Source organism: Strigops habroptila, chromosome 13, assembly GCF_004027225.2.
Source record: "Strigops habroptila isolate Jane chromosome 13, bStrHab1.2.pri, whole genome shotgun sequence".
Taxonomy (NCBI): domain Eukaryota; kingdom Metazoa; phylum Chordata; class Aves; order Psittaciformes; family Psittacidae; genus Strigops; species Strigops habroptila.
This window is the reverse complement of record NC_044289.2, coordinates 11046272-11115425: the sequence shown is the minus strand read 5'-3', so window position 1 is coordinate 11115425 and position 69154 is coordinate 11046272. Positions and strand designations below refer to the sequence as shown.

Here is a 69154-nt window from a genome sequence, read left to right as displayed (position 1 = left end):
GCTGCAGGCCCTTGTGTACCCTAATGAGATGCTCTGGCAGAGCGGGTTCCTCTGGGCAGGATTGACATCTGGTTCCCTAAGGCTTTTCGAAATCTTACTGTCATCTTTGCATGCTTTTGCACCTGACATTTGGTAAATCTGGGCATGGCATGGATGTAAAAGGTGCTATTCAGCTCTGGGCAGTCTCATTGGGCTCCTCTGGGTGCTAAGGCAAGTGGGACTCTGGACAGGCGGGTTTTGCGTGGGGTGTCCCCTGGGGATGCTGGGCTAGACCTGTGGCTCCTGCCTGCCTCCCTGGTGTGTGTCTGGCCTCTCGCTGACGTTGTTTCTTCCCTACAGGGGAGACCTCACTCCAGATGAAGTCGTTAACCTCGTAAATCAGGGACTCCAGGATGGAGAAAGGGATTTCCGCATCAAAGCCAGGTCTATTCTATGCTGCATGCGCCATATGCCAAGTAATGTATTGCAGCTCCCCTGCTGCTCTGCTCCCCTTCCCTGACGCGTGGCGGGGGGTGACGTCCCCTGGGTTCAGGTCCCCGCAGAAATGCAGGGAAAGCCCCAGTCCCTGGGCCCAGTGTGGGACCGGACAGTGCTAAGGAGTAGTTCTTGTCTTGGTGGGGGTCCTCTGCTCCCTTCACTATGGGGAATGCTGGACGTGAGAGTGGGGGTCTCTGGGTACAACTGGTATCTGAAAAGTCTTGCTAGAGAGACAAAATGGGCTCTTCTGTCCTCTCCTGGAGAGGTGTGATTTCTGCTCATACCTTGCTCCCTGCCCAAAGGCTGCAGCTCTCCTTGGGCCAGTTGAAGCCCTTGCCACAGCAAGTGGTTGCATCTGCCATGGTTGTCTGATGGGTCTGAAAGCAAATGGTCACGGGAGGAGGAGCAGGCATGAGACCTTACACTTGCCCTGCTCATGGTCATGCTGCTCCAGCAGCATCCTCCCTCATGGCCTGGATCATGGCTCAGCCGGAGAATCCACTGGCTGCAGTCTCTGCTGGTTTAAGCTGAAAACACAAGTCAAATATTCTGAAGTCACATGTATAAACTGTCTTTTATAAAATCAGCAGCTCTGAACTTTGTTGGTAACAGATGCTGTGACCCTCCATAAGAAGAATTTCCACTGTTTTGTTGGGCTTCCAAGCTCTGTGAGCAAGGTTGCATGACAGTAGCTGTTCTGTGTGAAAACCTTGTTATGAATATCTTCGTGTCTCACAACAGTTTTATGCAGGCTTAGTTGGGTAGATGATTTTTGCTAAGTCACTGTTAATTTGTGTCTAGAAATGTGAAAAATTATATTATTGGATACTGGGACATGTGGGAGGGTTTTTTTTTTCCTGTCTGCACAATCACCCCCAAACAATACTTTGAAAACTTGACCCTTCAATTTCTGGTTTCTAGGAAGAGAACTTTCTTCTTTGTAGAAACTGGAAAGCTGTAAGGCAGCATCACACTTGTCTGCAGTTACAGTCCCTGCCATCGCACGAGTGGTAAAGGCAGAAGGGGGTACCCAAGAGCACATGTGCTTGCGCAGCAGGAGGGGTTACTCATGCAAACAACTGAGTTGACATTCTCATCCCTGTGTCCTAGGGCACAAGCTCTTACCCAGAGCAAGTGATGTGCTTGATGCAAGTCTTTAGTGCTGCATTCACGATGTGCTGCACAGTGAGAAGCCACCCTGTAATTTATGAACTGGTGAGAGAAAGGCAGAGATGCCAGCCAGGACTAGTTCAGATTTAACTTGTTAATAAAATAATGGCTCTAACCCAGTGAGTTGGAAACTGATGAAAAAAAAAAGATGAAATTGCACATGTTTTCTTATGTGTTGGTATGATTTGGGGATTGTATGTACACAGCAGGTGCCCATTAATTATTAACACTGCTGTTTATCTCTGTTTCTTGGCCTTTCTGCTAAGGGTAGGTAGGTGCTATATGAGCTGGTAAATGCATGTCCTTTCTCAGAGGTTATCTATCCTGATCAGAGATAGCTCTGAAGTAGTTGTTGGCCACATGTTACTCTCTTTCTCACTGATCCCATAAGATAAATCTCTGTGAGTGTTAAAGGTCAGCCTTACAGGATGCTGACCAGCTCCTTCCCAAAAGTAGTATCCATCCTCTTGTCTGGGGGAGTCGAGGATGCTCTGCACCAGGGCAGGGCTGACTCGTACAGGGACTCCAGAGACCCCTCCCAGCCCAAACTCCTCAGTGAGTCCAATGGGCTGGTTCTTCCCTTTCCCAACCTGGGAATGGGTGAAAGCTCAGGAGCGAGTTGAGGGATTTCTCCCATGCACCACGTTACAGAACCTGGGCTGCGCAGTTCAACTTACCTTGGGCTTGCAGCAATTACCACCATGGTTGGAGGTTGTTTCTATTTCTTTTCCCCTGCTCAAAGTGAGCAGCAAAACATGATGAGAGCAGTTTTAGAGCTGAGAGCAGTTTTATGGCTGCTAAATGCATTTTATTTCCTTTTCATTGATGATGGACTAGTGGGTTGGCAGCTTTTATTTGCCTGAAGATGACAGACCCTTCTAGGAGTTTGTTCTTTATGAGCACCAAAAAGAAAATAGCTCTAGCCTTATAGCTATAGGTCCAGGATTTGTTTAGGAGAATGCTGGAGGTGTGACCCTGATGAATGCTTTCTGCTGAACCCTGGTGCTGTCTCTTCCAGGCTGGTCTCCAGAGGTGGTGGAGCTCTGCAAGAAGTATCAAAACAACTCTGTGGTGGCCATCGACCTGGCTGGGGATGAGTCTCTGAAAGTGGAGGATTCCTCTGAGCATAAGAAGGCTTATGAGGTTTGTTGAATAAGCTTCTTGAAAGAAAATGGTAAGAAAAACATATATTGAGGGAACATGTGTGAGGGGACACACAGTGCCTTATTCCAACTGCAAACAGCTGGGACAGCTTAAAACTTTGTTGCAGCTATTGAAAACATTCAGTTAAATAGCAGAAGTATTTGTTTGTATTTCCTAAATGATTAATGGCAGGCAGTTTGAAGTGCTTTTATCTGATCACCTCAAATGCAAGCGCTGGAATGGCTTCAGGAGCCTGGTCTGAGACTCTCACTGGACTTCAATGCTTTGTAGCAGCTTGGAGGGAAAGCTTCGTGCCTTGCTCCTCTTTGCTGGTGGGAGTTTGGGGTTGTTGGTCCCCTGCGTCAGTGGGAGAGCAGGTTGTGCACCATCGCTGCCAAAAAAGTGGCTTGCGAGGAGCACTTAGGTCTGAAATGACACAGGGCTTTCTTGGGGTCTTTGCTCCCGTCAGCAGGAGCTGATACAAGGTCCACCTGCAGTGTCGTGCAGGATGAACTGAGTGGTTATAGACTGAGACATGGGTACAGTTATTAAGTGGTGGGCAGGCGCGTTCCATCCTGCCCTGGTATGCCAGCAGTACCCAGGTCCAGGCTTCTCCATCTGAAGCATGCATCCTGTCTCTGTGCTAAGGCCTCGCCCAGGCTCTGAGATGCTGAAGCAAACCCTGCTCTTGTCCATCGGCCCCTCTTGGCTTGCATGGCAGGGAAGTACATCCCCATAAATACTGCTGCTACGCTCTGTAGGGTATGTAATGCAGCCAAGGAAATTGGAGAGTCTTGTGATGCCCCTTGAGCAGGCACATTCTGCCTGGGAGCAACCAGGGCTGCTGGAGAGGAAAGAGCAGATAACAGCAAAAACTCAACTGTGGCTGCTGGCTGTAGAGGAGCACTGGGAGGCATAGAGCCAAGGATCCTAGGACCACCATGTCCAAGGAAGCAGAGCTCCTTGGAGAAGAAGCTAAGGGAAACACTCTGTGTCCTCAGACAAATGTGTTGAAAAAGGGATTAAAGCACTCCAGGGAGGTTCTGATGATGGATGGATTTTAAACATGAGCTCTCTCCTGGATGGAGTGGCACAGGCTTTGGCAACCAGGAGGGTTAGTGGGGAAGGGTCCTGATGCATATGCTCTTCCCGACCTGTCTGCTTGTATCCCTGGCTCCTATTGGGATAGTTAGGGATGTCTGTCTTGGGAGAGCAGGGGTGAGAGTTTCTGGTTTCTCTTCATCCTGTGTAGAAACAAGTGGAAAATCTCTGTGCTGGTGTGAGTCCATCTCTCTTCTTGGTCTGGTACTTCAGCCAGAGGGACTTTGTCACTTAAAGTGTCCAAAATTAGCTTTTTGGGAAAAATCAACGCTCCCTTAAATGTAGGGAGCACAGAGTGCCTTTCAGGTCAACGTACATAGAGCTCTTCTGTAGACGCTCCAGGCAGAACTTGGCCTGACCTTCACTGAGCCTGGGTGTCTGCTGCGAGGTGGGGCTTGCAGCCTGCCCTCCTGGCTGGGCTGCCTCCATCCCTGGCCACTTAGAGGAGGGAGGTGCTGGTGTCTGAGCATCCCTTCATCTCTGCCCTGGGGGCTTTTCAAGTCTCCCACTTGGCTGCACCCAGCCGGAGAGGTAGAAGTTCCAAAGACAGGAGCTGCTGCAAGGTTCATGCAGAAGGGCAAGCGGGTAGAGGAGGGAGACCTTTGAGCTTGCTACTGTCTGGAGGGGAGACAGTGGTGAGCTCATCTGATATTAAAAGACCCTGAGGACTCTGGCTGGGCTCCAGGGGAAGATAACCAGGCTTTCTAAGTTTCTCTGTGTCTGGCATTACTGAGCTCTTCTCTTGCAGCCTGTGCTATAGCAGAGAGTGTGTGCTTCTTGGGGCGCAGGGCTTGTGCTCTGGGGGCTCTTTGCACAGACCCCTATTGCTTGCTGTGCCCCCACGAGCAGTGCCAGCTCAGGGACTTGCTGACCTTGCTGCGGGTGATGGGACAGGATGGGACAGGATGTCCTCCTTTGCTTTGCAGGAAGCTGAAAGATGTGGGATCCATCGTACTGTCCATGCTGGGGAGGCCGGCCCGCCTGCCATGATCAAAGAGGTACAAGGAGCTCCTGGTATGGGGCAGAGAGAGGGGCAGGGATGGGAAGTGCCCCGGCATCCCCTGCATGGGGGAGAGAGGAGCCCAACTCTTCTCCATATTCATAGCAGAGCAAACTTTGGGGACAGGCAGATATCTGGCCCCGACAGCTTGGAGCAGAACCTCCTGGAGCTGGCTCAGTGGCACGGGCTGTACCCGCGGTGGGCAGGGATCTCTGGGCAGGCAGGAGCAGAGCTGGTGCTCGGAGGCTGTGCGTGGTTTTCCTGTGCTCTCCAGGCAGTTTATCTCCTGAAGGCTGAGCGCATTGGCCATGGCTACCATGTCCTGGATGATCCCGAGCTCTACAAGGAACTATTGAGAGCAAAGATGCATTTTGAGGTAAGGATGTGTGTTGGGAATGTGGGCTTACAGCCACATTCCCAGCCTGACACCCCAGTGCTGACCACGTGTATGGTGACATTGCTATTGAACCCAGATGCTCAAAGCTCCTCAGCAAAAATGGTGGGGACCACTGGTTGTTTGCAGGGATCTTCACACTGGTGCCCCAGCAGCTTGCAGGAGGCATGTAGCAGGGAGAAATGGATCCTGGTCTGGCTGAGGTTACGTTTTGGAGGGTTTGTTCACTAACTTATATACCTCGAGCCTGCAGGCTCCTCCTCCCACAAATCAGGCTGCTGTTACTGGAGCCTGTCTGGTTGGAGGGTGGAAGTTCCTGGGAGTTACTGTGCATGGGCAGATTTCCTTGGCTTTTCTCCAGAATGGGTGTATTCAGCTAATACGTGGAATATATCTGTATATACTTAAGCCAGTGGTTTCTTTGTGGTTGACACACAGCTGGTGGCTGACTGGCCATGGGAAATATCCCACCAGCTTCTGTGCTGTCACACAGGCTGTGGGCTCTTTGCATCCATGTCCTGGGATGTGCACTGATCCATCAGAGTAGTGCCGAGGGGTAGCTATGAACAAAGCTCTAAACCTGTATGTGGCTTTACCAGCATGCTTAGCTATCTGTGTACACAGCTGGGCTTCAGATCTGCATGGCTGATTCTAGTTTTCATGTTTAACTCCCCCAAACAGGTCTGTCCTTGGTCCAGTTATCTCACTGGTGCATGTCTTCCGGACTTTGGGAAACACCCAGTAGCACAGTAAGACTTCTCAATTATATGCAATCTTAAATAACCAGGATTGGGGTTGGTTGTAGCTGCTTTATTGCTTTACAAAGGTAACACACATCTAACTGCTTAGGAGAACATGGTATACCCTTTTCCTCTGGTATAGAGGGGCCCGGTGCCAGTTGGAGGGGATGTCGGGCTCTGTCCTGTCCCTCCTGCCCCTGCTCAGAGCTGTGGGGCACGAGATGCTGCACACTGGCCACCAGCCCTGGTTGGTGGATGAGAGCTGAGGTTGCCAAACCTTTAGGTAAGAGATGCCCCTCTCCTTGCTGCACCAGAGAAGCAGGTCAGTGCAGAGTGGTAGTGAGACCAGCCAAGCCCTGTGTTTGTGTCCAGCAGTGCAAGCTGCAGGGAGAGCTGCGAGGTCTCTGTTACTGCATTTTACCTGGAGAAGTGCACAACCAGTGCTGTACCCAGGGTTTTACCCACCAGTTCAACCCGATTTCCTTGCAGGTTTAGGAAGGATCGTGCTAATTATTCCATAAACACAGATGACCCCCTCATCTTTAACTCCAATATTGACAAGGATTACAGCATAGTGAAGGACTACATGGGCTTCACTGAAGAGGAGTTCAAGAGAGTGGTAAGTCAGCCTTGGCTGGATGCTCTGCTGATGTCCCAGTGCAGCCCAGCACCACCCACTGTGTTTCTTTAGATGATAAAGGGTTAGGCTTTGGGCTTTGTGGGGAGCAGGTCACAGTGGAAATTGTCCACTGATGTCCTCACAGCAGGTCTTGGCAGTAAGGAAGGAAGGTGCCTGTTGTTTTTTTTTTCTCTAGATTTGGAATTGCAAGTATGTTATTTGAAGGTCTGGCCCAGAAATTAGAGAGATTCAGCAGGTATGGAAGTGTTTGCAGGTTCTGTATGCATAACATACAAAACTGAGCTAGAAACACGGTCACTGCTGGCTTCAGTTTTGGCACACAGTCATTGATGTGTCTTGATTACATCCTTGGTTTTCTAATTATTCACCCAAGACACAAAGACAGGATAACTGTTTGACTTACCTAGTTACCAAGTGAACCTTTCCTAGTTTGCACTGAGTCATGCTCAGCATTTCCACCTACATGTCCCCCAAGATACTTTATGAGATTGGGAAGTGCAGGATGCACTTTACAAGAGGGCATCAGTCCTGCTTTCAGCTCTGGCTGGAGGAACAAGTCCCTTTCTCCCACAGACATCACTCTGGGTCTGAAAGGAGGAACCAGGACAGCTCTGGGATGCTGGTTCCACAGCTGCCCTGTTGCCAGTGTCCTCTCCTACTCTTGCAAAAGCCAGGTTATCCCTGCACAAGTTGGATGAGCAGGTTAAATCGCATAGCCAGGCTGTGTCCCAGAGGCAGCACATCAGCCACTGGGAGAGGCTCTTGTCCAAACGGAAGCTGGGAGTGTAGGAGAAGGTCTAAAGTGCATATCCTAAACACTCCCAAGTATTTAAAGACCTTTGGTTTGCACCTGCCCTGTTCCTCTGGGATCTGTTGCTAGTGATGGGCCAGAGCAGTTGCCCTGTACAGTGAGGCTGTGGAAATGAATCTTGGAGTGGAAACTTTACACTTTCCCTCACGTGTTGCTGCTCAGAGCCAGATGTTGGGATGTGCACAACCATGCGTTCATGTCTGATGTGTCTTAATGTCTCCCTTGTGTTGCCCCTTTGCCTCCCCAGAACATCAACGCAGCTCAGTCCAGCTTCTTACCTGAGAAGGAAAAGCAGGAGCTGCTCAACAAGCTGTATGAAGCCTATGGGATGGTCCCCAATGCATCGTGACCCATCCCTGTGAGCCAGCATGGAGCGGTGGCCCTTCTTCATGCGTGCTTGACTCTCCTCTGTGCTAGTGGGAGCACCTGGAGAAAGTGCCCAGGGTCAGTCTCTTATTCCTGGCAGCCCTGTGTTAACCCCTACAGTGGTAAGCAGAATCAGGCTATCACATACACCTACCTATACCCCCACAAACCCTCTCCCAAATGGATATCCAGCTTCCCTGTCTTGCTGGTGGGCAAGCAGACTGAAACTGCCTCCTGGCCTGACTCCCTTCTCCATCTGCCAGTGTTTCTCTACTGCAAATGCAAACCGAAGATCCTCCCCTGCTTTTTTTTCTCCTCTTCTTCTGCTTTATCTGTCCTGCCCCCCCTGACCTGCCTAGCCCCTGTCTGCAGTGCAGAAATAACCACCTTTAGCTGTGACTGTGGCCTAAGTTAATCACCTTTCTAGGAAAAAGCTGTGTTAGAGCTGACAGGGAGTGCGCAGGCACTTCAGAAACAGAGGTTTTATTCCCATCTGTGTGGGCAGGAGGGTTTGGCCACAGCTGTATTTACCCAGGGCTAGTCTTGTACTAACAAGACTGGAACAAGAACAGGCTGGACGCTGGTGCTCTTGCCCGTGCACAGGTCTGAAGGGCATTAAAAAACCCCAGTTTTTTGGCATCTTTCTTGGTTAAGGACTCCTGTGTCTCAGGCCTCCTGGTGTCACTGCTGCAGAAGTGGCTGAGGTTACGTTTTGGAGGGTTTGTTCACTAACTTATATACCTCGAGCCTGCAGGCTCCTCCCACAAATCAGGCTGCTGTTACTGGAGCCTGTCTGGTTGGAGGGTGCTCACAGCTGGCCATGACCATGGTCTCACAAGCATAGGAAGTTGGAACATATTTTTACCATTTTGGGCCAAAATCTGCCTTCTGGGATTTTTCCCAGTTTTGTACTCATCCTGGAGGATTCCTGTGAGCTGCAGTTTGCTCTTCCTCTATCTTTGTTTAGGACTTGGGAAAACCATGATTGATTGATTGATTGATTGCCTGTTTTAACCATTTTGCCCTCTTCCTGACTTGACAATCTTTAAGCACTATTAAAACTGAATAAGTAAATTAATAAGCTAGGGCCCATTGTCACATGTTGGCTCGGGTCCCACCTGAAATGCTTCTCTCACTCAACCACAACACTGGCTAGAAGTCAGATCTTCTGTTTGGTGGAGAATTTATATAGAAACATGCACCAAAATTCCTAAGTGATTTTGGTGCATTACAATGTTTTTACTTAACATGCAATAGAGCTGTGCACCCAGAGAAGAGACCATCCTTTTCTTACGTGAGCGTGTGGTGTGCTTTAGCATCCCAGATGTCTGCCAAGATGCTTACTCCAAAGATACTGTACCAAAAAGTTGCCTTTGACAAGGGGCCGTGGTCACCATTACCATGGACAGTGTGTGAGACTGGTCCAGTCTCAGCCAGCAGAGACCACGTGCTGGGAGTATTTCCCTTCTTTCTGGGCTTCCATATTTGTCTTCTGAGTAAAATGCTCATCTCTGAAGTACATGGTGCATATATATACACAGATATAGCTAGATAGATGGATATGAGAGAGTGAATTTCTTACTTTTATAAAGCAAATGATAAAGCATCACTTTTAAGAACATGATTGTGGTAAGAACCAAGCTTTTTTGGTAATTTTTCTCCAAAAGTTGTTTCTGAAGATGAGTTGCTTGTTTGGATTCTGGGCAGTTGATCGTTAATCCTGTTTAATAAAATAACAGATTTATATTAAAAGATAAACTCTCTTGCCTTTCTGTTCAAGGGTGGCTGTTAGGATCCGTGGTCCACAACGTGAGTCATCATACCCCTGCTAGAGCACGAGGGTCAATTGGTAGGTGTGATGGGGGCTTTGGCAGCCTGATCCCTGCCTTCTCCTGTTGGCAGGTTGGAGCACTTTGACAGCCAGAGGGAAGGTATCCCTGTTCCCTCACTATGGGCAAGTTGGATTTATAGATGCAGATTGTTCCAACCTTACGGGTCCTTTTCCTTTCGGTGATCAAAGGGACACGTCAGTGCTAGAGGCAGCAATGCCATCACTGTGTGCTCTCACTTTTTCTGGGTGCTCTCATTTTTTCTGGCATGTATCAAAAATAGTTTATAATCTTTTTTCCCTGTCTCCCAAGTTTCGCAGTGTCAATTGATGCCAAGAGCCAGAAGTGGTGCAGCCTGTGCTGCCTGGCTGTTGGACTGCACTGTCCCAGGGGCAGGGGAGTGTTTGCTGAAAGACTTTCTGATCATTTGGTGTTCAGTTTCAGTTTTGGGGGGTCTGGCATGCCCCTGTGTTCAACTGAAATAAAAGGCTGGGAGCATCTGTATGCTCAACAACATTGCAAGTCAGGATGTGGCTGGATTAAGCCAGTGCTCTTGGTTTTAGAGCACAATCGGCGGTGGCAGGGCTGGCTCTTTGACTTGCAGGGGGAACCTGATGCCTCTCGCCTGTCCTTTGGGGGTAGCTGGCCAACAGGCTAATCACCTGCCTAATATAATTCTGGAACAGATATTTTCTGACCAGGAGAGCTAAGATTAGCCCACATTTGACTGCTGGAGGTCTTGCCTGGTGCACAGTCCCTCTGCACCGCCTTTTAGCTTTCTCTGTGTGTGTCAGCATGAGCCAAAAATACTGTTCAGTGGCAGTGAGGAGAGCTGGAAATGGGGCTTAAAGACCCGACTGTGTGGTCCGCCAAGCGCAGGAGCTACCTGCTGTTTTGCCCCCGAGTGTGGGGAAATGGGAGCAGGCTCTTGGCTGCTGTCCGGGCACAGAGCTGCAATAGTATCCTGGAAGCTCCAGGAGCCGAGCTGGTTTGCAGCTGCCAAAGCAGCAGATGCAGCCACTACCTGGCTGCCAAATCCTTGTTTCCTGTGGGGGCTGGAGCCATGGACAGCTTGGGGCTGGCCCCATGGCCATCGCTTCTTGGAGGCCCACAGACAATTCTCCCTCTGTCTGGCAGCAGCTTCTCTGCTTATTTATGGCCTTGTTTTCTCTGATAAATCCCAAACTTGTAACTTTCAGTTCTGCCCGAGGCTGTCAGGGTGATGCTTGTCCTTGTGTCACCAGTGGAGAGTATCTCCCAGGTGATATCATCCAGCTCTGCCATGTTCCCGTGTTTGGCCATAGACCCCGATCGGGCTGTAGCTGCATCCCGCAGCTCCAGCGGGATCAGCTCCACTGGAGCTGGGTGAAACACTGGGTGAAGACACCTCTTCCCACCAGCACCTCTTCTGCTGGTGTCTGGACCAGTTGGCCAAGTCTCAAGCCAGCCTTTGCTTGACTTCTGGGGTAGTAATGTGGAGAGACCCATGGGAAAAGTGTTGCCTGGCAGCAAAGCTGGGAATGCGGGGCAGACTTCTAGCATTTTCTGTGCCCAACGGCATCTGCTTCCGAGTGCTGCAAACCCATGGGTTTTCACAGACCTAAACAGAAGGGACTTGTAACACAGCTCCCTATCTCCTTATGAGGGGAAGCTGGTGTAACCACTCTGAGCTGCAGCTCAACCAGTTACAAGGCAACATAAAAGAAGAGGAAACGTTCAGGCAGAAAAAAACCACCTTCAGTACTTGAAGGCTGTGTTATTTATTCCAACAGCTTATATAGTTTTATCAAACCATCTTTAACACAAAACATGTCTCCTAAAAGAGAGAATGGTGTGAGATCCTACCAGAGATCATCTCAGCTAACAGTTTGCAAAGTTAAGCCTGAATTTCAACAGTCAAAACAGCAAAATGTTTCTCCCCTCCCCTTAACAATATCTCAAAATGCTAAAACCCAAAGGAAAAGATGCCTGTGGCTGGTGCTGCTGGGTCTCTAGGTGGAGCTCATCCACACAGAGCTGTGCTTTGGTCCTTTCCTGATGCTAAGCGGCAGCAGCACAGGTGAGTGGTGCTTGACTTGAAGGCAGGAGGACTGGCCAGGTCCCTTCCCCACTGCCCACCCTGACAAGAGGCCGCATGGACAGTCCATTGGCCAGGTCAGGTCTAACAGATGAAGCTGAGGCTTAGAAAAACCAATAATCTGTATTTCTAATCTATGGAAACAGAATAAATAATCTAAATTTGCAAAGGAGGAAGGTACCTTGAACAGGAAAGTCTGATGTGTTTATTATTACTGAAATCATTTTTTCCCCTAGGGGAAAATTGCAGCTAAGGCATCTTGAGAATGGCTCATACCACTAGAACCACGGCAGTGTTGCTCTAAATCGTTAGGGATAGGAGCAGAAGTCTTTTGGAGGTGCCAGTCCTTGCACAGCATCATGTAGCTCTCTAAACAAAAACGGTTGCAGCAAAGGCATTTGACAGACAACTTGCCATTCCAGGTTGGCTTTTGTCCACAGATTCAATAGCAAATACTTGTTTAAGATGGCCCTCCTCCTGCCCATCCCACCCCCTGCACACTGTCATGGGGAGGGGCTGTTTTCTTGCCCCTCTGGTCTTGCTCCTGGGTTGTTCTCAGAAGAAGTGGCATCGCTTTGGCTTTCTGCAGAAGGGAGGATTGGGAAGAAAGCACCGTTACACTCTGCTGAGGACACAAGTGATCAGTAATTGCATTAGCTGATTTTATTCAGATTGCCACCTGAAGATCTATCGCTACCCTTCTGTGGCCAGGTGTTTAGACTATTGGTTCTCTCCTCACGTTGCTGGAGCACAAACGCTTCTCAACACACCTGGTGATGCTGGGAGGGAGCTTTGGGGCAGGGATATGTTCTCCTTGTCTAACCTGTAAGGGCAACTTGCAAGTGCTCCAGGAACGTCTGCCAGACAGCCTTGCAGCTACCCGAGTTGCTCTCTGTTAGAAGAGCTCCAATTTGTGCTCACTACAGATGGGTGGATGGACATGTGCTAGTATGGGCATGTTGAAAGAGGTAGAGTTGGGAAAATGTGTTTTATAGTGTTTTTATAGTTACAGATATAGGCTGGTGGAGAAAAAGAGCAAGAGCAAAACCTGAGCCTGCCCTCTGCAGTGGTGCTGTATGTTTTGCTGCTTATTAGTGGAATCGGAGTGGCTGGTTTGCTTGTGCTCTGAGCAGAGGATTCATGCTTCTTGTAGTCAGCTGGCTGGCATATACTGAGCAGGCTGCTACTGCTGCCGTGTTTGGGCTACAGGGGAAGATCTGAAGATGACTGGTGGTGTTAAAAATTGTTTCTGTTGCCATTTAAAATACTGTGGAACTATTTCAAGGCTGATTAAAAAAAAAACAAAAACAAAAAAACAACCAAAAAAACCCCAAAACAACCCCAAAAAACCAAAAACCAGAACAAACCAACAGAGAGAAAGCAAACCATAACCCGCTCCACACTCGATTTTTATAAAGCCTAAGATATACCTGATGTGTAATTTTCCCTGGGAAGGCTCTTGGTCCATGTTTGTTCAAGCATCAGTTCCTCTACAAACCAACTGAGCAAAGAGCCTTGGCTGGAGTGTGCACTGCTTGTGTGCCAGGAAACCTGGGACCATTCCATTTACTCTAAAAGCCCCTCAGCCCAGTGAGCCCCTCTCCCACCAAGCATGAAGGCACTGATGCAGCAAGGAACGGGATGTTCCTCTTGAGCATCTGTTTGATGGTCCCAGAGACAGCACTGTTCAGCTGCGCTGCCATTTCATGCCTTGCCCTTCCAGCCTGTGTGCTGGGAGCTGGGCTTACTGGTGTCTGCAGCAGTTACCTGCTCCTTCAACAGCGAGGTCACCGAGGTCCTCGGTCAGCTTGCGCACGCTGACGGTGGTTGCATCTTGGTGGATGTCGTGGACAGCGTTCCTCCGGCCGGCCCGATCGCAGGAAATGAAGTCAGTGTACATGCTGGACTCTACCTCCATTGCATTGCTGCGGAGAAAACACAGCTGTGAGGTCAAGGATGCTCAGCAAGCCTCAAGTCATGGCTCCCTCCAGGTTAGGTTACTCTGTGGAGTTAAGTTACTGCATGAAAAAATAGTCCCTGTAACTCTGCTCCGGTTCCTCTAACAGCAGCTACTGAAATCTCAGATATCAAACCCATCACGTGGGGCGGCGTGTGGGGTGACCCATGGTGCTGGGTGACACACTGTGTTGGGTGAGGGCAGGTAGGCAAGAAGGATTTGTCCCAGCTGCCTTTACTGGCCCTTATTCTGCCTTCCCATTGCAAGGCAAGGCACACAAGGTATTTGCCTCTCCTTTTGAGTTCCTGGCCTTCTTTAAAAGCTGCAAGGTCGCTGGTTAGCAGCTTTTTCCTACAGCAAAACCATTACAGAAAAAGCCCTCCTTTCTCCTCAAAAGTGCCACGGGAGCTTTGAACAGAGGCCAGATTTGGCTTACTGCATGGGGGGATGGGGTGATGATCCAGCCTGAATTTGTAATGGGAAATAATCAAGGCCCTGATGAATACGCAGTGGAAAGCTTGGGGAGCAGGGGAGTACTTTCTCCGTACAGAGCTCTGGATCAGTACTGGCCTCCACTGGTTGTTGGATATCACTGAGAAAGTGCTGGGCTGTAGTGCTTGGAGATAAGCACTTTAACATGTGAAAATCAGCCCTTTTGTGAAATGTTTGGACCCCTTCACTCCAGCCTTGTGTCTGTGCCAAGCACAGAGCACAAAGACAAGCCACTTGTCACACGCAAGCTGTGCTGCAAGCCAGCTCTTAGTTCAGTCCTTAAGCTGTTGGTTTTTTCCTTTAGCTGGTGGTTTAACTTGCCAGCACACAACGTCCAGGGACCTCAGCAGCTCGGGAACATGTCACAGGCTGCCTGGCTCCGGGCACAGACTTAGTGAGCACACGCTGCCTCTGCCCTGGAGACCTGAGGCTCTTGGTTCCTGCTCCTGTTTACTCAGCCTGGCACTTAGCTTGTTTTTCTACATGGAAGTTAGAGATAATCATAGTCTTATCTGCGATTCTGCTCACTATAAAAAATGCCTTTAGCCCTGCTGATGTTGTCAGTACTTGAACGAGGTCCCAGTTAGAAATGCTTGTGTGTAATGAGAAAAAAGATCAACTTCTTGTCACTGACTTGCTTTTGTGTCTTGGGGTTAATGACCCACTGAGAAACTTGCTCAGCTTCCTGGTCAAATCCTGCTTAATATGGCTCTTTCTAGCAGGGAAATCTGCTGGCAGACCATGAGCCTGGACAGGAATCACACTCCTCACTCTGTAATCTCCGATGTTATGGCAGTAGAAAGAAGATGCTGGTGAAGAGCAGTAGCCAGGATAAAAGAGGTTAAATTCCCCCATTCCTGAGACTGAGCAAGGTGCAGTAACCTCAAACCTGCATAAACCTAGTGTGATGTTTCCATTGCCTGAGGGACTCCTCTCTTGGAGCGCCTGGCACCAGCTCACTGGTGGGACTTGGGGCTTGGTCCATCCAGACCTCCCAGGGGAACCCGCTTCTCCAAATCCAAGCAAATCTCCTCCCAGGGCTTGGCGTCCATCTAGCCCCTGTTAAATGGGTAAAAACTGCATCCTTTGCCCCAGGAAGAGATCCCAGCTGTTGTTTTTCCTCATCTTCCCTCCTTCCTTTCCAGCCGTGCCCTTCCCAGGATGAGGTGTCTGCTCTGGATGCAGCAGGCTTGCTGATCTCAGCGGGCAAAGCACCTTTTCCATCATTCCCAGACAAGTCCTCCTCGCAGCTCATTGGAGCCCAGAGGCTGCTGACGTTCTGTAGCTGCTGGAGAGGTGTCAGATGGACTTGGAAGGCTTCCCTAAGAGCTGTCCACAAAAGCCTGGATCCATCTCCACATCCGTAAGGTCAATCCAGAGCCGATATGCTCAGGAGTCCTCCTGCCCCTGTTTTGGGGCTGGACCACCTAGTTCATAGGATGGACTCCACAAACTGGGGAGCAGGAGCCGACCAGCACCTGGGACACAGCATTTTCCCAGTGTCCCTTGCTGTAGCTGCCAACAGTAGATGTGATTGGCTGCAGGAGCACTGTGGCAAGTGACTAAATGCCCCATCACATGGAAAAAGGATGGGATCGTGATTAAAAATAGGAACCAAGTGTGCAGAAGCAGGTCCTGCTCGGACAGGTTTGCGTCCCAACTCGGTGGCCAGGAGATGGCGTGTGTGATTTATTTATTTCCATGGCTGGGAAGGTTCCTGCCTTTGGTTCTCCACTCAAAGAGCTGGAGGGGGCTGATTTATGAGCAAAGCTTACAAATGTGTGCAGTTCCTTCAGGATTTTCAAGGTGGCAGCTCTCAAAAGCCTTGAAGGGAGATCCCTCCCTGCTGGCAGACACGCCAGCCTCTGCCTCCAGGAAGCTGTTGGACTGAGGAGGTGATGGGAGCGGTCGCCTCAATTTTTGATAGAAAAACCTCATTTTGCAAAGAGCATTTCCACATTTTCAGGCAAGTGAAAAACAGTTCGGTGGGTTTTTAGTCAGTGGAAACATCTTTTAACATCTGCCAGGGACAAGAAAGGAACCACCTTCCCTCTTGCCCACGTAGACCTGAAACTGCATCACCATGGACAGTCATGTAGTGGTGGCAGGGGGTGCAAAGGGGGGTGCATCACCCACTGGCTCCTCACCTGTGGATTTTCATACTCCTTTGGGCCAGCAGGAGGGAATGATGTGCCGGCTCTTGCCAGGCATTGCGGGAATAAGCCCACAGCACACAAACACACTGCACAAAGGTTTCCAGGGCACTTCAAAGAGATGACTCAACTTGTCCCCAGAGGGTAATTTCCTGCCTCCCTTTCCTCCTTGCTGTTGTTGGTAACAGAAACAGTCCCTGTGTCCTTGGTGCAGCATGCCAGCCAGCAGGGATGGGGCAGGGGATGCATGGCATGGTGACAAAGGCCATTGGCATGGAGCTGGGACCTGCTGCCCGTTGCACATTCCTCAAAAAGCTTTTCTGTGCTGCTTGGAGGGAGGCTGTGTCCCCTCCACTATGGGAACACAGTGCTGCCTGTCCCAGGGCAGCTGGCCACAAGCAAGGAAGCCCCTCACAAGCTGCCACAGACACCAGACACATCCCCAGAGCCACCTCTGCTCCTGTGTCCCCTTGAAGTAACCTGGCTCTGCCAAACCTGCTGTTTGGCCGGGACTTAATTTATCCACAATGTCTTGTGAGGACTAAAAAATCTGGAGCCAGAATAGTGTTGGCTTTCCTGATGTGGACTCAGCTTCTGGAGCGGTTTTGCTGCCGGGCAGTTTGGCTCACCAGCATTTTCCAGGGAAGTCACAGAGCGGCTGGCTCTGCTCTGCGCAGCTGCGGCTTAACCAGCTCTACTTACACTGCAGCTGAATTGGACCCATTTAGAAGGTGGATGCTAAGAAATTAAAGGGTTAAATGTTTCTTCTACCTTTTGATAGAAGAAACAGCTTCTAGGGCAGCTCAATGCCTCTCTGAGACCCACTGACAAGCCAGCATTCAATTCCCATTTCCTACCTTGCCTGCTTCTCCACAGCACAGATCCCAGGGACTACTAACAAACAGTTATTGCAAATAATACAAGAGTGGCCTGGAATAATACAAATGACCTGGAAACACCATGGGCAGGTTAAACTTGACACAGGGCTGAGCGCCTGCGGAGCAAACACAAGCCCTGTGACCCCAGCCAGCAGCCAGGGCCTGACTCCAGGGGATCAGATGGGTGTTACAGTCACACCCAGCCCCAGATTCCAGCTTCAAGGAAACCCTTTGCACGATACTACATCTGTCCCTTGTCTAGGTTAAACTGTAAGCTTTTTATGGCTAGGAAGGGCTATTTTTGGACTCTGCATCGATGGTGGCTATCAGCAGGCTGTGCTGAATCCAACCAGCTCCCCCTCTGCTTTGCTGCTCCTTTCTGCTCTGCCTCTCTTACCTCTTGCTTTCCTCTTCACCTAACTTGCCTTTGCAGTCACTGCAAGGGCTCTTTATGTGAGATGAAGTCTTGTCCATCTGTACGTGGCGCCTGTCACACGTTTGGACCTTAGGCAGGTTAATCCCCTGCTCAGACATTCCTGGCACAGCACACCTGGGCTGCTGTTAAGGAAGGAGGTTCCAAGGTTAAACACAGCAATGGCTTTCCAGCTTAACTAGGCGTGAGTCGCCGCCCTGCCTTCCTTTAGAGGCCTCCCTGTCACTGGGGGCCGAGCTGGGGCTGCTGCTCTGCTGGGACACCCACCCAAGCAGGGGACCTGCCCCTTGGCCACCACTGTGGCCACAGCAGATCCAGGGGGCACCCTGGTCCCGGGGCAGGAGCCCCAACAGACACGTCCTGGGTGCTGCTGCCCGGCTGCGGCCCTGCGCCAGCCCGGTGCCAGGGGCCGTTGGGACCAACTGCTGCGAGTTCTGCCCGCAGGTCATAGAATCATAGAACCAGAATCAACGTGGTTGGAAAAGAGCTTTAAGATCATCAAGTCCAACCGTTCCCCAGCACTGCCAAGGCCACCGCTAACCCATGGCACTGAGGGCCTTGTCTATATGGTTTGTGAACACTTCTAGGACAGTGACTCCACCTCTTCCCTGGGCAGCCTGTTCCAGTGCCTGAGCACCCTCTTGGTGAATGGTTCCTAATCTCCATCTAAACCTCCCCTGGTGCAGCTTGGGGCCGTTTCCTCTTGTCCTGTCCCTTGCTCCTTGGGAGCAGAGACCAGACCCCTCCTGGCTCCATCCTCCTGTCAGGCAGTTGTAGAGAGTGATAAGGTCCCCCCTGAGCCTTCTCTTCTCCAGACTAAACCCCCCCAGGTCCCTCAGCCCTTCCTCATCACACTTGTGCTCCAGGCCCTGCACCAGCTCCGGTGCCCTTCTCTGGCCCTGCTCCAGCACCTCAATGTCTCTCTTGCAGTGAGGAGCCCAGAAGTGAACACAGGATTCAAGGTGCAACCTCACCAGTGCCCAGAACAGGGGACGATCACTTCCCCAGTCCTGCTGGCCACACTGTTCCTAATACAAGCCAGGATGCCATTGGCCTTGCCTCCTCTGTCCCACCACCTGGCCAGGGACATGCTTTCCACTTTCTTGGTGTCACACCAGAAGATCTAACGCTCTCCTTTGGCCCCCAAACTTCCAGAGTCATAAAGACACGAATCCAAGCTAATCCTTGCTGTGTTTCTGGGGTAAAATGTCAAAGTTCTTCTATGGAATGGGGATGTGACTCCCTCTTCTGCTCATGCCTCGCATCCCACTTCTCTCGCCTTCATTGCCAACCTGCAGGGACCAAGGCATGAAGCTGTACAGTCTGCCTTCAAGCTCTCCGCATTGTGCAGTGCCCCTTGCCCTTTCATTCCAGGGTACAGTGACTATTATTAGACCTCTCCTGCTGGGGCCGGATCCATAACAACAGCAAAACATACTCAACAGCCCTGCTGGGCTTTTAAAATATTTACAGTGTAAGATGGTTTACTGCAGAGGGGGGCCTGGTAGAGCACAGAGACGGGAGCACCGGGATTTCTGTGCTCCCTGTGGCTCTGCTGTGAGGTTTCCTGCTGGGAGAGTCGCATCCAGTAAGGAGGGAAAAAAATCCCATAGGGCTGAAGCCAGCACTTGAGGTCAGGGGGTTTCCACCAACTGTCTGACAACTTCCAGCTGGAATTTCAGCAAATTTTCCACTGGGTCTTGTCTGGGAACAGGCACGAGGGGTTGCACATCAAAGCAGGAGGGCTCTGAAATGGCGTTATCAGGGTTAGAATGTATTTTTAGACCTGTGCTCATGCCTTAAAGGCCTCGCTATTGCTCATGACCCCCATGCACTAGAGCTTAGATCCACTCCAGAAGCTGAAGACGGAGATGTTCTGTTTGGAGCCCAGCCTGGTAGTGGCTACATATGCAACAAGCATTGTTAAGGCTGGTGACAAGGTCTGCACCAGGCATAGAGCTTCCCTGCTGGTCTGTGTTCTCCAAAATGTGGTGGAGATGGGTCTTGTTGTCCAGAATTGCTGTGCCCCAAACTGCAGAGCCCCAGCTTCCCGGCTGGGTGAGGAAACAGGCAGGACCAGGGCAGCAGCATGATCTCCTACCAGGGCATGTGTGTCCATCTCATGTGCTGAGCAGCTTCTTTCCAGGTGAAAATAGCATGGAAAAGCCTCAACACACTCCAGCGGTGAAGAGATGTAAAGATTGGGTATGGCACGCGGTGTTTTTGGAAGGCTTTTGCTGTGGGATTCCTAGTAATAACTCTGCACCCTCTGGCTCTTACGCTAAATACAATTAATTCAGCCAGTGCAGACAGCACAGCTTCTCCAGCCACTGCAGTGGTTTTGCAGGTTCAGAGCTTCCAGGGTTCTCTAGGACTTGGTGGAAAACTAATTCATGGAGTGGGAGAGCAGATATAGTAGTGGGCCTGAGGCTCTGTGTCCTTTTGCTTTGTTCTGGTTTTACAGCATGAAGATCACTTAATGCCTGTACAACTGGTCGCTAATTGCTTAGCCTCAGATTTAAGATTAGGCTTAGACTGACTCCTCTGCAACTTCACAAATCTTACATTTAGCTTTACCAAGCACCCCAAACATCCTCCCCTCCCTCCTGGCCTTTAGCACATCCCCAGGGACTCCCGCAGTGTCTCTGCTGTTCCAATGCACCTCTTGCTGCCCCACATCCTCCCCGCAGTGCCTGGCTCCAGGCTGACGTAAGATGCTCCAGCCGGATTTCAAAATCACGGCTGACCCTTGGCACAGGGGCAGGGCGAGTCCTTGTGTGTGCTGCTGTGGTCCCCAGGGGAGAGGGGAAGGCTTGGAGAGGAATGGGGAAGGTGGAGGGGATTGCTCAGCACCACCAGCATCCTGTTAGTGTCAGGATGTGTAGGAGGGAGCTGTCTGTCCATCTGTCCACCAGGATGGCAGCCCAGTGCCATGCAGCCCTGCCTGCCTGCATCCCCATGCCTGGGGCAGGCATCATTCCCCTGCCAGTCCCCACGGGGCATGGGTGCTGAGCATCTGCTCCAATAATCCTCTGTTACAGGAGGAATCACGGTTTGCCTTAGCAACCAAGGTGTGCTGGAGCTCTCTGCTCCTCCCTCCCCACAGCACCGAGCCTCAGCTGCAGCTTAAGCCTCTTCTGCAGCTTCTCACTAAGTTGATTAATGGAAATAATTGGTCTCTTCATGCATCTGCAGACAGTTGCCGTGACAGCAGTTGTATTTTTGTTTTGCTCCCAGGTCGAGCTTGTTTTTCACATCCCACGGCTCTGAGGTGCTAATAAATCTGGGCACTCCATTCCACCCCCCTTCCGAAGGACACACATCCCTCCGAGGGATGGGGTGGCACAGCAGGATGAGGCACGCTCAGGACACAGAAGGCTGGCACCTTTCTGCTCCCCATTTGTCACCCCCTCAGGCTCACACTGGGTGGACACGGTGTTCTGTGTCCAGCAGAGAGCAGCGAGCCAGACCCCTCGTGGTCACCCAGCATGGCCACAAGCACCCATCACCTTGTTGGCCGGCACCCACAAGTCCCCTGCAGAGTCCATTTCAAGGCTCTAAGGAGTATGAGGCTACAAGTCCCTTCTCCATTAGTTTTATTTTCTCCCAACTTCTTATTTAACTGCCTTTATATGCAAATTTATTTTTACATGAATAAAACCAGCGTTTTTGTGTGGAGGATCTGCTGATGCCTGCACTTACAAAGCAGACAAACCACAGACCAGTCACTTTAAAGCCTTCAACTGCAAAAGCCCCACAGCTGCTCTTACAGGCATGTTCCAGGAAGACTCATGTATTGTCCCTGCTTGTGATTACAGACACCCCATTACAGCTGGGCCACGGGGTGGATTCTTTTGCAAAGGGGATCCCCTTCACATTTGGGTTCTCTGCCTTCCCTAGAACAATTCAGGAAGAAAAGTCCCTGCTGGATTTCATTTCAAGCCTAGAAACTCCCTAGTGGTCCCATAGCTTTTCTCATCATACCAACACACTGACCTCTGATTGATCACCTACTCAAACCCTGCTTTAATTCCCGGCCCAGGGATGCTCATCCACGGCACAACATCCCCAATACCTTCCAGGCTTCCCTGGGCAAGAAGAAATCAAGTAAGTGCAGAGGAGGTGCAGCTGGGGCTATTTTCTAGCAGAGCTGCCCTTGTCAGTATAAAGGGAAGGTGAAACCTCAGGAGGTTTTGATGGGATACCTGTTTCTGGGTGAAGACATTTCTGCAAGGACAGAGGTAAGAAAGGATGGGTCTTTATTTTTATGTCTAGCAGGAAAAAGAGCAATTTTGTCCAGCTTTTCTTTGTAATTGGAAGTGTAGAGCTCTGCTGCTGTGTGAAAGCAGTGCTCACGTAGCTGGGGAGGAAGCTTAGCTTGGAAGAGGTGTTGTGCAGGCTGTAACTATGCAGTTTTGGCTGCTGCTAGTTGAGGAGGCTCTGCTCAGCACAGAGTGCATGAAGCTGAGAGCCACCTGCCTTGGCTCTTCCTCATTCAGGCTTGCAAAATCCCATAGGAACTCACATCCAGCATCCAAAGGTCGTTCTGACTTGTAGTGTAAGGGGCTGAGCGAGAAGCTGTGAAACCTCTTGAGGTGTGAGAGCCCTGGCAGCTCCCAGTGGTGCCTAAAAATAACCAGGGCAACTCTTAAGAGTGTCAGTGTGGAATGAGGCTGATCAGTAAAACCAGGCTCAGCTTTGCTCCCTGGAGCTACTTGCCCTGTCCATACACCCCACTGCACAGAAGAAAGCCATCCAGGACCTGGGAAGGTATGGATGGGGGCAAGATCTGTCTTTGGGAGCTGTGAGAAGGATTGGATGGGGGGAATGGTGCTGGTGGTGCTTTATGTATGATGGAAAAGGAAAGTGTAGGAGTTACAAACAGCTGGGAGTGAGAGGTGGCTGAGTTAAGCCCTTTTGGTTGTTACCCACTGAAATCTGGAGTCTCTGTGGCTGTGCAACCTGGCTGGGAGCCCTACCTGGGCAGAGAAAGTGCTGTTGGCCTGCACACCCCCTTCTCTGAGTATTTCTGTGATGGATGGAGAATTTCTGAACATCTAGTTCAGGTGATGTTCCTTTCCTTTCCTTTCCGCAGGCAGGGTAAATCTGTCTACAGAAGTCACTAGGGATATGACATTTAGACACGAGCTGAAGCGGTGCTCGAGGCATGCCTGTAACATTACACTGGGGATGCTCAGTGATCGTTGCAAGTTATACTGTCAGAAAAGGGAAAGGCTCTAAGGAAAAGAACTGCCAACTATTTTATGGTCCACTGAAATGCAGCCTGGGTGTAGAAGGACACGGGCTCTCTAGCATACATGGGAAAGGTGCTGGATAGAAGAGATGATGTGCCCTGAGAGACCTGTAGGAGGAATGTCTATGTGCACCAAAGAGCCCTGAGATCCTGTATGGCCAGATCTGCAAACAATACGCCTGTGGCAGCTCCACATAAGGGAAAACTCAGTGCAGGAATAAGAGAAAGCAGCAAGATGATCTGAGGGCTGAGGACATGCTCTCAGTGCAGGGGCCATGGCAGTGAGAGCACGGAAAGGACTGTGAGCTGGTGGATCTGCCGCTTACGCAAGCATTGCAAAAGGTTAAGCTTTGGGGGTTCCCTGGATCTGGCTGGGCTGACTCTACATGCACAGAAAAACTCATTTATGTGGTTATTCACAGGGAAAAAAACCATTCTCATGTGAAATATGCGGGCAGGATTAGCACACCATGTCCCCATCGCTGGCAGGGGAGAGGCCGTGCAGCACTGCTCGCACCATGGGCTGCCGGTAGAGTCAGTGTTGGAACAGGGATTGGGACAAGCACATGGCTGTTAGTATGGAAAATACAGCAGGAAAGTCATTATGGCACAATTGTTGATATTTTTTCCCCCCTCGTAACCGCCTTCTAGCCTCTAGGAATTGAGAGTACGGAGGGAGGTCAAATGACGCTATGAAACAAGAAGGAAAATAACCCCATTCCTGTTTATGTAATATCTCCCTGTGAATAGAAGTTTGTATCAGTCCACAGCGTGAATCCCTACCTGATTTAGTTGACTTTCCTTCTGGACATGACTTCAAACAAGCTTCATACGCAGGATGCAGCAGCTTCTGGGGAAGGAAAAGAAAATAAGCATAAGAAAACATTCTCTGTGCTTTTGTTGGGAAGCTTAAAGCTCAGCTGCTTTTCCCACTGGCTGTGACTAGGACAGCAAAGGGGACGTGGGGTCTGGCAGGGCTCAGTCTGAGCCTGTCTTGGTGAGTATGAAGGCACCAACTGAAGGGCTGCGGATGGTGGTGGTCATATGGCACCTTCTCAGGAGGGTTTGTGCTATTAGAGGTGTGGCCTGTTGTGTCTAAGAGCAAGGGAAGTCCAGCCAGGGCCTGGCTTCACAGAGAAGTTCTCTTTGGTTTTGCTTCTCCTTTTGTTGACCTTCTGTGGATGTGCTGGGGAGAACTGCAGCAACTTGTGTCTCCTGACCTGCACCATGGAGGGACCCCATGGCTGCCTCGAGAGTATAAATGCATATTGGTTTGCAGCTCCACTGCCCTTTAAAGAAGTGAAACTTCAGTATCAGGCTCTGAGGCAAAAGGGGAAGTTTGATCTGGTGCTTTTGGTCTCCTTGTTGGGTCCTCGGGTTTCTCTGCTGTTTGCACACAGCTGCGCCTTATCCTGCTGTCCCCAAGCCCCCCTCAAAGCCATTTCCTCTGTGGCCTTAACATCTGTGGGTGCATTGCAATCCCCTGACCTGCACAGCCCAGCCAACAAGACACTTGCTTATTTTAGCAGCTGTTTCAGCTTTCAGACTTTTTGGAACATCATGGACTGTGCTTTTTTTCACTTTATCCCAGGAACAAATATTAGCAGAACAGAAAGCAAGAGGTAAACCATTTAACCATGTAAGCATTAGCTCACCCAGCAATTCATCAGTCTGGTTCATCTGGGTTGAGTACTGCTCTGACTGGAACGATTCCCTATCTTTTTCCGATGTGGGACAGATCTACAGCCTTTATTTTTGTGACCCACTTTTTAAACTCCCAAGTTTCGGAGCTGACTACTTGCTGGCTCTGGCCCTGCTTCAAGGACAGGGCACTTGCTGCTTTCTGTTTGCCCATCTGTTAAATGGAGCTATTAATAATTGCTCCCCTTGCTAGATGCTTCAGATATTTGTAAAGCACTTTCAGATCTGCAGATGACAGATTTACAGACGTGGAAAATACTAATTATGATCATGACAGGAGCAATACAAAGGCACAGGGATTTAACAATACACTTTTGTTAGTGTTTACCCCATTTACAGTGAGGTGCTTACTGGAAAACACTGGGCCGGAAAAGAAACAGTATTCCCACAACCCTGGGAATATACATGGCTCTTTTGGGGCACCAAGCAGGCAAACAAAAGCAGGAAGGAAGAAAGCAAGCCAACTTTGGAAATCCATGAGTCTTTATTTTCCTCCTTTGCCTTCCTTCCTTGCTCTAGCTCATGTGTTCCACAGCCCAAACAGTTAAACCTCCAGCGCTTCAGATGTGTTGCAAAATATCTCAAAATACGTGGCCCTCTGCCAAGAGAGGCTTGAGGCAAATTGGAGCAATGATGCTCTGAAGTAGAAGTTATCACTGAGCAGCCCTGTTCCTGACAGGATGTGGGAGGAAACCCCCATTTTCTCTGTCTTTCTCTCAAAAGAAGACCTGATTTTCGGAGACAGAAAATCTTCAGCAACTGGTATTGGCTTTCCAACCCTACAGCCCTGGCCAGATGTTTCTTCCCACAGCCCTTGCTTGGGCATTTCAAGTCTGAAGCTGTGCCCCTTGCTCCATCCCTAAAGGTTTAACCTCTTCTGGCTCATGCAGTCCTGGGGCAATGGGCAGAGCTCTGAAGGCCCCTCTGTGCAAAGGCCGGGCAATATCCCACACAGAGTTTGGGATATTTAAGGGTGCTGGATTAATCCATGCAGTGTGACTAAGGATGGGCTAAAGCAACTTGTTAAAGAACACTCTGTGAAATTTCCTTATGTAGTCTTATAATCCATCAGGGTACCATGGATTACTTTGGGATCCCTGTGGGAATGTTCATTGGATAGCTATGCATCCATACCCCATGGTATCATGGAGTTACCTAAAAGGGACAAACACACGAAACAAACTCGGTGCTCTCAGCATGGCTTCAAAATTAATTTAGCATGACTTCAAAATTAATATATGTTCAAAAAAAACCCCTCCAGAATACTTCTTGGCAGAATTCAGCATTATTCTACACAACAGCTATTCTGGTGCTGCTTTTGATCCAAAGAGGAAATCCTTTCTGTTTTCGAGCGAGGTGATGGCAGCAGGGCGAAGGCTGTTCTCATGTCTCTTGACTCCTGGGTAAACAAGAGGCTGGACATATCGCTGACCAGAACAGGAGCCCTGTCCTCCCAGAGCAGACTGAGGCTGCCTCATTTAATGCCTTGTCCCTAGCAGCAGCCAGCATCCTTGGCCTCGGAGGTACAAAAAGCCTTGTAATTGTAGTGGAATGTTTTTCATAAGTCACTAATGACTCTGAACCAAGAGGTTTTATAATCCTTAAAATGCAATATCCTCTTAATCATACCCAGGATTGTTTTGTTACCAAGATAACTACCTGATACCCATCATATTGCCTTCTGAGCTCTCAGTTTCAGCAGTATCTCATGGCAATGAGCACCACAGATGAATTGCACTTTGAGGAAGCAGTACTTCCAGCGAAGCTGATGACGCTCCAGTGGGGATATGTTTGGCTTATTACATCATTGCAAGTATCAACAGAAGTTGCCATTGTGGTGCTGACCGGGGAGTTCTCGAGGCAGCGGCTTGACTGGCAACACGCCTGCATGAAAGCTGGGGTGGAGATGCTGTGCAGAGAGCACCGGGGCTGTGCTGGGAAGGAAGCGTCTGGGAACTCGTCATGCGAACCAGAAAGGGGTGGTGTAAAGTACATATCACCCCAGGCTTGAAGAGAATGAGGGTTCTGGCAGAGGGGAATAGGTGGTTCATAGTCCAAATGCTGGTTTTCCTGCTTGTGCTACAGGTGCCAGCTGAGTCCTGGTGCAATGTCTTGACTTCTCCAACTGCCGTTGTGACAAAGTCCACCCAAGAGGTGAACATTCCCTTCTCCCTGGCTGGTGCTGGGAAGCCCTGGGAGGAGCTCCCTTAATGACTTGGCTTTTTCTAGCTGTGGACTAGAGACAGCTGGAAGTATGGGGTTTTCCCCCTCTCATACTCTCTAAGTACTGTGATGGAAAATGTGTTTTCTGGGTCAGTCCATATATACAGCTTTGTTGACGCTAAGGAAACCCTTAAGAGTGTGGAGAAACAATTGGAATGTGAAAATGGAAGAGACCTGAGCAGGGTGGCATACAAAGGCAAACAAAAAGCTATGTTGAAGCTTCTGCTGCTCCTTATGGAATTGCAGATTCATCTCTGATTCTGCCACAGACCTGTATGAGCCCAGGAAAATCATCTGCTCTGTGGAGCCCATGTAAAATAGGAACAATGCTGGTGTTTGGTTGCCCAGACAGGCTGGAGGGATTAATGCACAGCAGTATGCTGCAGGAACTGGCTCTGAAATGTGGGAGATCAGGAATTGTTAGCAACTTGGAAAACATTTTCCATAGTTATTTTGGCTGGCAGGGTTGTGTGTGCCTGTGGGTATTCCTCTGAGTGGGCTCAAAAGTAGATTTACTTTTCTTTGGAAAAAGAGGATAAAGGAAAAAAGCAAAACTCCACATTGGAGATCACCATATGCCTGTGCAGCTCCTCAGAATCAGCCACTGAGTACAGAAATGCCAGGGGTTGGTAGATGCATGGCTATGAACACTCCTGGATTTTCATCTCTTCATGACCAGGCTGCTTACACTGGGAGCCTATGTGCTATATTTAATGGTCTCCAGTTCTCTGAGGAAACAGAGTCTGCACTCTCTGGAAAGTGTCCCTAAAAATGATGGCATGGGGCACTCGTACATCCATGTGGAACAATGTCTGCAGGGCTCAATGCCCTGTTCTGTCCTTGAGGTACGTTAAGCACTACTGGTGCATCCATCTTTGTGAATGGCCATTTAACCTGCATCTGTGCTATAAATGAATCCAACCGTCGAGGATCTCTCCATGCATCCTTCTCTGCCAAGCACCATCCCTCACGAGAGCGGAAACGTGACAGTTTCTCAGTTGGGTGGCTGTGCATTAGCACTGTGGCCCTTTCCAGCCAAAAGTCTCCGAAGTCAAGGTCTGCTCCGCAGCTACCCAAGCCAAGCACATCAGCCTCACTGCCAACAAGCAGCCCAGACCCTGATGGTCTCTGTCACCCGGTCAAGTCATCCCAGCTCCACAAGTCTCCTCACCCTTCTGCAGCATCCCTGCTGCAGTTGCCTCCTGCTCATTTGACCCAGCATGTCGCCCTCCCAGTCTGAGCCACCAGCCCAGCCACCCAGGGCATCGCTTCTGGGTTCACAGTTATACTTGGCTCTTGTTCTACAGAACCATCCACCCCAACCAGGCAAAAGGAAACGTTTCCCAAACACCCCCTTGGGGCCAAGGCATTACATGCATGTGAAAGCTCACCACCGTGGCTCACTACCAGCTGCTTAGGGGAATCCAGAGAAAGAAGAGAAAGGCACACAGCTCCGAGGTGGAGGAATTTGCAAAGCCTCCTGAGAATACCACCACACAGCAGTTCTTTTTTTATCCCAAGTCTTTGCCTTTTAAAACATTTGCTTGGAAAGCTGGATGCCAGCGAGTCTCTGAGCCTGCTCCTGCCGCTGCTCTCACTTGTGCCTGCAGCTCGACGGGGAGCCCTGCAGCTCCTGAAGCCATAAGGATGGATTCACACCACGGCCCTACGCAAACGGCATGCTGGGTGCCTGTCCCACCGGCTGGCATCCACTCCCCTGCAAGCACAGAGCCACCCCGGCGCTCTAAGGGATTCCCTCCAGGAGTCGCTCAGAATAAATGGACACATGTCAGAAACGAGGCCAGAAAATCCCCACGGGGGTCACTGATCCATGCGGCCCTTTGTGATTTCTAACTGCCAAGTCTGCTCTCCCTGCCACCCCTTCACAGCAAGTCCTGAACTGCACGATTTTCCAAGTGAAAAAGCAGCCACCTCCCTGCCATCAGCCTACTAACCGTTTCTCCCAGCCACAGAAAAACCGGGATGCAGCTTAGTTTTTCAGCCCATGGTTTGTGGGCAGCAAAAATCTCGCTGTTTGCAGCTGGTATGCTGAAAGTTAACTAAACAAATCCCCCCTTTGTAACAGGGCTCCAGCTCCCATTTTGGGGCAGCAGGAGAGCAGCCTCTCGCCGTGCTGCCCGACAGGTCTCCTGGCCACCAACCACCCCAGCCCATCACCAGCCCCACGCACCCGCAGCAGCGTGCACAGCCCTACTTACAGCCACCCGGCTCCCGCTGCTTCTCGAATCCCAAGTTACGTGGCCCCGCTGCTGAGGAAGAGCTGGAGGCTGGATTCGACCCTCCCGGTGTCCCTGCCCACCGCGGCGAGCAGCCAAGCTGGCCGGGGGAGTCACAGCCAGTTTCAGACTTGCAGTTTCCTTCTACTGGGAGCTGCTAAATGAAGTTGCACTTCTGGGGCCAAGGGGCGTGTTCTCCTCCGCTCCCGAGTCAGTCCCTGCCTGCTGTAATCCAATGCTCATCCCGATGATGTCAAGCAGCTACCGCTCGGCTCCTACCTTACATTGGCAGGAGGGATCTGTTTCCTCTTCGCAGCGATCTTTGTTTAGCTTCGCCTTGTAACCCCATCTCCTAGCAGCTGCATGTGCCCAAACATCCTTCCTTCGATGCTGGGTGCTGAGGCTTTTGCTGCAGGGCGCTTCCTCCTGCCCGCTGCTCCCACAGCCTCTCCAGTGCATCGCTCGGATGCGTGTCCCTGCTGCATCCCACCGTTCATCCTCTCCATGAGGGCCTGGCCAAAGGCACCACCATTGCACCCCATGCAGTCAGGGCTATTTTACCCGGCATAGCACTGGGAAGGTGCCTCCCAAGAAAAAAATAGCTTCGTGTCTTTTTAGAGCTCCTTTTGCTCCACTGACTCCCATGGGGTAGAAGCCAAGCGAACTTCAGCTCATCTGTCCCTGGGTGCCAGCCTTATTTGGGGGTGAAATGCTGAGCTGGTGACAGCTCCTAAGTTTAAGGGGAGGGAAGGTGCTTAGCGCAAGGCAATACTGCATATCAAGCACATACCTTTGTGTCTGCCCTGCTCACAGCCCGGGAGCCCTCAGCGAGCTCAGGGCCACTGCGGAAGAGGAAGGCTGGTCTTGGCACCACAGGGGCTCAGGAATGGTGGTGTCCCCTCCTTGTGTCACATCAGCCTTGGACACCCTACCAGGCGGTTGAACCCCAGACAACAAGCTGGTTGCAGTGCCAGGTCTCTGGTTGTCCTACCAATGTGGTGGGAAGGTGTGTGAGCACACAGGGTGTGCACACTGATGCCTGCTCCTGCCTGAACACACACACTGGAACAGGGCTCAATAGTGCTGATTGCTTTACTTAAGGGAGTGACAGACTCACCCCACCCCTGCTGTAAGGACACTGGGATCCTCAGCCTTGTAAGAGGGAGAAGTGGCATCACTCAACTGGGACAGCACAAAGGGTGTTTGCCAAGGACCTGCTCCAGTCCGTGCTCCAGATAGATGAGCCTTTATTTTAGGTCATGTTCAAAGTGAGCAGTGTGAGCCAGGAAGAGTTGGCTGTCCCAACCCACATCTCGCTGAGCACCAGAACACACAGAAGTGGCATCTCTGCCATTCTGCAGCTCTCCCATGACACATGGGGCCCATTTGCTGCAGTGAGGAACACCAGCTTGTCCTCCTGCCCTGGCACTGGCTGTGCAGCCGGACCTGCTCCATCTCTGCTGGCCTCACTGCCTCCAGCCAGGATCTGGTTTTGTGTGCCTGAAAGCGTGCTGTTTGCCATGACGGATACCCACACCCCTGCCATCGTACGCAGGAAGAGATAAGAACACCAACAAAAGCAGCAGGCAGTGCAGGAAATACCCTGATACCAATACTGAGGCATGGAGGAAGGGGAACAAACCTCAATGGAGCAAAACATACCCGTGTTCAGTGCCTCCCCAAACTGACCTCGTGTAGCTCTGTCTCCTGGTTCTGCTCGATTTTATTTCAAAGCCAGCCCTGAGAAGCCAGTTTGATATTCTGAGATATATCATTTGGCAGAAAGTCATCTCTCTCCAGTGCTTTTGAGTCACGCTTTACTACTTACCCGAAAGTAAGTAGTAACTTACTTTCGTCCTGCCTGTCTTCATGAGATGCCACGAGGGAGAAGGGCTCTGCCACACTGTGCCAAGGGACCAGCACAGCTCCAGGAGATTGCTACACTGGCTTGGCCACAACTGCAGTTTTCTCTTTACTCCAGCTTGTATTTGAAAGGGATCCAGGCTACAGCTTTACGCGAACACCACGACTGTGGGGTTTGAAGGCTAAACCTGGTAAGGATGCGAATGCTACACCGGCAGCCCAGTCATTTTCTTGGCAGCGTGTGGCCAGCATCATTCCAATGCAGGCAAGATATAGCAATAGGCAACAACAGAGCACTTCAGAAAGCCAGGAGCACAGTATATGTGCTTTTAAAATAAGATGTGTCTTGTCTTACTCAAACCTCTCAATCCCGTGTGTCTGGTCCTGGGAACAAGCACCCCCAAGCATCCATCAGAGTCCATCCTCTGCGCACTCTCATGTGTCCTTCCAGTGACCTCCTCATCCAGTACTATTCCCTACAAGGACTGGTCGAATGTTTTCCATCAGAACTCTTTTTAAGTAGAAAAATGCAGTTTGGCATTTTCTACAGAGCTTTTCCTTTTTTTTTTTTTCCTCTTCCCTCAGGAAAAAAAATGAATCCTAAGATGACAAAAAGTTTGCCTGAAATCTTAATGCATGAACATAAAATGAAAGTTGACTTTATTCTCTGGAAATCCACCCAAATTTCTAGCTCATTCTCAGGTTCACTGTCTCTTGTCCTATTGCTTCATACGCTACAAGACATTCACCCGGAGGTGTGGGTTAGGAATAAATGCAGTCTTTATCTTGCTATACTGAGAAGATGTTACAGCTGCCTGGGATGGCATGCTGCACATGATGGATGGTGTTACAGCCTTAAGCCATCTGATTCAGCCAAAGTCACAATCAGCATTTATTTCACTAACACACTTGTCTTTGGTGAGGATTTTGCTGCCTGTTGCATCCATCTGCATTATATTGGGCTGTGTCGTCTGGGACTCGTGGTAACAGCATCTGCCACTGTGGAAAGAGGAGGTTTGGTTCTGTTCTGTCAACTGCTGCTGCTGTTGACCAGACAGTTGGTCTGCAGACAACTGTGGCTTTTTCTCTTAGCTCTGCATTAGAGAGTGCGATGCAGAAACCAACACCCCAGGGAAGGGACGGTCCTACAGCCCTGCAGCCTGTGCTGCAGGTGCCACCTTTCACTGCTCTGGGACAGCACAGGGCAAGAGAGCACGGCACAAGGAAGAATGAGCAGCTGTCTCACAGGGTGACTGTCAGCCTTTAGCTGGAGGAGGGACACAGTCAGAACAGTCTCACAGGGCAAGTGTCAAAATGAGGTGAGAGCATCCCTGAGGGTGCTAACATAAAGAAACCGACCCCCAGAGCAGTGCTGTGGTGCAACAGAACCCACCACCACAAAGGATGCTCTGGGAAGCTCCAAAGCCCCAGAAGACAAGCTGTCACTTCAGAAGGATCTGACCTGCCTCTGACCTGAATGTTGTTGCAGCCTGAGCCTCGCTTCCCTCGGAGGCTTGTGCTGCCAGGGTTAGAGCAGCGCCGCGATCGCCCGCTGATGTCGCATGAAGCCTCCTCACGTAAGAGCAGCTTCCCGCTGCATTTCCCAGGCATTGAGCTCTCAGTGTCACTTGATGTCATCAAGATTGCAAGGAAATGTGGAGTGGCACAAGATACGCATGGAAAAAATGTGACAACCTGATTTTTTTTCCGGACTTCCTCTCCCAAAATAAATACTTAAAATAAACCTTTGATCGAAGCTGCTACACAACATATTTCAGTGGTCTTGCTGGTCTTCCTAAGGGAAGTGTGGATGTCTTAAGCCATCAAATAACAGCTTGCACTCGGAGACTCATGAGAAGAAGAGAAACAAACAGGTAAAAGCAGGCTTTAGTGACAAGCCACTCTTTGCTGTCAGAGGAAGGACATGGTTTGCTGTTGATTAGGGAGGAGACAGTGGGTGCCGGGGTGTCTGGATGACCGACTTGGTGTTCAGACCCATTTTGTTTTTATAGAAGTTGTTCATCCAGAAGGGTTCATCAACAAGCGAAACACAAAAAAAAAGTTTGTAATAAGGCTAAACTCATTAGCAAACCCCTCCAGGTCACCTCTCTCAGTGGGCAGGGCCTGGCGGTGGGGAGCCCGTCTCGGTGCTGGGACCGCAGGGACAGGCACCGTGGCTGCTGGCACAGTCCTTGGCATGGGGCTGACATGCCAGCAGGGCAGAGCATGCTCCAAAAACTGTTTACTTTGAGCTGGGGCTATTTTTAGCTGCAGTAATCTGTGCAGAGATGATAAAGCTTTTCATTGCAAAGCAAGTGGCAGCACTTGGCTTCTGGGCAATTTCACTCCCTGAGCTCATCCCTTCCCACTTCCCAGCCACTATTTCCCACAGAACTTATCTCCTCTCTCTGCTAAGCCAAACACCTCCAAAAGGTTTTGCTTAGCCCTGGCTAGATAGGATGGAGTCTCAGCCCAAACTTGCTTTTCCCCCCTCCCCCCACAAGGAATGTATTCAGTTTGGAAAAGAAGTGAAATTTTTTTAATCGTCTCCAAAGACCAGTTCAAAGCCTCTGCTGAAAGCTCAGCATGGACACGTACCCTCTAATCCTTCATTTCTGCAGAATTTCTTCTGTCCAAAGGCTCTTGCAAAACAAGCCACTGGACAGTTACCTCTGCTGCTGCCACAAATACAAGTAGGTCTCAAACTCGGACCTCATGGCAAGCCAGAGTTGTCAGTCAGTGACAGCTCTGCCCTATGCCACGTTTTACCCAAAGGGTCCCAAAGCCCATTACAAACTCCTTTACACACTCTGTATAAGAAGCACTTTACCTGCTGCTGATAGGAGAAAGCGTGGCAGCTGGCTAGCGGCACAAAGACTACAAACCAAGCATAAACCCTGCTGGGTAAGGGATTTGTTTGTCTAAAGGAATCCAGAAGCTGCTTCTGTGTAAACCCACAAAGGTCATGTGTTCAGCACATGCTTCACCAGAAAATCATCCCAGTGGTAAAAGCTTTCTTGTTTGGGAGACAGGGTGAATAGTAACATCTCTGTCAGCTCAGGGATGTATTTAGGGGGAGACTATGCAAGTATTAATTAAAGAGGTTCATTCCACTTGCCGAGAAGGGTCAGATACACAGAAAGAGCTGAACATGATTGTCAGCATGAGAAGGTGCAGCAGGAGAGGTGTTGCTTAAGTTGATCGCGACCGACTGCTCGGGTCTTGCTGATGGGGAAGCAGGAGATGATCTGAGGCCCCCACTCAAATGCCCCTTCCCTTCATCCCTCTGTTTCTGCTAGAGGGAGTAGCTGGAAGAAAACAAGTATTGGGCTGAGCTGGCAGTTGTGCTTCTCCCTTTTGGAAAGCGAAGGGGTATGATAATAAATGAAAAGAAAATAGTCATCTCTGGCAGCTTTATAATGTATGCCAGAGCCACCCAGCCAACGGTTATGATTTTTCCCTGGTGTTTGGCAACCAGACAAGGTTTCCTGTTGCAGATGTGCTGAAGCCATGTAAATATTTTGATCCTGACTTGTGCTCTCAGCTAATGGGGCTTTCACGTGCTTTTATTCCACGTACTCTGAACAGAGCACTCCTGCTTTGGAATGGTGTGGGTTCAAACGCAGGTTATGGATCCTCTGTTGTGGCTCAAACGACTGTGATCTTCAGGCTGCACCATGTACACTCACTCTCTACCTAAGGTTGGGGAAAAAACTCAGCCTAACCTCCTGGCATGATTCCCTGCTTTCCATGCCAGTTCATTAAAGGGATACATGTAACTAGATGCCTTCTTATGAAGCAGCTGGCCACTGTGACAGCCAGGAAAGCTCGCCAAGGCTATTGCTGTGTCCTGTGCCATCCCATGCCCTTAGACACGGAGCTGGTTATCTGTTCTAGCTGTTCCCAAGGCCACAAAGGGCCTCCCTGCTGGGGAGGGGCAGCATCCCTGCGATTTGTCTGGGAGCAGCGGGAGTTCAGGGCGCTCCATGGGAAGAGCTCCATGTTCTGGTCAGGGAACAACATATTCTGTTTGTGCTGACAATGTACATGAAATTAAAAAGAGGGTTTGCCTGGTGACCTGGGAGCATTTCAGCAACCATTGCATATGGCCCTCTGCTCCCAGCGCCCAGAGCTGGGCTGGGGGTTTTTAGGCAGGTCTAAAATGTTCACTTTTATGCAGGATTACAGCTTTCTGGACACAGAGTTTAATGTTTTCACACAGATCCCAGTTGCCACACGCTTTTATGGATTAAATAATTTCAATTTATAGCATCTCTCAAGTAATTGTCTTCAGCTTTATAAAACTTGGCCTGGTAAAGCATCAAGTATCTTTATTCAGATTATCCATTGGAAGAATAATGTAGCAATGGCATTTAAATAGACATCTGCCTCCTCAAGCTAGCTGTAGCTGCTGGGACCTGACCAACTGACTGAGCTTCTAAGCAAGGGAATGCTGTACCAAACAGGCACTTGAATTGCAGAACTGCTACCCCAAACAGCCTCAGCTCTCTCCATCACTGTGGCAACCAGGAGGAGATCTCACTGTTGGATAAGAGGTGTGTGCTACCCAGCAGCACTGCCTGCTTTCCTGCAGAAATGGGGGCTCAAAGCAAGCAACCAGGAGGGAAAATCGTCTTTATTGTGACTAAGAGGCCTTTTTAGTTATTATATATCCAAGTCTCCAGGCGCTGCAGCATATCATTAATAATACAATTAAATTTCAGCAGTCTTCAAGGATGAGTTGAACAAGAATGTAGCCGGTTGGGCATCTGGAAGTGTTCCTTTATACCTCTTCATTGCTATGGGAAGTTCATCCTCATCGCTCCACCAGACACACCACTTCTGTGCTGAAGGCAGAAGGTCACCAGCTTTTCGGTATCTAAACCAATTTGAGAAGTCTGCTAGCTGTTGCATTGTTGGCTAACAAGGAATTGTGTGAAACTGAGAACTAGATTTAATGAAAGGACAGACCCCCCCCTTTTCCTGTCTTTATTTGCACAAAGCAAAAAAAAAAGACAACTTGTTGAATCTACCAGTTTATTAGATAAACTTAAGTTGCAAAATTAGAGAAACCTCATAGACTTGATATTGAAATGTTGGAGGGAGGAGTGTGTGATCTCACCTGCAAAGGAATTACTGATATAAACTACTACATGAGGGGGTTCTTTACCCCAAAAATTAGTACAGGGGGCTTGTGTGCTGTGAATTCATCCTAATTTGCTGCATGCTGACTTCCCCATGTAAACAGGTTATTTTGGCAAGGCTTACCAGTACTTCAAACTGGGACACTACCACCAACCAAACAATTGAGCTGTGCCTGCTGGCTGTGGATCCAGCCCAGCAAGAGCCAGGAGCTGACACTGGCACCATTGGTGATGCCATCCAAACAAGCGAAGCTCGGGAAGCTGTTAGAAGTCATTTTTCATCATTCAGCATTTTCAGTTGAGTTCATTTAGTTCCAGGCTGAGTAATTACACCCTCATTATTTTTCCTTTTACAATGAAGACAAGACTGCAAGCCAGGCAGAATAATTCCTCCTGCTACGGTTGCCAAGATATGATAGCACATCTACGCCATAAGGAATGTGTCATGGTATCCACTTTATTAACTGTAAATAATGGCTCTTCAGTTAAGCAACATCTTAACACCAGCTGGTGCCTAACCACATAATGCTAACCAAATTTCAACCCCTACAGGCAGATAATAGAGTCGAGATTACCAGTGCCCAGCATATTCCTCATTGACCAGCATGCGTCAGGTTTTGCACGTTGGTTTTTTTCACTGCAATTAGTATCTGGCTACAATGAGATTTTAATTCTAAAGCCACAGAACCTTATCTAAAAATAAGACATCAAAGTTGCTGTGACAGTAAATAGAGGCCAGGATTAAGGGAGTGGTGGTATATCAGGTATCGGAGAACAAATTTATCCCATCTGTCATCTTCACTGGCTAGAGGGAAAGCTTGGAGTAGATACTTACCTTATAGGCAGCTTCAAGGCAGCGAGATGAAACCCATCCAAGCAGGGAAGGAAAAGAGTATAAACCTTGCTTATACTGCTGTATCTCACCAAAGGCTCTGTGTTCTTGCAGGGACTATTTCTCAGCCCAGAAACCACTGCTAGTGTGGTGAAATTTTCTGACATGCACATGGGCACCAGTGCATCTGTTTCTGCTTTGCTTTGATGGCCTTTGCGTGAAATTGGTTGAAAACTGTAATGGCACTAAATACGTGCTTGGAAAAAACAGCTTTGAAAAGAAAACATCCACATATTCACAAGAACTGCATTGCTGGTCTGTCAAGGCACTGGGTTCTGGACAGACCCCTAAAAACACAGCAACAAATACAGTTATAATAACACACATTTTAAGTAAAAATTGTAAGCCATCCTTCAGAGCCTGAAAAAACCACGAACAGCCTTTTGCCATTATCTCACAAAGACAGCAAATGCAGGACTGAACTATTACTTATCACAAAGAGCAAATTCAGAACTTAACTATTACTCATATTAGGGGGCAATCACTCTGCTTCTGCCAGTGAAACACTGTGGAGGTCAAGCTTAGCAAGGTGTCCTGCTTTGGTTTCCTGTGAACACTCAATTTTGCAGTATCATGACACCCTCACCATACATTTTAAAACTTTGTGTGTGTGAATTTGTAGTACAGGCTCAGTGCTCTCGAGTGTGTTTTGCAGCAGGAAGCCAGTTTGTAAGATCCATTGATAAATCAACACTCAGCTCTCAGTTCTTCCCCTTCCTTCCCTTCCAGAGTTAAGCTTATGACTGTTTTGGTCTCCAGTGCACATGGACATGGCGAATACTGAGCCTTGTCAGCTTCTGCCCTACACTGCCTTGGGCAAACTGATTTAGACTCTCTCAAGCAGCAACCCTATTGAATTCAATGATGTGACTACAGATAGTATTGTGTTATTAGACTCCCCCAGGGTACTTTTTTCTCCTAAGCCATCTAGGATGGGAAAAACATTTCTATGAAGAGTGCCATGACTCACTCTCCAATGCAATGGAGGTTCAGAGCAACCAGAAGAGTTAACAGCAAAGCCAACCCCCCCCCCCCCAGTAGTTCAGGATTTCTAAATACAGAGTTCCTTTCCAAACTTGATGCCCATTTTTGTTATCTTAGGAGTATTTTTGGAACTCTTGGCCAGCTTTAAACAAACAGGGAGAAATATTTGTGAAGATAATGGGGTTGAGAGTGTTTGGTTAATGAGTCTTTCTAAGTTGAAGGATTTAAATTTTTAGACTTCATTTCTTTAAAGCTTGTGAACAGAAGAAAAAATTGCACTGGAGCTGTTAAATCACAGAACCATTCCAGTTATTGGCTTTGGAATAACAATCATTCAACTTAGCAAATATCAAATGTGGGAAGATTTATCTGACGCATGTATATGATCATGTGAACTCCGTCCGCAAGGAGAAACAGTCGACTCTCTGCTGGAGACACAAGAGGAAAGAACTGTTTTCCTTTCTTTAAAAAATACAACAACATAAGCAACTGTAACATGCTAAATGCTTCCTGGCACGAGTGCAAAAATGCAACATCTAAAATGTCAGCTGGTACGCTGGGAGGATTTACATGACTTAAAAGATTTATGAGTAAAAACTATTTCACTAGCTTCAGAGCTTCATGGAAAGCAATAGCACCAGTGTGGGGAACAACGGGAAAAGAGGGTGAAAGAAATCTCCAGCTAAAATAAATGACCATGGACAGTATGATCCCAGATTGCTCTTTTTATGCGTGAAAAAATTGGGTTAGGCACTTATCTGATTTTGAGCCATGAGGAAAGAGGAACAAACGGAGCCTGCCATGGCTCTGGGATACACTTATTTTCTCACATTACAAATTGACTCACGTAGTCCTGTGGCTCACCTAAAGCCACACAACTCCTTAATGCTCGAGGCAGGATTAAATCCAGAAATTCCTGACTTTTCCTCCTACTATTGTTCCACTAGAAACTGTTCTGCTGCAGTGATCGTTGATGCAAGAAGGCTGGCCAGCTGGATTGCAGTGCAGGCTCTCGTGGGAGAGATGGGGTCACAGACACAGGGGAAATAAATCCTGGCTTAAGAAGAAAAAAAGAAATATGTTAGACAAGGAAGAATCATGAAAACATTTGAAACAATAAACTCAGCAACATTTGTAAGAGTGCTTGGACAATGCTCAAGTAGAAGATCGGCTTGCATTGTGGCTACCCAATCTTGAAGTGGTTACCTTAAAAGCAGGAGGAACCTCAATGTCCTGGGCAGCCTGAGGTGCTCTAGCATCAAATCTAGGCCTAGATCAGCATTGCCAGGCGGAGCAGGGGCTGATGCCTGGCTGTGCACAAACACTCTCTCACCTATGGGGCTGGATGGGGAAGGTGCCAAGCTCCAGCAATGCCTCTGGCTGCAAGGCTCCTCCTGGGACCGTTACTACCAGCTCAGTGGGTGCAGGGCTAAGGGCTGCTACAACAGTGCCACCCCCTATGTGTCAGATCCTGCTCCCCAAAGGGCCCTGTCTGAGCACCCCATGCTGTTTGCAGGGATACCACATTCACCTCTCACAAAAGGACACCTTTCACTCCCTCCTCCTTTTTACCAGCCATCTGTTGCTAGTCCCTTTCATGGTTCATTCACAGATGTCACTGCAGATCTTTTGTACAAAATATTCCCTCCAGCATATCTCTGTTTGTGTTTTGTTAGGGGATTTGTTTGTTTGGGGTTTTTATATATATAAGGTTTTATTAAGTTTCACTGGTGCTTCCACAAATAATGAGATGAAACCGCTTGGTAATATCATTCCAGAGTATTGGATAAAGGTGAACATTTATCTCCATCTGTTTTACCAATAACCCAAACGAACGCAGTTGCCAGACCAGAGCACATGATCTGAAGTGAGCTGAAGTCAGTGAAAAGGCCTGTGGTGGCATTTTAAGGACTTGACTGAGAGGAGATTGGACAAAGGTGTCCTATAAAACAAATTTCTGGCCAAACAAAACTGGAAAGACACAAAGATTACAATTCCTCTGTCATAACAGCAGTGACTCATCCAGTTCCATAGTCACTTGAGGTGAAAAAGAAAACAGTTACTCAATCTCTCAGGGATTTAGACACAGGAGAATATATTATGCAAGTTTTAGCAGCGTTACTAATGGCCTTGAAGCGCACAACTCTACTATGACTCTCACTCAGCTCAGCACATCGCAAATAAGATGACTCACGTATCCATGACACGGTAGGAAAATAGAGAGTCTAAGAAGTGCAGAGGCAGGTGCTAATGCAGTCACAGAGTATGCAGTCAAGGGAAGAGGAGAATTATAAAATCATGAGCAAAGGACTGTGGAGAAAAGCAGCTTTCGTGTTGGAAGACTTGAGAGTGTGGATGAGGTTGGTTTTTCTTGATCTCAGATTGCAGGGGCTGGTGAGTGTAAAGCCAGAGGGAGAAGAGCCACGCTGCTGGCAGCAGTCCCCTGCACTTCCCTGGGGAATCACAGAAGGCAGCACATGATGGCCTTTGCGTGTTAGTGGTGAGTGAGGCCCTGTATCTACAGCACACGATTAGATTAGACCCCAGCAAAAGTCATCTGGGAGCTGCATAAACTTAACAGTATTTATACTTGGGAGGACTTTCTACCCTGCTGGAACATGATTTTGTAGAAGCTATTAATGCTGACCACTTAAAGACAATTAAACCCACTGGTGGTTTCAGCTGTAGCAGTATTTTGCCCATTATTTAATGACTAGCTCGTGGATGGGGAGGACTTTGATGGCTATTCTCTAAGCACTGGTTTTTTTGGTGGAATAGAGCTCAACGCAAAGCCTGAACCCAACAGCTGGAGAAGCAGTTGTCCCTGAAGAAGACTTTGTAATTCTTTATGCTTTGGAGATCCAGTCAAAGCACAGTTATAAATACTGTTTAAAGCCAAACACTTTTCAGAAGTCCAGTAATTAGGAGGGTTATATTAGAAAGCTGATGCCGATACCTCAAAATTTGGATGTTTATGCAGGCCAGAGCATAGTAGGATGTTTAGACCTGTAGATGGCTCAAGGCAACATTACTGTAGAAACACAGACTGTGTATGATTTAATTTTTACAGGTGGTTTGACCCAGCCATTCCAATTTGCAGTTCCCTTCATCTGCCTGAAAGATTCTGGATGGTCAAGGGATTATTCAATCATAACCTGTGGGATCTGTCACCTGAAAAATACAGCCCATGAAGAGCAGGGACCCTCAAATACTTTGGGGAACATCAGGAAAAGTTCTGCATTTTGATTATTACAAACGGGAGACCCTTGAGATTAACAAGAATAGCACTAACGCACAAGCTTGAGTGACATTTGCATATGAGCTCAGTTGCACAAAGGACTGCAGAGAATTACTTTCAAATGACTGTATCTGACACTTTTCCTTTAACTATTAGCTAATTTCAAGGGGTTTATTCTAGGCATTTCAACTAGCATATAGATATGTATGCGATGTAACGTATAGATACATAAGGGATGCACCATTTCGTTCTGCTGTCAGAACTGATTAACATACCAGAGCAGGGTATTTTTGTACAAACTAGGATAACCTCCTGCCATATCCTGTCTCGTTCCCATAGCTGACAGTCACTAGGCTGACTTCATCCTTATCTCCTGTTAAACACGTGTGGTTTGAGGTGATGTTATGCAGAATCAGAGGGGGTTTAGGTCAGGATGTAAAATGAGCCCTTGGAAATCTCTTGTTGCGTGGACAGTGGAAGGAAAAAGCTTTTTATCTGTATCCTTTGTATTTCTCTGCATAATCCAGTGGAGGATCCTACAATACTTAACAAAACTATTAGTCTCATAAATTTCCTGTGAAGAAAACAGACTCAGGATTTAGCTGAGTTTCATCACTCAATTAGTAATAGACCTATGAAATGATTTACCCAGGGTTACTGGGAAGGGAACACAGAATTTTGGATTCTGCCTTTATTCTACACATATTCATGTGAACAAACAGTGAAGTAGCAGGGATTTGACAAAGCCTTCTTCCAGATCCAGCTGGTGTGCCCAAAAGGGTAATATAAATACGTTAATAATAAAGGCTCATATATTATCTGAAGAAAGGACAGTTTTGATGATTTACGGTGTGATCTTTTTCTGAAAGAAGTCTGTATGTCCTCATGAATGAGGCTGATTACAAGAGAGATGACAATGTTAACATTATGTTCGTACATTCTGAGTATTAAAGCTGCTGTGGGTAGGAAGTGGCTAGTTTCCTGAACGCTTTTGGCCATATCTTGGCAATTTCAGATGGCAGTAAAGGCATTCTGATTATCTGTCATCCTGATTATTTGTCCCTTTCTGTGATGGAAGCAGGTTTTCAGAAAGGGACTGTGTGAAGGAAAGAAGGCTCTGACACAGCGGGAAGTGATGTGCAATAGCTGGAATTGCTAACAGCCAGAATATATCCTGTAACTCAAACCGGTCAGTTCTGACCCTGCCTTGTGATACTTTGCAACACAAATGCCAGTTAAAGAGCTCCAGAGTGCTTTCTTAAACTTATGTGTAAGCTTTTGTCGCCTTCTCACTGTTGTCATATCCTCACAGCCACCTCTCATCTATTCCATTTGCTCCCAGGCTTTAGCGAGTAGGAGTGCAGTCACTCAGCTGTTTCTCTCCAAACTGCAAGTCGTGCAGTATGCTGGTAATCCAAAACCAGAGAAGCCCCCACGCTCTGGGCAGCAGCAGAACAATGTCTCTTTTCACATGGTTCAATCCTCTACTTCTTCTTCCATTTTAAAGGAGTACACCTCTAGCTTTTACAGCTGGGCACCTCCAAAATATGCACAGCCTAGTGTGAACCGAGGCAGAAGTGTCTCCTTGAGAAACCCCACCTCTGAAAGGCTCTTGAGCCTTCCCACTTCCACCCACAGCCCCGTTACAACACTTCACAGGCCAAAACTCATGGACAACAGTGACGTGGCTTATCCATGCCTTAGTGCTCAGCAAAACATCCAGAAAAAAAACAGAGGCAGCAACATGACGTGTCCATATCCCGATGGGACAAGGATGGGAATGAGTTACAGATTCCCCCACAGTCAAACAGCTCTGGTGACCACTGTGTCCCCATACCGCTGTGATCCATACAGGGCTGTACCAGGGTGGCAGGAGGCTGCCTATCTGCTTCCTCAGGCGTCCCAGTGCTTCCGCGGTGACTCAGGTGTAACTCATACAGCTCCAACGCATCCTCGACACAGACATGACGCTTGTCACCGCGCCCGGTGGCACCTTGTCCCCTCGGGAACACGGGGGGGGTCAGTTTTACCCACGCAGACAGGGCCAGGGTGCCCTGCAGGCTGTGGGCACTCAGGGACAGGGAGACACAACGCATCCAGCCTCAAATTAGTAGACATTAGGCAGAAGTTCTTCCCTGTGAGGGTGCTGAGGTGCTGGCACAGGGTACCCAGAGAAGCTGTGGCTGCCCCATCCCTGGCAGTGTTCAAGACCAGGTTGGACACATGGGCTTGGAGCAACCTGCTCTACTGGAAGGTGTCCCTGCCCGTGGCAGGGGGTTGGAGCTGGATGAGCTTTAAGGTCCCTTCAACCCAAACCACTCCGTGACTGAAACCGCCGCCATGCTGCCCGCCCTTGGCGCCGCGCTGCTGCCATGGCAACCGCCGCGGGCCGAGGCACCGCCGAGCACCCCCAGCGGCTGCCGGACCTGCCGATCATCCTCAGCCATTGGCTGTCAGCTGGAGGAACCGCCCACTCTCCGCCGCTTTAGACCAATCAGCGTCCCTCCTCCTCACGAAGGCGGAAGAAGTGTTCGTAAACAACAACTCCCCCTCCCGCGCCGTCGCTGCCTGGCCTCCCTCCGGCGCGCGGCTCCATCCTGCCTTCTCATTGGCGGGTAGCCCCCCCTCCGAGCGCGAACAGCCAATGAGCAGCGGCGACGGCGGCGGCTGTGGACGGCGGCCTCCTGACGCTGCGGGGTGGGACAGAAGCAGGAAGCGGCCGGCGGGGGCTCGGTGTCGGCGGCGCCATGGGGGCCGTGCTCGGCGTGTGCTCGCTGGCCAGCTGGGTGAGTGGGGGCAGCCGCTCCGCTCCCCGGCACATTCCCCGCCTGCCCGGGGAGCCCGCCCGGAGCCTCCGCCGGGGGCCCGGCTGGAGCCCGCGGCCTGTGGGCAGAGGCTGGTCCCACCGGCGCCGGGAGCGGCCGCAGCCCCTCGGGGCGGAGCGATGGAGGCTGTGTTTGTCCTGCTCCTGCCCTACGGGCGCGGGGCCCGCTTGGCCGGGAGGCGGGCGGCCGGGGCTTGGCCGTGTGGGTGCCGCGGGATGCTGCCGCCCCTTGCAGCCAGGCGGCGGGTGCGGGAAGCGAGCCCGGGTGATCATATGGTCATTCACGGGTGTTATCAGGCGGGACGTCAGTCGATTAAACGGTTTGTCTGCGCAGGGAGTGGTGTTTCCAAAGGGAGTTCGGGTGTTTTCCTGCCTCCGTGCCGTGGAACGCCCCGTGTCGGCTGCGGCGGGAGCGCCCTCACTGTGCCTGTCTCTGCCCTGCAGATTCCCTGCCTGTGCAGCGGTGCCTCGTGTTTGCTGTGCCGATGTTGTCCCAACAGCAAGAATTCAACAGTGACGCGGCTTATCTATGCCTTCCTCCTGCTCCTCAGCACTGCTCTTGCCTGCATTATGCTGGCACCAGGGATGGAAGAGCAGCTGAAAAAGGTATGGAGGGGAAAACACCCAAATGTGCCTTGTCCCCTGAGATAAGAGACTGTGTGTACTGAACGGCTTCTGCCTGAAATAGCAAGTTCAGTGAATGTACATTTTTAAGTACATGCATGGTCTCTGAAACCTTACCAGACCTGGAGATTGACAGTCGTTTATCAGAGACCTGCTGCTTTGGTTTCTTAATCTTCCTGGATGCTTTTAGTGATGATTTGGGGAAAAAAACATGATAATAGGGTCTGTGCAGGCTGGGTGAGCACAAGGTCTCTTGTTATCAAATCTCCCAGAAGACAGATGACTGAAAGCCTTAGCTCTTAGAGTGCTTGAAGAATGTAATTGCAAATGCAGATATAAATTCACAACTGAATGTGTCTTTACTCAGATACCTGGATTTTGTGACGAGGGGCTTCACACGCACATACCGCATATGGATGGCTTTGTCAGCTGCGATGTGTTTGTTGGCTACAGAGCTGTCTATCGAATCAGCTTTGCCATGGCAGTGTTCTTCTTTCTCCTCTCTCTGCTCATGATAGAAGTGAAAACAAGTAATGATCCAAGAGCCTCGATACACAATGGGTATGTGTGTGAGCCAGTTGCCTGATTTTCTGGCTTGTTTCCTCTCTCAGGTTTCGTTGCTGAACACAGTGTCAAATGTTTATGTGTACATTGACAGCCTTGAGTTTCTTTTGAGCTGAATAGAGACTAACCCTTTAGTCTCCTAGAAAGGTTCCTATTTATGTAACGTGTTCAATGTACTGATAATGCTCTGAGGTTGGGTCACTAAAAGGGAGATGCCTTTGGCACCCCTCTGTATTTACACAGAGATGTTGGATTTCAGCTAGTTTCTGTTGCCATCTTTGTGCTGAATCTAGTGCTCATTGGGTCAGTCTGACTCAGCAAGCCAGCAGAAACTGGTTTCTGATTTCTGATTCACTGATTTAACTGGGTTAGTCCTGAGCTAGATGACTGAATTATCAGAGAGTCATTTAATTTGAAAGATCCTTTGGGGGTCACACCCCTGATTAGAGCAGGACCAATGGGGAGTAGGTTATTTGGGGTCTTCTCCTGTTAAGTTTTGAATGTCTCAAAAGATGGGGATGCTTTGACCTCTCTGGGCAACCTGTGAGATTTTTTTTCAGTACCTAATTGTAGCTTATTTTTGAAACTTGCGTATGTTGCCTCTTGTCCTGCCACTGAGCAAGAAGAGTCTGGTTTTGTCTTCTTTACACTTTTCTTTTAGGCAGTTGAAAACAGCGATTACAGAATCACAGAATCAACTAGGTTGAAAAAGACTTTTAACATCATCAAGTCCAACCATTATCCCGGGATTGCCAAGCCCACCACTAACCCATGTCACTAAGGGCAAAACGATCTTCCCTCAAGATCTCCCCTTATGGCTGCACTTCATGATCTCCACTCGCAGCTACCCCTCATCTGCCCCCCACAGTGGCCCACACTGTATAGGTGCTGCCCCTAACTCCTGTAGCCACCCCTTACACCCTGTGGCTGCCCCTGCTCTCCTCTCAAGACTACCCCTTACCCGTCATGGTGACCCCTCACATCCCATGGCTGCCCTTGCTCTCCCCTCACGATTTCCCCTCACGGCCACCTCTTCTCTCCCCTCACGATCTCCCTTTATGGCCAGCCCCTCTTTCCCCTCATGATCTTCCCTCTTAGATTTCCCTTTTCCCTTCTCCAAGCAGAACAGCGCAGAGTTAGCCTTCTTCCCTGCGAGGATGAGCTAATAACTCAGTGTTTGCTGGAGCAGGAGATCCTCTCCCAGCAAAGCTTTCCAGCCAGTCGCCCCCCAGCCTGTCCTGTTGCATGGGGTTTTCCTGTCCAAGGTGCAATGCTTTGTATTAGCCTTTGCTGAACATTGAGGTTTCTGTTAGTCCATGTCTCCAATGTATTGACTGTTGCTTGACCCTCTCCCCCTGACTGGTGAACAACTTTGTAATCCCACTGAACACAACTTTTTTTCTCTACATTTCTGTTACACACCCATCTCTGTACAGCAAGCTGCTTGCAGATCATGCAAAACATAACTATTGTGTGCAGAGTAAGACTAATATGTTCGACTTATATCTTCTTTTAAAGGTTCTGGTTCTTCAAAATAGCTGCCATCGTGGCTATCATGGTTGGAGCATTTTACATTCCTGAAGGGCCTTTCACAAGAGGTACAGTTAACACATCATCACAGAACTCTGTTTAATAAACTCAAACTGTTTCACAGACTTACAACTTATAGTTGCAATAATGAAAGTTATCTTGGAGAAGATTCTGCCCTACTTCTTGGTTCATCCATTATTTTGGTGACCAACTGAAGTTATGGCAATAAGCAATCTCTTTTCAAGTGCATAGGTGTTGGGTATTGACAGTTTTACTCCATGACACAATCACTACTGGGCTGAGCCTTCTGGCACTAGTTAAGATTAAAGGCAGCTCAGAACACTGAGCAGTGCTAAATACTTCCCTTGAGGTTTTTGAAATATCTGTGCAAGAAACTTTTACTGTCTGGCCACATTGCAGGAACTTGAAGGGGTTGTTGACCCTCAAAGAAATGCAGCATGATGGTACCGTGTACATAAGGATGTCTTGTGTAGATCTTGCCTTGGTTCTGCAAACATGTTGGGCTAAACATTCCTATGCTCAGCCTGACTAGCACAGGCTGCACTCTTGAATACCTGGGACTCCTTATGTGCTTCTGCAGGATGGAGGCCAAAGTGAGTAACAGCATCTGCATTTCTAAACATAGTTTCAGATTTCTTCGTTATTTGTCTGCAGTATAATTAGTAGCTTTTTATTTTTTTTTTCTATTTTTTGAATGGGGTAGCATGCAGATGATGAAAGCTAACCCTGTTTTTCATGCTCCCTTCGCTAGCTTGGTTTGCTATTGGTATCTGTGGAGCTGCTGCCTTCATTCTTATCCAGCTGGTGCTTCTCGTGGACTTTGCTCACTCCTGGAATGAGAGCTGGGTTGAGAGAATGGACGAGGGAAATCCTAAATGTTGGTATGCAGGTAGGAATCTCAACCTGTAAAGGATTTGTTTCTGCTGGCCACCACTCTGTGGAGTATCGCTTACTGGTTTGCAAACATACCTAGAATTACACTCTGCAGTCTGCTTGAATCACTCCTGTAAACAACTGGAATTAATAGCTGCAGCACTGCCTTTTTCTCATTAATTACAATGCAGAATACTTTAGGCTTGTGATTAGCAGATCCAACAGTCATAATAAACAACACTTGCCCAGTTTGCAGTGTGAGTGCAGAGCTGGTAGCCTCGATCTCTTCAACTCTAATTTTGCTTTGCTACCTCTTCTCCTTAGGTCCTCAGGAGGCCAGTTATGTCCATGACTGGCTGCAGTACAAGACAGAGCGTGCCTCAGTGCATGCTCCCGAGCTGACTGCTAAATGACAAAGTGCTAATTGTTGTCATTCTTTGCTCATAGCTACAGCATTTTGTAGCTTCTTGTAAAGAATGGAGATGAAAATGGGTAACCTCTAGCATAAAGGGGGAATTCAGGGCTTCTAAATGGCCTGTGAGAAGCGTGTAAAAAGTACTGTCACTTTGGCGCCATGGCTTGACATCAGTTAAACCAATTAAACTGCCACTGAAAGGCAGGTTGTATTCCCCTCATGGCAGTGTTGGCTTTCCTCCGAGCTGCACTGCTTAGTGAGCCAAAGCAGAAATCTAGCAGTACCCAACAAAAATGTATTCTGCTAGTCTGGTTTTCTGAACCAGACTTCCACATGAGGAGTAGGGACTGTCATTACAGTGGTAGCTGGTCATTAAATCACCTTAGATGTACTGTTAAATTACATGGGGATTGTAACAGTTGTTTTTTTTCTTCCCCTCCAGCTCTGCTGTCCTGTACAAGCTTGTTCTACGCCTTGTCTCTGGTTTTTATCGTTCTTTTCTATGTTTTCTACACAAAGCCTGATGGCTGCACTGAGAACAAGTTCTTCATAAGCATTAATATGATCCTGTGCATTGCTGTCTCCATTGTTTCCATCCTTCCAAAAGTACAGGTATTATTTTTCTCTGCTCTTTTTTTCTGACATAAGAAAGATGTAGTATTGATTCAGTCAGACTTAAGAACTTTAAAATTTGGTTATCATCATAGCTATGCTAGCTAGGAACATTTGGGGAAAAAAGTCTTGCTTCAAGACCAAGGCGCTATGAAGTGACATATTTCCTGAAGATAGCCTTTTTGGGCTAACGTTGTTTTGGGCTTTGTTTCCGTGTGGGGGATTGCTCGTGTGTTTTTAGTGGTGAAGGTTCTGGCAGAACAGAGAAACCCTTTAGCGAAAAGCAAAACAAGCTGGGAATTTATTGGCTTAATATTGTGGCTTTGAAATGATGGATAAGTGTGGCTAATGAGAGGAAGTTTGCATGATCCTTGATTCTGAACTGATAATGCTCAAATAAAACACATGCTAGATTCCTGTCTACAAAACTGTTAGGCAAGTTGGTATTAAGTCAGTAAGAAACCATAATTGAGTCTTGGGCACAGAAAAACTGGATTTGGTTTGCTATTCCTTCCCTGTTTGGGTTGCTTACTGCATAGATTGTATTACCCTTAAGGGTTTTTTTCCCCCAGTCTTTTGAACATAGAGCAAAGCCCAGTGCATTTCTAAAATCTAAAGATTTTTCATGCTAATAACTGTTGAGTCTGTGGCAGTAGGGTAAAACTATCCAACTGTAGGTAAAACTTGCCCTTTTGACCTTGGTTTGCTTTTCTGTCTTTGAACAGGAACATCAGCCTCACTCTGGCCTCCTCCAGTCCTCTGTTATCACACTCTACACCATGTATCTCACTTGGTCAGCCATGTCCAACGAGCCTGGTAAGCAACAGGCTGAGCTGGGTAACGTGCTTTGGTGTGAAAGCAGAAGCTGTTGTAGGGGCTTGTAGTTATTTTGGATCACTGGGGATTGCTGGTCTGTCTGGATAAAATCTAGTGAGGAAGTAAAGCATCAAATTGCCTCTTTCCAGAACTAAACTGGGACATTTGAGGGTAACAAAACCAGTGTCAGGGCATTCTCATTTTATTTATTACACCCTTGCCTAGCTCACAGGAAGGAAAAATATTCCATGCCATTGCTGCCTCTGGGGAATTAAAGAGATCAGCAGATAAAGGGAATGAAAAAATGCAAGCTTACCTGTCATCTTTTCTCAGCTAAATGCTGGCAGAGCTCATCTGTCTCTAATCTGCCTTGAAAACCTTTTCAGATCGAAGCTGTAACCCAAGTTTGCTGAACATCATTACCCAGATAGCTACACCCACCATTGGTCCAGCAAATACCACTGTTGTACCTACTACTCCAGCTCCACCCAAGTCCCTGCAGTGGTGGGATGCCCAGAGTGTTGTTGGATTGATTATCTTCGTCCTTTGCCTCTTGTATTCCAGGTGGGTTCTGCACTGCTATCAAATGATAAACACTTGGGATTTGTCTGGCTTTTGATGTTTGAGCCTGGGTCTAGCGAAAATGTACCTGTATTTATTCATATCCAGCTGCTGTCTCAGGCCTGAGCCCAAATATGGCTGATAAAGCTGCGTTCTTTTTTGTTATAAAATACTGGTTTATTAGATTAACAAAAGATTGGATGAAAACAGATCTCTTTGAGGACCTTCCCATGTTTTCAGATGGATTTAAAAAATGTTATTTGCTTGTCCCAGACATTCCCTGTGGTCTGTTGCCTGCTTTATTAGCAAACACACCAACTGGAAAAGGAGTTTTTAACCATGTTTGTCTTTGGTTTACGTTGCAGCATTCGCACCTCAAGTAACAGCCAGGTGAACAAGCTGACACTGTCTGGGAGTGACAGTGCCATTCTGGAGGAGACTGTGGGAACAGGCAGTGGGGCTGCAGAGGAAGGAGAAGTGCGTCGTGTCATAGATAATGAGAAGGATGGTGTTCAGTACAGCTACAGCTTCTTCCACTTGATGCTCTTTCTTGCCTCTCTTTACATCATGATGACACTTACGAACTGGTACAGGTAAGAGCAAGACAGAAAGTGATGGGTTCTATGTACCACGCACTGTTTCTAGTTGGATAGGAGACTCCAGCCAAGCTGGTTAAGGTGCTGTCCCTGTGCTATTTGCATTAGACTTGTGTCTTCTCAATTTTTCTGTTGCTGATTTAAGATGTAAAAAGGCAAAATCAGCAGCTGCAGTCCTAGTGCAAGGGCAGAAAGTGTGGTTACCATCCTTCAGATAGGCAAGCATCAGGAATGATACATAGGAAATTGGTTTAAGGTGGCCTCCAGGCAAGCTTATTAGAGGCCAATGTAATGTTCCAATGCAACCTTCCACTAGAGCAGGTTGTCCAACCTGGCCTTGAACACTGCCAGGGATGGGGCAGCTACAGCTTCTCTGGGCAACCTGTGCCAGTGTCAGTTTCTTTTAAGAGTAGCACATCAATATACACAAGCAGGTTCATTTTGAAAACTGGGTACCAAGAATAACAGGCCTATGAAGGGAGCCAGAGGGAACTGATGGTTTAATTGTCCCACCACACTCCCACAAAGGTTTTTGTATTGTTGTGTCTTGAATGACCTAGCTTCAGATTCTTATGAGAGGTAGCAAGGAATAATGGAAGGTGCCTTCTGTATCTATTAATTGACTTTACTTTTTAGCCCTGATGCGGATTTTAAAACAATGACAAGTAAGTGGCCAGCCGTGTGGATGAAGATAACCTCCAGCTGGGTTTGTCTCGTCCTCTATCTCTGGACCCTAGTGGCTCCTCTTGTCCTCACTAATAGGGACTTCAGTTAAGTGGCTGCACGCATCTGGGCTTATGAAAGCGGGGATTTTTATGCTGAAGGCCAAAATGTTCGTGTATTGCTTTAGTTACACAGTCTATGTTACTGTTGCTTATGTTGGTATTAATATGCAGGTGGATAGAAAGTTAGATATTGCATAATGCTTGATGCAGGATCAAAATTATTATCAGTTATCTTTCTATCTTAACCTTCAGTCATGGTTATCTTGTTACAGCATTTTAAAAATTCACTACAGCTCTGCTGTCAAAGCACAAAAAGTATCTGTTCTGTCCAATAGCCACAACCTTTCTATTGAATTTAAGTAACATTTAGCTAAAATACAAAGTAATATATTTTAAAGAACAGTTATATTCAGCATAATGCACTAATACGCCAACGCTTCAGTTCCTGGAAGTGTAAGCTATGCTGCTTGATTTCTACATTCCACTGCAAAAGTTTATTGAAATTATACTTACCTTCCTGTGTTGTGGCAAAAAAACCCCTTATTCCTCACCAAAAGAACAGAACTTTGAGGTTAAAAAATGTTAACTTGAATGCGTTTCAAGAACAAACTTGCCTTTTCTAAGAGGCAACTTCTATGGTAAGTTCTTTTTTAGTATGTTTGCCAAATATTGAGTGGTAAGTGTATGACTAGTTCACAACTTTGATTATGGTGGCAAAATAGAGCTTCAAATTGATTTCACTTGTCTAATATGCTTATGAAAATAATGTATGTGAAATGATGATTATTGGCACTAAGGCATTTGCACTGTAAACTTCTTTGAATAAAGTGGACTAACTACTGACACTGTCCCAGCTCTGTTGAGCAGCGTTAAGAAGCAGCAGTTATCTCCAATGCAAAATACTACATAGAGTGATTAAAATGGTAATAGCTGCTGCACTGTCCACTTGGATGTGACTGGATGTTTTCACCATGCAGCAAAGAGTAAGTCATAATGTATTTCTTTTGAAACAAATAGCATCTTCCATGTGATTCTCAATGTCAAATCCTGTTCCTTGGAGTTTGCGCAGGTATAGTTTTCAAGTTAAATTTAGTTCTGCAGTAGAAAGGAACACCTTTTTCTAGCACAATACCATGGCAATTATGCTTGATTGCAACTGTGTGTTTAGTGTGGAACTAAGTATTTGTTGCTCTTGGCTTTTAAGATAAAATACCCCAACATGAGACAAGACAAACATATTTAAAATATCAAATTAGCAGCTGTTACAATATGTTTAATCACCCAGTCATGCATCAGAAAATTACATGGGTTTGACCACTCCATTTTATAAAATGCAATATAAAAATAAATTTTGTCAAAATAAGATGTACACTTAAACCACCCAACACCTCTAGGCCTACATACAACAGAAGGCAAAATTATTAGTTTGAATAACACTGTGATTAACTCATGCCAAAATGAGATTTAACAAAAACAATACTTCACCTAGTTCCTGAAAGTACCTCAGGGTTTGTAACACCCATTTGCAAGAGTATAAATTCAAGTACTTTTATGTACAGTATGCAGCTACCTTTTGTCCCACTTAATGCCAAAAGCCATGGCTGCCCAGTGCAGTTCAAGTATCTTTCCTTATGTGTTGGAGTTGGCAGGGATGGCTTATGTACTGGGCAAGGCATATAACCTCTGGGAACAAAGTTAGTTCAAGTGGAAAAAAAGAACAGATCTGGTTTACTGCTGTAAAAAAGAAGAAACCAAAGCCCCCCAACCTGTAAGCTTTTCCTATCTATTCTCTTAACTTGCAGATAAAGACTCTATACTTAAATTGTTTATTTTCCAAATACTGATATGAGACATTTTGGGAACAAACTGATTTCTTTGCTAGTAAGTGCTAAAGCTCAAAGAACATTCTCAGCTCAGTAGTCAGGCGCATATAAGACAGAGCTGTGCTTTCTGCAAGACAAGCCAAGCACTGGTTATGAACCTAAAAAGGGGTTAGTGATACAGCTCAATGACACTGCAACTCTGTTTGAGTTCTAAAGCCAAGAAAGAGCAAATTAGAAGTAACAGTTAGATGCTTGATAAAGATAAGCCTGGCTTAGTTCAAGCATCCTGACATCAACTGTCCAGCAGCCAGCTTTAACAAAAGTTCTGGAGGCATAAGACCAGCTATTTTCAGCATTGATAATGTAGCCTTATCTATTATGTTTAAATTATATGCTGTATTCTTAGTTTCTCTGTGAGCAGAGGAGAAAAGGGCAGGGAGAGATGGATCTAGTTTGCCTACTATTTAAGGCATGCAAGGGAATATAAAAGCCTGAAAAAGGGTGTAGAGGTTCCTCAGCCTTCTGCTGAACACAGCTAGATTGGTTTCTTTTTGAAGGACACTAAATTGAAATTTGAATATTCAGCCTCCCTCTCTGGTAGTTACATAAGGGGATCAAAATAGCTGTTCCTATAGGTTAACTGTCAAAATACCACCACTTCAAACCCTGCAGCACAATTAAGGACAGTGTATCAAATACCAGTCAGACCTTCACCTCTAGGGAAAATGGTCCATCCTGTTCTTTTGTTCTTAATTGTACATAATGGCTGGAATTAAGAGGCACTAAACACCACTCTCTATGTTCTGGCAGTTAAACAGTGTGGGCAGCCACTTGCCTGTCTAAGTCCTGGTGCTATGTACTATTGTCTTGCTAGGGTGGCACAAAGAACTGAATTAATCTCTGCAAAACACGCAGCATGTTCTGGTCAGAAATGAGGAAGTGGCTAGCAGTACTCTGACCTTATTTTAAATGGTGATGTTGGGTTTTGTTTGATTTTCCCCCTACTACAGGTAATAGTTGTCAAAGAGGAGTAAGAATTGGTTTATAAAGTTAGGAAAAATCAGGTGCTTTTAATCTCTTCCCACTTTTAACCTAAAACAGTTCAAGTGATGAGTTCCAAGCTTCATGGTCTATCCCTCTTCAAAACCCAATCTTCTTTTATAATGCTCGGATGACAAGCATGGCATTTGCTTGTCCCTGGTTCCAGAATGAGGTCTGCTGCCAGATCAGGAAGTCATTACAGTGGTAGAGGAGTCTCTTTTTGGCAGTGCAATTGTGCTGCAGGGGGACTGAGAGGAAGACAGACATTCAAAGCAGAGTTTGGCACTTTGAAAAATGAATGTCTGAAATCCTTAAGATACTTTAGTTTTCTGTTTACAGAAACATAACTGGTACCTATAATGACACTTGGCACTAAATAAAGATTTCACTCAGAGAAAGTGCTCTAGAGATAAGTCTCCAGTTAGAGGGGATGTTCTTTTTTGCCAAATAGTGAACTACTTTACCTTGAAGTAACAGGGTGCGCTTTCCTAGTCCTAGTGAGGTTTTCCATCCACACTATTACAGTGCAGAAAAACATGTGCAAAGAGTTAAGTTCTAATTCAAGACCATTAAACAGACTGAACTTGGGGAGTGGGAACAGCTTATTTAGACAATAGGTATCTTACCCTGATTTGACAGCGGAGTCTTAGTTCTGTCTCTAGACAAAGACCTAGAAGCACAGGCATACGAGCTACAGGTAAATACTACAGAGATGATTAAAGTCTAACTTCATACAGGAATGCAACAACCAAAGACAAAAGAGGTCAACAAAGTTGTAACATTCCACAAAAGAGCTGACAAGCACAGTGAACAAAATGCTACAATACCAGGAAATTTAAGAATGTGCTTTCAAGACCTGTCTGCATTTGGTTTCGCAGACTTAAACTTAAATCCTGTCCAAAGTAACAAGCTAAAGCAGCACCTTGCTGTCACACATAAAGTATTGCCTTCTATACATCATAGGCAACTGCTACAAAGCCTCCTTAAAATTCCATGTATGAGTTACTTACCCAACTCCTCATCACGACCAGCTGAAGAAAAGAACAACTGACAATGTGGGAAGGTGGGTGACATAGTTTTTTCTTACCTGGTCCTGAACCTCATTATTTGAAGCTGTTACCTAATCAAAAGCCATAGTACTTAATCTGAAAAGCTTCCTGTTTTCTGAAAATGAAGATTGCTTCTGTTTATAATAGGCTTTGGCATAGATGTTGTAGTATTTGATCCACCAGATACAGTTTTTCCTACTGTGAGGAAGTTTCAGAGATGATCTCCATAATGATATTCCTGGGTAAGAAAGTTTTGCTCTGTATGAATTTAAGGCAAATATGCATTGAGATATTTCAGAAATACCAACTCACAATCTGAACCAAGTGATAAAGGACAGGCCAAATTGGACTTTCATGTTTTTAAGCAATCTTCACTGACAGAACTGCATTTTGCAGGGTTCAAAAGCAATGTTCTTGTCTTGGATTATTGGTGTTTGCGAAAGGGGAAGGGAACAGATGGTCACAGCTAGTAAATCATCATTGTCACTTTTCATTTGTGTGGGGAGGGGATAAGAAACTGTCAAGCTTACCATCCTGTAATATTAGGGTTTTTTTCCCTTTATCAGTAAAAAGAATAGGCCAGTTTGCATCATTCATGTGGAGGTTGATGAGCCTTAAGAATTCTACATAACTGGTGCTCTTTGCCTTTATCCTCCCTGAACTCTGCCCTGCCCCCATTGTGCCCTCTTCAGCTTCCTTTGGTTCTACAGTGTAAAGTGCCTTAGCGATCTGTCACTAAACTGCAGGTTTAGGGGTAAGGCAGAGTTCACAGCATCACCTATCAGAACAGATCTTAACTGTGCTGGAAACCTTCCCTTTACTGGTTTTTTAGTAACAGTAATAGAGCTGAGGTTTCATGCCTCGCAGAGAATCATCACATTGCTTTTCATCAGCATCCCCACTCCCTAGCATGTCATGGGGAGAGCTGTCACATGGGAGAACGAGCTGTGAGAAATCGTGCTGAAAGTCCTCTTCAGAGGCTAGCAGCAGCTCATTCCATGCGGAGATGTCCAGCTTCCCTGAAGTACCACCATACTCTTCAGGAAGGATCACTGGAGGAATGTTTTGATGAAGGGAATTCAGATCACAGCCATGAAGAAAAAACTGAAGAAAGCAGAAGATAGCTTTAATAGTGCATCTGAAACATTTTACAGCAAGTTACTGAAACAGGCAGCTAACAAGCTTATTTTGAGTTAAAAGGCAAGTTTTAGAAGTGATGTCCTTATGAGCAAGTGGCAGCACACAACATTGGGCAGGTGCAGTTAGACACACTAGTGAGAAGTCTTGAAATCCAAGTCTAGTGCACCTTAAATCCCACCAAGAGAGACTTAATTGCCAGCCTGTTCCAGGGTTCCAAATTCAGCTTGTCACTAAATTCCTTCCTGGGATTGGAAGTACTTATGCTTGTGGGAAAAAGCATCATCGTATATCCAGTCCCATAGAGAGAATACTCTTGCTGTGCAAGATGCTTCCATAAGGGAGAAGAGCAAGGAAGAGGCAACACAGCTTTCCTGTGACACCACCTCATAAACAAAGAGTTATTGCTAAAATAATCCAACCCTAGGGGTGGAATTAATGGCTTGGATACATACCATGTGTATTAAAGCTCCATATTAATATTATGCCACTATTAAGTTCCTCAAAGCTTCTCTCTTGTGAAGAATTTTCCCAACAGGCATGTTTTTAGAAATTAAAGCAGAAAAGACCAGTTACATCAAGTAAGTGGCACCAACATGTTTCTAGCTGTGAAGTTTTTCAATGTGTTTTACTGCAGTGGACAAGCAAGGAACTTAAGAACATAACATTCATGTTAAAATGACACAGATCCTTACCCGGTTTGCTATCTTTTCCTTCAGAAAAGGCTTGATGATTGCAAAAATGCCTTTGAATATACGAGGTTCATTTATTATGTTAACAGCTTTTATTCGAATGGGGAATCCATCCTGAAGGGTAAAGAAGATTTTTATAATGCGTTTTGAAAGACATTTGCCATCATCTTCTTTTTAAAACCTCCTGAGACTGATTGCCAGCACAACCCACTGGCTCCCAAACTTTCAAAGGTACCAACATAAACCAATACAGCAACAGAAATGCACCTTGTAATGGAGAATAGTTTTAGGATGAGATCTGAGAGCATAAAGTCAAGACACAAGAAAACTTTGTATTGAGAAGAGTACTGCTGTCAGTAAATCCTGATTTCTTACGTGGTTGTTCATCTCCCCGGCAAAGACACTTAGGTGATCGCTGTATTCCCAACCCTGATAAGGGGATGCAGTCAGGAAGTGATGACCCTGGCTTCTGAGGAGTGTGCCACGCTCAGAGCCAGAGCAGGCTGATTCTAACAGTGTGTCCAGCTACAAGATTTAGTGCCCAAGGTACTCTAAAATGGCTTTTTACATAAGGAAGAAATCTGGTATCACTATTTTTCTGCCATTCCAACTGGTCTGTCGTGCTAACTGCAAAGACAAACAGGCTCTGCTGCCAACAGAACACCGTGTCTCTTTCACAAGACAGTTTAAAACAAGTTAGTTTTAGTTACCGGGTTTCTGCTGGAGAAATACAATTGCAGAAACATTTTTCTGAGGCAAAAGCTCATGATCAGCAATTAAGATCTTGTGCCACAGTGAGTTTCTTTCCCTTCTAACCAGCTCTACATATACAAAGCAAGCAGTCAGTGCTTGGAGCGAAAAGCAGGTAACATGCACTGCAGGAGTGTTTCTCTCCTTATGAAGGTCAGTAAATTAGCTCATCTTTACAAGATATGCAGCTCAGCAAGGTTGATACAACATGTTTATATACCACCCATACCTTTATGTCCTTCATCAGGGTCAGCTTTTGTTTTGTGACTAGCTTTCACTAATAACAGCAGGACACCCCTCCCTTCATTTGTACAAATTAACTATGGGCTCAGACAGTTAAATGACACATTTAGATCATAATTTAAAGGAGTTCGTATATAGGCATTCATAAACTCACTAGTTTCATCTCCGTAACCTTCCCTGATTCCTCCTATCCTTCCTTATTCTCTCCAGATATAACAAAGATCGTAACCAGCTCAGGCCAGAATCAAAGTAATGAGGGAATTAACCCATTCAAGAGAAGTTTTCCTCATCTCACTCCTCCAGGTAGTATGGCAGAACATCAAGTAAAATCATCAGAGCTCCTTGCCACTTTGGCCAGGTTACTGCTCGCTCCTTTCACCTTCCTACTTTGTACGACTCCACTTGTGTTACACCCTTGCTCCAACTTGCTCTCCATCATTTTCCTTCCCAACATCTTATCAGAGACCTTTTATTCCTGTCTCTTTTGCTGCCCCTTAGGCTGAAGAAGCCTTTCTTCCTTCAGGAAGTGGGTGGAAATCCACCTCAAATCACACCCACTCAAAAGTCCTCTCTGCCAAAATCTTTGCAGCCGTTCCTGAACTTGCACTTGCTCAGTGGTCAGCTCCATCTCACTGACAGGAACCATTTAAATAGCAAGCCATTCCTCGGCATTTAGGCAAGACAGTGTCTTCTCTCTAGCTGTAGGTCAGTGCTCTCTCTCTCTTCCTTGCCACAACCTAGCAGAACTGCTTTTTCCTGTTCCATCTCAAAGTTTACATTTCTAATGCCAATTTAGTTTTAGGGATGTAGAAGTCAAAAAAGGGCAAGTGAGGTAAGTTGGCAAGGGTGTGAGAAACTGGTTGGGCAGAGACATGTTTTAACTCTGCTAGTAAAAGCCAAGATCCTTAAGTTTCTCATGACATAGTCAAGAACTCTAGACACAGAAGCAGTCATTTACAATGCACAAGCTTATTTTCCCACCAGTTCAGGTCTTACCTGAAGAATTCCAATCACTTTTTTGGCTACAAAAGGACCAAAATGAGACGCCTTAGATAAGCTGACTCCTTTGTAGTCTGCCAGGATTACAATTCCATTCACCTGGGTCTCTTCGGACTGAATGAGTTTTTCTAACGTTAAGTATATGGCACGAATGTTCTCAGTAATCGGATAATTACTGGGTGTCCATCTGTCTGAGGTTACAAGACATGGATGGTAAGTCGGAGAGTAAATATAAGCTAACAATACACATTCCAAAACCTGATTTTCCATTTTCCTGGACTCTTAAAAAGTTAGTCTTTAATAGCCACAGTCTTAGTTTAGAGCAGCCTTTCTTAAGCAAGAGATAAATGGCAACTCATGTTTATTTCAGGGAGCAAAGGCAATGGTTTTAAGAACCCCGTTGTCCACCCAGCACAGCTTATTAGAAGCAGTTTCAGCTCAGAAAGAAAGCAGGTAAATGGAAAAGAGGAGAATGGATGAAGACAAATTTACAGCACGCCTGGCAGCACCAAAAGCACATGGAAAGCTCTGATTATTTACACGGGAGTCAAAGCCACAGACTCCTCTCTCCACTTACTGTCACACAAATTACAAGCTTCTAGGGGCAGGCCAGCAGGCCTGTTTCAGTTTGAGTTACTACATTAATTTCTCTTGAATCGCCTAGTATTTCATCAACACACCTCCCTGCATTTTCATTTTGACACAACTGCAGTTATTGCTGACACAGGAAAAGGAACCAGTGTAATGTTGGCTAATGACAAACCCTTCACAAGTTAGCTTTTCAAATTTCAAAGAGAACCCACCTACTCTGTCTAAATAACCACTGTTCACAGGAGAGCAGGGAACACATTTTTGGGCCAGACACACCTTGAAGAACAAAGACATTCATGCATTTCAGTACCTGGGCGGATGCAGACGATGTGGCGTCCCTCGGGGTCCAGCTGAGGCAGCACAGTGACAAAGCCTGACTCGAGGACAGGCTTTATTGCGGATGGCTTCAAGTTATTGAAGACCTCAGGCCAGCTCCTCCTGCAGGTGTGGTAGTTCACCAGAAGCTGTAGAGCTCGATCGTAATCAAACTTCCTGGCTCTGAGGAACCTTAGCAAAAAAGCATCGTCCAGGCAGGTCCCGAGGGAGGGATAGTCTTTGCACACCATATCTCGGAGCGCCTGCACATCACGGAGCCTCCATTCAGGTTTCTCTTGGAGCTCCTCCCGGGCTTTGGTAATGAGATCAGGAGACAATGAGCAAACATACTTCGGCCGATCTGGCAAGAACTCGTTGTCTGATGGAGACCCCGCTGATGGACTCGTCCTGGTGCAGTCACTGTCTCCTGACATAATGTAGCAGGATTCTGTCAAGAACCAAGTGCTACAAATGACAAACAATCCCACGGACTAAGACACATATTTATTATTTACATATTTATCATTTCCTGTATCCCTCCTTCTCCTGGCTGAGGAGACTGCCCTTACAAGAACCAGCACTGCAGCCTGAAGCACAGTTCAGACATTTAATTTCTCTTCCTAGGATTAGAAAGCACAGGTTTCTCTAATGTCTTTATCCTGCATAGCAAGTAGAAAACTACTTCAGGGGAAACCTAGCCAAATTAAAATTAAAATACAGAATTATACAGCTTCATTGCAAAATACAGCATTTAATTTGCCTTAACATTTATTTCCTATGTGCAATTGGAAACTAAAGCATCCCAGATAAGCAGGGTTCTCATAACTGGTCAAACGACAGCCTTTTCTGAGAAACTCTCCCAGCTGATCCCAGACACAGGAATTTTCATTAACTTCTCTGCAAATAAGTGCATCAATCAGCATGTCTGCCCATGTGAATGTCGGAGCAATTCAGGAGAAGTGGAATTCAGGACTTCACAGACTGGATGAGCAGGTAAGAAAATTACAGGCTCTTCTGCCAGCACCATGTGGGTATTAAGACAAGCTTAATCTAGTTATCAGTGTGCTGCCAGCATATCTGAAATGGGAGGTGAATTCCCAAATCCAGTAGCAAGCGGATAGAGATGAGTGAGAACTTATAAAATGACAGGATTGGCATAATTCCTGTAGCTTTTTTTCCCCTGAGCTCCTGCTCAGTCACTCATCACACCGTACCACTCCTGGTGTCACAGGGGAATCTCCTGTCACAACAGTCCCTGTCCCACACAACCAGTGTCTTCTCACAGTGACAGCGGAACCGGTTACTCCTACCACACCTCCCCCAGGCTCCTCGGGGAAGGTCCTGGGGCACCAGGACCACTCACAGGGATATGCTTCACCTCCTCACAGCCACATTGGGCAGGACCCCTTCTTCTGGAGAAGAGATGGTTTGGGAGGGACCTTATCACTCTCTACAACTACCTGAAAGGAGGTTGTAGTAAGACGGGGTCAGTCTCTTCTCCCAAGTAACAAGTGATGGGACAAGAGGAAATGGCCTCAAGCTGCACCAGAGAAGGTTTAGATGGAGATGAGGAACAATTCCTTCCCCAAAGGGTGCTCAGGCATTGGAACAGGCTGCCCACGGCAGTGCTGCAGTCACCGTCCTGCAAGTGTTCACAAACCATACAGACGAGGCCCTCAGTGCCATGGGTTAGCGGTGGCCTTGGCAGTGCTGGGGAATGGTTGGACTTGATGAGCTTAAAGCTCTTTTCCAACCACGTTGACTCTATGATCCAAACCCGCGGCCCCCGACAGCCGGAGCGGAGCCCCGCGCCCTGCCCGCGCTCCCAGGCCCCCCCCCGTCGCTCCGCTCCCTCCATCCCCGGTCCCCACTGCGGAGCCCCGGCCCCTCGCCCCGGCCCCGCCGTACCGGAGCGCTCCCGCGCAGCGGCGCCGTGTCCAGGCAGCGGCGCCCCGGATGTACAGCGGCCGCAGGGAAGTGACGCACCCGGTACGTACCGCAGGGGCGGTGCGGGCCGCGGTGCCGGGGCTCTGCGTGGCCGGTGGCGGCGGCAGTTCCCGTCGGTCTCCGGCCCCGTGAGGCTTCGGGCCGAAGGTGCGGGGGTTCCCCCGCCTCTGGTGCCTGCGGGGGGGAGCGCCGGGACCGGGCTGTGCGGGGCACTTCTGCCTCTAATTCACCTTATCCGCTTCCATAGCGGCGTTCCATTAAACCAGCCGTGAGCCGCTGCGGCACCGTTATGTCTGTATATATAGATATCTCTATCTATCGGTATGGAGCCCCATTGGGGCTGGTGTTCGAGAGCGGCAGTGCCCGGGTGGTGACCGGGCATGTCCTCAGGGACCCCCCCTGCCAGAGCCGGGTCTCCCGAACAAGAGCAAATCGGGCAGGAACACCCGATGTGGGTGAACAGGGAAGCTGCGGCTGCCCCATCCCTGGCAGTGTTCAAGGCCAGGTTGGACACAGGGGCTTGGAGCAACCTGCGCTAGTGGAAGGTGTCCATGCCCGTGGCAGGGGTTGGAACGGGATGGGGTTTCAGATCCGTTCCAAACCGTTCTATGGCTCCTCCCTCGTCTGTGGCCAAGCCGGTATCTGAGAGAGCGGCGAGCTCCGGGACTGTGAGCAGAGAAGAAGGGAAGCCAGGACGGGGCCACAGCACCATCTGCGGGCCCTGGAGCCTCTCCCCGCCAGCCAGAGCTCCCCAGCAAGCCGAGAGCCGGAGCAGTTGTGGCATTACCTGGCCAGAGCTAGGGGGGAGCCTCCGAGCAGGGTCCAGGCAAGCGCAGCAGATGGGAGCAGGGCCCAAGAGATGGGCCGGTGTAGCCTGAATTTAAACGCCGTCAGAGGGACTAAATGCTACTGAAGGGAGGATTTTTGTGGTTTGGGTGGGGGGTTTTGTGGCTGTTGTTTGGTTTGGTGTTTGAGAGGCCAGAAAGCCGTATCCCGCAGGAGTTCAGGTGGTGATCCCTGACCTGTCCGCATGGAATTTGTAATAACATAAAAAAAGACGGTTACTCCCAGGCTTGCTGTACTAAAAAAAGGTTCAACAGAGGTACGCGGGGGGTGGTGGTGGGGAATGACACACGTTTAACCCCATTGTTTTAGATTTAGATTCATTGATTTAGATTTTGATTGCAAAATGGGCTCAGCATCCTGCTGGGGGCTGTTCCAATGAGCTCGGTGGGCTCTGCTCTTTCCTCTTGGCTGTAACCCGTGTTTTCAGCCAGGAGAGGGAGTCAAAGATAGTTGGACAAAGCAGGATTCCCAGCAGCTGGCAGAGGGAAACAAGGCCCTTCTGCAGCAGCTCAGATTCTGCTTTGATTTATTTTTCTTCCAAGGTTTCATCCTTCTAAAGTGGAAAATATTTCAGTGGCACCATGTCTGGCGAGAGATACGCCATCATGGAAACAAATTGAGTGTGCCAGAGGTGTTTACCAGCAGGGAGACATCTCAGAGAAGGGGAGTACATTGATTCATCCCCATGCTGATGTTCCAGTCTAACTTTGCTTTGGGCACAGCCAGCTCAGAGCTGGGTGCAACCCGGCAAGCTGGTGCCATAAGCTGGGGCCCGTTTGGATCTGTGAATTAAACATGTTTGTGATGTTGCTCCATGCCCTTCCCAGTAGATCGTGGGACAAATGAGGTTGGAAGGGACCTCAGGAGGACAAGAGACCTTACATTGCTCCCGTTTCCATTTGTACTGCCCCTGGGCATGGAGAGCTGTGACACAAGCATGGGAAAATCAGCCAGGCAGGACCTGGAGTCCCAGGGCAGAGGTAAGACCCTGAAACTGGCAGATGCAGTTTGGAGAGAGGGAGAAGGTGTGTGTGAGGAGATGGGTCTGTGGCCACACAGCTGAAGGGATGAAGGAGGTTTCTGGGTGCACCTGATCCAGCTAATTGCTGAAATTAGCCGTGAGGCAGAGCTGATCTGAGAAAAGGCTTCAAAACACCCAACAGCTGGGAAATACTGGAGCTGCAAACAGGAATTTATGCTACAGGTTGCAAAATCAGGTTGGAATTTGCACCCCTCAAACAAGGGAGGAAAATTTAGCAGGGAGGTGGCAGTTCCAGATCTGACCGGTTAATAGCTGCTACAGCAGGGCGTTAGGAGTAAGCAGGGATGTTTGAAAGGAGTGACGTGTGAAGGAAGCTCTGCTTTGGAGAACAAGAGATGAAGGAAACAAGCAAGAATCAGTTGCAATCGTATTGAGAGATATGAAAGAGGATATTAAAGTAAGAGCAAGAGCCTTAGGCAGGTAGGAGGGAATAAGGAAGGAAAGTAGAAGTGAGAATTGTGTGTAGTGAAGAAGGGCTAGAGGTGAAATATGATTTGAGGATGGGTTCCCAAATGAAGTAACTACCTTACCTCAGTTTTCCTTATGTGGGGAATATGGAATTCAAGGAGAGTGGTGGGTGGTGGATGGAAGTGAGGGGTTCAATCCAGGTTGTAGGGGAAATTTTAAAGTATTGGCACATGAGACCACAGGAACAGTAGCAAGAGGTTTTGTGATTTACTCTACCTGATGTTGTCATCCTATGACTGGAAACCAGTAAAGGCAGAACCAGTCTATAAGGAAGTAAAAGCTAAACTGAAAACAAACATCCAGGCACTGACAGTCCTCCCCAAACTGGAGAGTTGTGTCCTTACCCACAGCTGCAGCAGGGAGGAGGACACACTGCAGCACATGCATGCAACCCTCCCCAGCCAAGAGGAGATGAGCCCTTATGTCACTTCATCAGCTCCAAATCTCTGGTATTTGCAGGAGCTTCAGTCAGGAATTGTGCTGCCTGACCTTGGGAGCCACACCTGGAGCTCCATGGGGAATCCAGCCCTTCTCATGTCTCTGTCACATGCGGTTCATACCTTTCTCAGCTCTGCTCCTGCGTGCTCCCGTGCCCTGCCGTTGCGTTATAAATGAATGGCTGTTGGTGTTGGTTGATATTTAATGAAGTCCATGTAATACCCTTCACTCATTTACTTATCCGAACAGTTTTAATACCCAGCCTGGGAAAGTTATCTTGGCTTGTTTAAGCTTTTCCACCATTAGCAATAAACATTTTACAGTCTTGGCAAGCTGAGGCTGAAAAGAGAGCATGACTTCAAACAGCATTGCTCACAGAGAAGGCTTTAAACTGATATTAAATCACTAAACTGTGCAAACATAACAGTCCTGTAATAAAGATAATCTATGTGTAGAGGGGCTCTGGTCCTTGGGGTGCAGGTGGAACCTCTGGGCCCCACAAATTACACAACCCTTTTGGGCAGCTCAGCATCAGAGCAGAGAGTCCCAGGGTGCCAGGTGAGGTCTATCCATGCATGAGGCCATGTTGTATCTCAAGCTTAAGTTGCTTCTGTTGCACCAGTCCAGCAGCATGGAAAGGACTGTAGGGGAATTGATGGCCCCTGCTAATCCCCCCAGGCAGGGCCACACCACGCTGGTGTAAACCTGCTCTGGACATGGTGCCTGGCCATGGGGCACTTGGCTATGATACAATCCAACAGCTATTCCTCTGTGCTCCGAGGGTGAAGTGACTGAGAAAATATGCCCTAAATTACCATGAATATTCGTGGTAATTTATTCAATCAACTTAACTCAGAGCCTGGAAGTGTACATCCCTCAGGACAGGCTTCCATACCTGTTTTCTGCATGTCATGGTGTGAGGAGGGGATCTCGCAGATGACAACCTCAGTTGTAAGAAGCAGATACTGTGCTGCAGAGGACAGCTCCTGCTCTGCACATGCTTTCCCTATGCACATACGGCAGGCCAGACCCACGTGCAAAGCTATGGCAACAGCTTTTGTGAGGCAAACACTCACAAAAGCTTGGCAAGAACTGTGCTCGGCAGGACCTCTGAATGTTTTAATTATTTCAAGATTTCTGTAGTTTACTTTCTGAGAATCACAGAATAGTTTGGGTTGGAAGGGACCTTTAAAGGTCTTCTAGTCCAACGCGCGATTTACTCTGAACAGAGACAGTGTTTTCCCACTGGAAAAATCGACCTTTTTAGACATGATGATGACCTCTTTGGACATAATGAAAAGATTTTGCAGCTGGAGATTTGCTCACCAGGAAATCATCCTTAGTCTAGGCTGCAAGCACACAAGAGGACAGGAAAAAGTTTCATTGTGTTTTGTGGTGCCCTGGCACACTGGAAGGAAAGCAGCTCTGTGTTAGGATGGGTCCCTGGCAGGATTAGCCCTTCCAGGGGGCTGTGAAGGTGCTGCTCAGGGACCTGAGCTTCTTGCAATGGCTGCAGTGCTGCCGAGTGTGTTAGAGCAGTAAAAGCACTCAGGTTTGCTCCTGCAGGAACCTGGTTGGTAAATGGTGTAGGATACTTTCCAGGGGAAGAATGAGGGAAGTGCTGCTGCTCCCTGGGTTGGACTGAGTGCTTTTGCACTTGAGGCTTTCAACCTGGTGTCTATCACAAGCCCTTATATCAGTGGGAAGGAGTGAAGCAGGGTTGGGTGTTGGAGTAACCCCTAAGCAGTATCTCAGGCACTTACACAGCCTTGGGGTGAAGGAATGCAGCTGTGAGGAGAGGAGCTGTATGCAGGAAATAGTAGGATTTCAGTGGAAATAAAAGAGCCTGCAATGCTGGAACTGTCTCCACTGCCACCTCCATGGACATGCAGCACAGCAGGTCTCCGGTGTGCTCGCCCAGGTGAGAAGATGCCACTTTAATCCCACACCTTAAGGTAATTTTAAGAGAGAACTGAAAACCGCCCAGAGTGAGGACTCAAATGGCTGTCCTTTACCTGTGTTCAGAAGTGCTGTAGTCCAGAGCCAGGGATTCTGGGTCTGACACTGAAGTTTCTCTTTGCTGTGTCTGCCTCAAGCATTTTTCTCAGTTGCTTCCCATTTTAGCTGGTGCATGAGCTGGGGACCTCCATTTCTATTTAGGTGGACCTATGAAGCTTTGTATCCTCTGCAAAACAGCTCTGAGTGGATCCTAGGATATGTGTGAACCAGTGTGCTCCATGTCAGTGGTTCATGGTAATACTAACCCATCTGCAGGATTAATTAATGGGTGCTTTTAAGGCACAGTGAGGTTTTGGGGGGTCCTGGAGAGGAACAGAGAAGTGTATTATTGAGTTACTTCATTGTAATGATTTTCCCGGTCAGTGAGGGGGAACACATCATGTCCCAGCCAGTGCTAATGCCTGGCTTGGCAGCTGCAGTGAGGAATTCCTGTCCGACTCACAGTGCTTTCTGCTGTGGGTGTCTATCCAGGCATGTCCCTTGGGCAGCTCTTGCACTGTTTATCACACCCATAACAGTTTCTGGGAGGAGGGAGGGAATCACAACAGCTCCCCCCAGACCAGAGTTGTCTGATGTGGGGTCCGCCAGGCTCAGAAGGGCTCTTCTGAGATAGGGGAGGCACAAGGGAGTGCAGGTCCCAGCCAGGCAGAGCTGTCAGACGTGAGGGACTGGAATGGAGCGCAGCCCACAGAGCCCAGTGGCCCGGGGCTTGAGCTGGGAGCACCCTGTTGACCCCAGCAGCCTCTTCTCTCTTTACACAGGACACTAAACTGAAGGACGTGACTGCAATCTTGTTTGTGCCAAGCTCTCCTGCTCGCTCCACACCTAACGAAGCTGACACTATATTGCCATTTTTATTGGCCTGGCTGGCAATTTTTCAGGTGCTAGGTGTGTTTATGATTATCAGGGTCACACCTCAATTAGGAATGGGGAGAGGGATTTTAAACATACCCACACCTTACCCTTCCTCCTCCAAGCTCTCTGAATGGAAGGGGGTTGTGCAGTGTGTGGCCTGAACTCCCCAATTGGTTGGTGATATTTGCACTCAGCCTTGAGGGAACTGGCCAGCCTGGCACACAGAATTGCCTGGCTCAGCAGTGCCACGTTGCTGAGCCGTCCCTGCTGCCTCTTATTGTTCATGACTATCTGCGACTGTGTGTGCACTTGCAAGTTTAATAGCAGCAATAGTTGCCTTTGCCAGAGATGATATGCAGGCCATAAAATTCATTTGCCATTCTTTATTTTTCTCTTCCACTGAGATATGAAAGCTGTGGAAAAGACTCCAAAGCCTGTTGGCTCCTTCAGATGAAGGTTATATAAGGAATATGGAAAGAATGCATTTCATAGTAGCCAGACGACCTAAAAATACCACTTTCACAGATCTTTGCTTGGGCATCATGAAAAGATTTCGCAGCTGGAGATGCTGCTCTCCAGGAAATCATCCCTAGTCTAGGTTGCAAGCACAGAAGAGGGCAGGAAAAAGCTGTCATGTCCAAAACCAACATAAGGAAGTTGTGTCTTAAAGGCTGTCCTTACAGCAGCCATATCCTCTGACATGGGACATTGCTTATGGACTCTAGGGAGCCCAGCAGGATAAAACACAGCCCCCAAGTGGCAAGACCAGTGTCTCAGGGTGATTCCAGGATGGAGTGACAAAACAGGTGAGGGTTGGGATTGAGGATGCCACTTAAGGACAAAGATGTCTCTGGGGCAGTTTGTGGGTTGTATTCCAAGTGAGCTGAATCCAGCAATAAGAAACCTTCTGTAGGGACTGCGCTGATTTAAGATTAACCAGGTAAAGGGCAACATTGATAGAGGAGTTCATGGGAAGGAATCCAGGAGAATTTATTACTTCAAAGGTTTGATATTACATATATGGAGTTTTAGGGCATATACCCAGGTAAAACCAACCATGGTGGCAGGGTTCTGGTGGTGGCAGAGGAGCCCTGGTTTTTATCCCACATTAAAGAGAAGGAACTAACTCCTTTTCCTTCTCTTGACTGGACTAACCACTCAGTGGCTGTGTGTGTGCTGAGATAACGCATGTCCTGTGACTGCCTTTGCTGACCTTGTGCAGGCATTTAGTGATGGCTTTGGGGCTCTGATCATCTGATTGTCAGTGTATTTCACTTTATTATCTTATTGTGCCCTGTATGTTCAGTCTGCCTTTGGCTGTACCTGCTGCCAGCAGCAGGATGGCTGTATTTGAACCAAAGCAGAATCATCACCCAAAATGCTCAGAAATTACATTTGAAATAGAAGAGGGACTTCATCTTCAACATGTTCCTAACATATCTTGGCTTCCTTTGCTTGGCTTTCATAGTGTGGTTGCTTCAAGTCTTTAAGCTCCCTGGAATCATGAAATCAAATATTTATATGGTTCATGTTTGTTTTTC

At 47.8% G+C, this 69154-nt stretch overlaps 4 protein-coding genes across 6 annotated transcripts in view; 2 read left to right on the top strand and 2 right to left on the bottom strand.

Moving 5' to 3' along the window:
* ADA (adenosine deaminase) overlaps positions 1–7903 on the top strand; it is a 19281-nt gene extending 11378 nt beyond the window's left edge. Inside the window, exons 5-11 of the mRNA XM_030503334.1 lie at positions 340–455; positions 2666–2790; positions 4818–4889; positions 5166–5267; positions 5967–6034; positions 6515–6644; positions 7724–7903. Coding sequence (XP_030359194.1) covers positions 340–455; positions 2666–2790; positions 4818–4889; positions 5166–5267; positions 5967–6034; positions 6515–6644; positions 7724–7825 — 715 coding nt within the window. The 3' untranslated portion in view covers positions 7826–7903. The remainder of the gene's footprint in view (positions 1–339; positions 456–2665; positions 2791–4817; positions 4890–5165; positions 5268–5966; positions 6035–6514; positions 6645–7723) is intronic.
* A 3483-nt stretch (positions 7904–11386) lies between these two features.
* PKIG (cAMP-dependent protein kinase inhibitor gamma) lies at positions 11387–29475 on the bottom strand. Of its 2 annotated transcripts, none has more exons than XM_030503372.1 (4): positions 29356–29475; positions 23699–23765; positions 13516–13673; positions 11387–12331 (listed from the first exon to the last, which is right to left on the bottom strand). In XM_030503372.1, the coding sequence occupies exons 3-4, from the start codon at positions 13664–13666 to the stop codon at positions 12252–12254; spliced, it is 231 nt and encodes a 76-aa protein (XP_030359232.1). In that variant the 5' UTR covers positions 13667–13673; positions 23699–23765; positions 29356–29475; the 3' UTR covers positions 11387–12251. The 2 variants fall into 2 exon arrangements, with proteins under 2 accessions (XP_030359232.1, XP_030359231.1); XM_030503371.1 differs by lacking the exon at positions 29356–29475 and adding an exon at positions 29059–29277.
* Positions 29476–43747: 14272 nt separating this feature from the next.
* SERINC3 (serine incorporator 3) lies at positions 43748–52201 on the top strand. 2 transcript variants are annotated; one of them, XM_030502675.2, is made up of 10 exons: positions 43838–43983; positions 44466–44627; positions 45013–45206; positions 46728–46807; positions 47512–47649; positions 48491–48660; positions 49386–49476; positions 49863–50040; positions 50403–50630; positions 51270–52201. In XM_030502675.2, exons 1-10 carry the CDS (start codon positions 43945–43947, stop codon positions 51406–51408), a joined length of 1419 nt encoding a protein of 472 aa, XP_030358535.1. In that variant the 5' UTR covers positions 43838–43944; the 3' UTR covers positions 51409–52201. The 2 variants fall into 2 exon arrangements, with proteins under 2 accessions (XP_030358536.1, XP_030358535.1); XM_030502676.1 differs by lacking the exons at positions 45013–45206; positions 46728–46807 and having other exon boundaries at positions 43748–43983; positions 51270–52070.
* Positions 52202–52596: 395 nt separating this feature from the next.
* Positions 52597–61975, bottom strand: TTPAL (alpha tocopherol transfer protein like). Its single transcript, XM_030502677.1, has 5 exons — positions 61907–61975; positions 59994–60446; positions 59090–59283; positions 57104–57214; positions 52597–56375 (listed from the first exon to the last, which is right to left on the bottom strand). Exons 2-5 carry the CDS (start codon positions 60430–60432, stop codon positions 56100–56102), a joined length of 1020 nt encoding a protein of 339 aa, XP_030358537.1. The 5' UTR covers positions 60433–60446; positions 61907–61975; the 3' UTR covers positions 52597–56099.
* Positions 61976–69154: the final 7179 nt, after the last annotated feature.

Bases quoted from the DNA above. Each gene is read 5' to 3' on its own strand.
- SERINC3 (XM_030502675.2), top strand. From the start codon at position 43,945: ATGGGGGCCGTGCTCGGCGTGTGCTCGCTGGCCAGCTGG. The intron at 49,477-49,862 runs GTAAGCAACAGG...AAACCTTTTCAG, and splicing joins AGCCATGTCCAACGAGCCTG to ATCGAAGCTGTAACCCAAGT. The intron at 50,631-51,269 runs GTAAGAGCAAGA...TTTACTTTTTAG, and splicing joins ACACTTACGAACTGGTACAG to CCCTGATGCGGATTTTAAAA.
- TTPAL (XM_030502677.1), bottom strand. From the start codon at position 60,432: ATGTCAGGAGACAGTGACTGCACCAGGACGAGTCCATCAGCGGGGTCT. The intron at 59,284-59,993 runs GTACTGAAATGC...TTGTAACCTCAG, and splicing joins CATCGTCTGCATCCGCCCAG to ACAGATGGACACCCAGTAAT. The intron at 56,376-57,103 runs GTAAGGATCTGT...TGCTTTCTTCAG, and splicing joins AGGAAAAGATAGCAAACCGG to TTTTTTCTTCATGGCTGTGA.
- PKIG (XM_030503372.1), bottom strand. From the start codon at position 13,666: ATGGAGGTAGAGTCCAGCATGTACACTGACTTCATTTCCTGCGATCGG. The intron at 12,332-13,515 runs GTAACTGCTGCA...TCCCTTCTGCAG, and splicing joins CCTCGCTGTTGAAGGAGCAG to AAAGCCAAAGCGATGCCACT.